The sequence below is a fragment of the Protomyctophum parallelum genome, assembly GCF_964188405.1.
Source record: "Protomyctophum parallelum genome assembly, chromosome: 1".
Taxonomy (NCBI): Eukaryota; Metazoa; Chordata; class Actinopteri; order Myctophiformes; family Myctophidae; genus Protomyctophum; species Protomyctophum parallelum.
In genome coordinates this window covers 98028843-98100423 of record NC_139697.1, presented here as the reverse complement: position 1 = coordinate 98100423, position 71581 = coordinate 98028843, and the positions used below count along the sequence as shown (strand labels likewise).

Here is a 71581-nt window from a genome sequence, read left to right as displayed (position 1 = left end):
ATTTTTATGAAACAAAAAACTTTACAGATTGAAAGAGGATAATTCAAGCTTTCCGTACAGCTGCAATGTTGGTGAGTTTCACGTTATTTAACCCATTCTGAACGGGAACCCATTTTGGTGTTATGCTTTAGCTATTGAAAAATAGCAGATCTACAAGCTCATAGCGCGCCACCGAGTGGCGCGCTACGAGCTTGTAGGTCTGCTATTTTTGAAAAATCGAAGAACGACTGACATTTTTAGAATCTGATCTCGGGTCATAATGGGTTCATCAGACCAGTGTGTGTCCAGTGGAAACCTCTTATGAATCTGATCTCAGATCAAGTGGTTAACAATTCCCATGCAGAGGTATATTTATTAATAATCTGTTCTGTATTCTGAGAGCTTTTTGTGACTGATCAGTGTCGGTGGCGGGATGGGGGGAGGGGGGAGGGGGGGGGGGGGTGATCTCCAGCCTATTAACTTGTTGACACTTTGGGGTCAGTGTGATGCCGGCCTGATGTCGGGTGTGACCGAGCGGAACCGCTTTCATTATCCCTGCTCCTGTTTCACCATCGCTGAGGGCTGCATACACACACTGTCTCTCTCCCTCTGTCTCTCTCTCTCTCTCTCTCTCTCTCTCTCTCTCTCTCTCTCTCTCTCTCTCTCAATCTTTGTATAAACCTCACTCTCTATACTCTTTCTGAATTGTCACGTGGGCCCGTGTGTGTGTCCTACTGTATGTGTGTGTCTGTACTACTGTATGTGTGTGTGTGTGTGTACTGTATGTGTGTGTGTGTGTGTGTACTACTGTATGTGTGTGTGTGCGAGTGTGCATGTGGACTTTGTGGCTTGTCCAACACACCAGTGAGTTCTGGTGCCGCGCTACGAGAAAAATGGTAGAAATGTAGCGCAAAGCTTTGAATATAATGATATTCTTTCAGAGGGAAAGTTTTTAACTCATCTTTGCTTCTGGGGGGTCCCTGGAAGTTGCTTCTGGGGGGTCCCTGGAAGTTGCTTCTGGGGGGTCCCTGGAAGTTGCTTCTGGGGGGTCCCTGGAAGTTGCTTCTGGGGGGTCCCTGGAAGTTGCTTCTGGGGGGTCCCTGGAAGTTGCTTCTGGGGGGTCCCTGGAAGTTTCTTCTGGGGGTCCCTGGAAGTTGCTTCTGGGGGGTCCCTGGAAGTTGCTTCTGGGGGGTCCCTGGAAGTTGCTTCTGGGGGGTCCCTGGAAGTTGCTTCTGGGGGTCCCTGGAAGTTGCTTCTGGGGGGTCCCTGGAAGTTGGAAGGAACAACATATTTTCAGATGGGAGTCGGCGGCCAATTACACATATATTTTTACTGGTCCTTGACATGAAAATATATGAGAATTAACTACTGACACAGAAACATTTAGAACTACTGACACAGAAACATTTAGAACTACTGACACAGAAACATTTAGAACTACTGACACAGAAACATTTAGAACTACTGACACAGAAACATTTAGAACTACTGACACAGAAACATTTAGAACTACTGACACAGAAACATTTAGAACTACTGACACAGAAACATTTAGAACTACTGACACAGAAACATTTAGAACTACTGACACAGAAACATTTAGAACTACTGACACAGAAACATTTAGAACTACTGACACAGAAACATTTAGAACTACTGACACAGAAACATTTAGAACTACTGACACAGAAACATTTAGAACTACTGACACAGAAACATTTAGAACTACTGACACAGAAACATTTAGAACTACTGACACAGAAACATTTAGAACTACTGACACAGAAACATTTAGAACTACTGACACAGAAACATTTAGAACTACTGACACAGAAACATTTAGAACTACTGACACAGAAACATTTAGAACTACTGACACAGAAACATTTAGAACTACTGACACAGAAACATTTAGAACTACTGACACAGAAACATTTAGAACTACTGACACAGAAACATTTAGAACTACTGACACAGAAACATTTAGAACTACTGACACAGAAACATTTAGAACTACTGACACAGAAACATTTAGAACTACTGACACAGAAACATTTAGAACTACTGACACAGAAACATTTAGAACTACTGACACAGAAACATTTAGAACTACTGACACAGAAACATTTAGAACTACTGACACAGAAACATTTAGAACTACTGACACAGAAACATTTAGAACTACTGACACAGAAACATTTAGAACTACTGACACAGAAACATTTAGAACTACTGACACAGAAACATTTAGAACTACTGACACAGAAACATTTAGAACTACTGACACAGAAACATTTAGAACTACTGACACAGAAACATTTAGAACTACTGACACAGAAACATTTAGAACTACTGACACAGAAACATTTAGAACTACTGACACAGAAACATTTAGAACTACTGACACAGAAACATTTAGAACTACTGACACAGAAACATTTAGAACTACTGACACAGAAACATTTAGAACTACTGACACAGAAACATTTAGAACTACTGACACAGAAACATTTAGAACTACTGACACAGAAACATTTAGAACTACTGACACAGAAACATTTAGAACTACTGACACAGAAACATTTAGAACTACTGACACAGAAACATTTAGAACTACTGACACAGAAACATTTAGAACTACTGACACAGAAACATTTAGAACTACTGACACAGAAACATTTAGAACTACTGACACAGAAACATTTAGAACTACTGACACAGAAACATTTAGAACTACTGACACAGAAACATTTAGAACTACTGACACAGAAACATTTAGAACTACTGACACAGAAACATTTAGAACTACTGACACAGAAACATTTAGAACTACTGACACAGAAACATTTAGAACTACTGACACAGAAACATTTAGAACTACTGACACAGAAACATTTAGAACTACTGACACAGAAACATTTAGAACTACTGACACAGAAACATTTAGAACTACTGACACAGAAACATTTAATATATGAGAACTACTGACACAGAAACATTTAATATATGAGAACTACTGACACAGAAACATTTAATATATGAGAACTACTGACACAGAAACATTTAGAACTACTGACACAGAAACATTTAGAACTACTGACACAGAAACATTTAGAACTACTGACACAGAAACATTTAGAACTACTGACACAGAAACATTTAGAACTACTGACACAGAAACATTTAGAACTACTGACACAGAAACATTTAGAACTACTGACACAGAAACATTTAGAACTACTGACACAGAAACATTTAGAACTACTGACACAGAAACATTTAGAACTACTGACACAGAAACATTTAGAACTACTGACACAGAAACATTTAATATATGAGAACTACTGACACAGAAACATTTAGAACTACTGACACAGAAACATTTAGAACTACTGACACAGAAACATTTAGAACTACTGACACAGAAACATTTAGAACTACTGACACAGAAACATTTAGAACTACTGACACAGAAACATTTAGAACTACTGACACAGAAACATTTAGAACTACTGACACAGAAACATTTAGAACTACTGACACAGAAACATTTAGAACTACTGACACAGAAACATTTAGAACTACTGACACAGAAACATTTAGAACTACTGACACAGAAACATTTAGAACTACTGACACAGAAACATTTAGAACTACTGACACAGAAACATTTAGAACTACTGACACAGAAACATTTAGAACTACTGACACAGAAACATTTAGAACTACTGACACAGAAACATTTAGAACTACTGACACAGAAACATTTAGAACTACTGACACAGAAACATTTAGAACTACTGACACAGAAACATTTAGAACTACTGACACAGAAACATTTAGAACTACTGACACAGAAACATTTAGAACTACTGACACAGAAACATTTAGAACTACTGACACAGAAACATTTAGAACTACTGACACAGAAACATTTAGAACTACTGACACAGAAACATTTAGAACTACTGACACAGAAACATTTAGAACTACTGACACAGAAACATTTAGAACTACTGACACAGAAACATTTAGAACTACTGACACAGAAACATTTAGAACTACTGACACAGAAACATTTAGAACTACTGACACAGAAACATTTAGAACTACTGACACAGAAACATTTAGAACTACTGACACAGAAACATTTAGAACTACTGACACAGAAACATTTAGAACTACTGACACAGAAACATTTAGAACTACTGACACAGAAACATTTAGAACTACTGACACAGAAACATTTAGAACTACTGACACAGAAACATTTAGAACTACTGACACAGAAACATTTAATATATGAGAACTACTGACACAGAAACATTTAATATATGAGAACTACTGACACAGAAACATTTAATATATGAGAACTACTGACACAGAAACATTTAGAACTACTGACACAGAAACATTTAGAACTACTTACACAGAAACATTTAGAACTACTGACACAGAAACATTTAGAACTACTGACACAGAAACATTTAGAACTACTGACACAGAAACATTTAGAACTACTGACACAGAAACATTTAGAACTACTGACACAGAAACATTTAGAACTACTGACACAGAAACATTTAGAACTACTGACACAGAAACATTTAGAACTACTGACACAGAAACATTTAGAACTACTGACACAGAAACATTTAATATATGAGAACTACTGACACAGAAACATTTAATATATGAGAACTACTGACACAGAAACATTTAATATATGAGAACTACTGACACAGAAACATTTAGAACTACTGACACAGAAACATTTAGAACTACTGACACAGAAACATTTAGAACTACTGACACAGAAACATTTAGAACTACTGACACAGAAACATTTAGAACTACTGACACAGAAACATTTAGAACTACTGACACAGAAACATTTAGAACTACTGACACAGAAACATTTAGAACTACTGACACAGAAACATTTAGAACTACTGACACAGAAACATTTAATATATGAGAACTACTGACACAGAAACATTTAGAACTACTGACACAGAAACATATAAAAATATATGAGAACTACTGACACAGAAACATTTAGAACTACTGACACAGAAACATTTAGAACTACTGACACAGAAACATTTAGAACTACTGACACAGAAACATTTAGAACTACTGACACAGAAACATTTAGAACTACTGACACAGAAACATTTAGAACTACTGACACAGAAACATTTAGAACTACTGACACAGAAACATTTAGAACTACTGACACAGAAACATTTAGAACTACTGACACAGAAACATTTAGAACTACTGACACAGAAACATTTAGAACTACTGACACAGAAACATTTAGAACTACTGACACAGAAACATTTAGAACTACTGACACAGAAACATTTAGAACTACTGACACAGAAACATTTAGAACTACTGACACAGAAACATTTAGAACTACTGACACAGAAACATTTAGAACTACTGACACAGAAACATTTAGAACTACTGACACAGAAACATTTAGAACTACTGACACAGAAACATTTAGAACTACTGACACAGAAACATTTAGAACTACTGACACAGAAACATTTAGAACTACTGACACAGAAACATTTAGAACTACTGACACAGAAACATTTAGAACTACTGACACAGAAACATTTAGAACTACTGACACAGAAACATTTAGAACTACTGACACAGAAACATTTAATATATGAGAACTACTGACACAGAAACATTTAATATATGAGAACTACTGACACAGAAACATTTAATATATGAGAACTACTGACACAGAAACATTTAATATATGAGAACTACTGACACAGAAACATTTAGAACTACTGACACAGAAACATTTAGAACTACTGACACAGAAACATTTAGAACTACTGACACAGAAACATTTAGAACTACTGACACAGAAACATTTAGAACTACTGACACAGAAACATTTAGAACTACTGACACAGAAACATTTAGAACTACTGACACAGAAACATTTAGAACTACTGACACAGAAACATTTAGAACTACTGACACAGAAACATTTAGAACTACTGACACAGAAACATTTAGAACTACTGACACAGAAACATTTAATATATGAGAACTACTGACACAGAAACATTTAGAACTACTGACACAGAAACATATAAAAATATATGAGAACTACTGACACAGAAACATTTAGAACTACTGACACAGAAACATTTAGAACTACTGACACAGAAACATTTAGAACTACTGACACAGAAACATTTAGAACTACTGACACAGAAACATTTAGAACTACTGACACAGAAACATTTAGAACTACTGACACAGAAACATTTAGAACTACTGACACAGAAACATTTAGAACTACTGACACAGAAACATTTAGAACTACTGACACAGAAACATTTAGAACTACTGACACAGAAACATTTAGAACTACTGACACAGAAACATTTAGAACTACTGACACAGAAACATTTAGAACTACTGACACAGAAACATTTAGAACTACTGACACAGAAACATTTAGAACTACTGACACAGAAACATTTAGAACTACTGACACAGAAACATTTAGAACTACTGACACAGAAACATTTAGAACTACTGACACAGAAACATTTAGAACTACTGACACAGAAACATTTAGAACTACTGACACAGAAACATTTAGAACTACTGACACAGAAACATTTAGAACTACTGACACAGAAACATTTAGAACTACTGACACAGAAACATTTAATATATGAGAACTACTGACACAGAAACATTTAATATATGAGAACTACTGACACAGAAACATTTAATATATGAGAACTACTGACACAGAAACATTTAGAACTACTGACACAGAAACATTTAGAACTACTGACACAGAAACATTTAGAAATATATGAGAACTACTGACACAGAAACATTTAGAAATATATGAGAACTACTGACACAGAAACATTTAGAACTACTGACACAGAAACATTTAATATATGAGAACTACTGACACAGAAACATTTAGAAATATATGAGAACTACTGACACAGAAACATTTAGAAATATATGAGAACTACTGACACAGAAACATTTAGAACTACTGACACAGAAACATTTAATATATGAGAACTACTGACACAGAAACATTTAGAAATATATGAGAACTACTGACACAGAAACATTTAGAACTACTGACACAGAAACATTTAATATATGAGAACTACTGACACAGAAACATTTAGAAGGATAGAAGACATTTGTGGAATCGTGCAGGTCTAAATGGGTTTTAAAGGGGGGAAAAATAAATATCCTGTCTAGTAGTGTCAAGTACTAGTATGTCATTATTGTTCTATCCTTTTTCCTCTGTGTGTTAACCACTTCAGCCCTATATATATACAGGCTTTGTCAGCCTTCCCAGCTCAGCCAGGGCAAAGTGACACAACTTTGCAATTCACCCTTTTCTTCAATTCTTCCTACATCTACTCCACTACATCTCCTGTGTCTATGTTCTACTTATAGGCAGTGCATGGAGCCGTTTCTCTGCAGGCTTCAGCAGTGGTGAACTGAAAAGTAACATTTTCAGCCATTTGAAAATATAGCAGATCAACAAGCTCACAATGGGTCGCGATGCAACCCATTGTGAGCTTGTTACACGCATACATTTGAAGATTTGAAACGAGACATTCTGCGTAATGAGTACGGTACTTTAACTTTTGGTACTTTAACCCATTCTGGGCGGGAACCCCTTTTGGTGTTTCAAGCATTCTGTTATACTTTAGCTATTGAAAAATAGCAGATCTACAAGCTCATAGCACGCCACCGAGTGGCGCGCTATGAGCTTGTAGGTCTGATATTTTTGTAAAATCGTAAAAATGCGGCACAAATCTTTGAATAGGTATATATTCTAACGTTTTGTTTTTATTTCAACGTCAGGCCTAAACATTTTAAGTACATTTTGATGCCAATACCTTCGTAGTTTTACCAAAGTACATTTTGATGCCAATACCTTCGTAGTTTTACCAAAGTACATTTTGATGCCAATACCTTCGTAGTTTTACCAAAGTACATTTTGATGCCAATACCTTCGTAGTTTTACCAAAGTACATTTTGATGCCAATACCTTCGTAGTTTTACCAAAGTACATTTTGATGCCAATACCTTCGTAGTTTTACCAAAGTACATTTTGATGCCAATACCTTCGTAGTTTTACCAAAGTACATTTTGATGCCAATACCTTCATAGTTTTACCAAAGTACATTTTGATGCCAATACCTTCGTAGTTTTACCGAAGTACATTTTGATGCCAATACCTTCGTAGTTTTACCAAAGTACATTTTGATGCCAATACCTTCGTAGTTTTACCAAAGTACATTTTGATGCCAATACCTTCGTAGTTTTACTAAAGTACATTTTGATGCCAATACCTTCGTAGTTTTACCAAAGTACATTTTGATGCCAATACCTTCGTAGTTTTACCAAAGTACATTTTGATGCCAATACCTTCGTAGTTTTACCGAAGTACATTTTTATGCCAATACCTTCGTAGTTTTACCAAAGTACATTTTGATGCCAATACCTTCGTAGTTTTACCAAAGTACATTTTGATGCCAATACCTTCGTAGTTTTACCAAAGTACATTTTGATGCCAATACCTTCGTAGTTTTACCAAAGTACATTTTGATGCCAATACCTTCGTAGTTTTACCAAAGTACATTTTGATGCCAATACCTTCGTAGTTTTACCAAAGTACATTTTGATGCCAATACCTTCGTAGTTTTACCAAAGTACATTTTGATGCCAATACCTTCGTAGTTTTACCAAAGTACATTTTGATGCCAATACCTACGTAATTTTTTTCAAGTACATTTTGATGCCAATACCTTCGTAGTTTTACCAAAGTACATTTTGATGCCAATACCTTCGTAGTTTTACCAAAGTACATTTTGATGCCAATACCTTCGTAGTTTTACCAAAGTACATTTTGATGCCAATACCTTCATAGTTTTACCAAAGTACATTTTGATGCCAATACCTTCGTAGTTTTACCAAAGTACATTTTTAATTCTTGACTCATGCTTTGCAACGGAGCAGTTCTATATTGATAGCATTGATACTCAGTTACCCCAGCTAGGGCTTCAGTGATGAAACTGGACTCTAGGACCAGCTGGACTGTGTGTGTGTGTGTGTGTGTGTGTGTGTGTGTGTGTGTGTGTGTGTGTCATCAGCAGCATTAAGAACCCCCCCCCCCCCCCACCCCATCCTTATCCTGTATGGACCCCCCAAGCCTCCTCTTCTCCACTCTGATTGGTGGAGGCCGGCCTTTTGGCAGGTGTCCAGCAGTCACCCTATAGGTCAATCCCGTCGAACCTGTTGAAAAAAGGATCGCAGCTGGCGGGAAAGGCACGCACACACACACACACACACACACACACACACACACACACACACACACCCTCTCTCTCTCTCTCTCTCTTTCCCTCCATTAATCCGGCTTGCCATAATGTCAAGCTTCCGTCTCTGTTATGGTATTTTTATTTTAATATGTTATAATTTAAATTCCATTATATCCAGTATTCTGCGTAAATGGCCTTCAGCGCTTTGTGTGTGTTTTTTTATTATCAATGTATAACCGTTATCCGAGAGCAAAACTCTGATGGCTGATGGCTATCTCTGACAAGCTTTGATTTGTTGAAACATTTCTGAAATAACATTTAAAAAAGAAAAAATGGCTTGGCAGCTTGGGAGATTTTTAGGATGGTCTTGGGTTATTCTAAGCTCCTTAAAATGGACTCCGCCCGGTTGATTCCTTATCAGCCTGAAAAGTGTTTGGTGTTCGGTGATAGAGATGATTTTTTTGTGATTTAGATCTCAGAGGAGCTGCCAACAGATGTACAAACATGTACTGACATCATGTGATATTAGAACGGTGGTTGTTATCTCGCCAACACATGTACAAACATGCACTGACATCATGTGATATTAGAACGCTGGTTGTTATCTCGCCAACACATGTACAAACATGTACTGACATCATGTGATATTAGAACGCTGGTTGTTATCTCGTCAACAGATGTACAAACATGTACTGACATCATGTGATATTAGAACGCTGGTCGTTATCTCGTCAACAGATGTACAAACATGTACTGACATCATGTGATATTAGAACGCTGGTCGTTATCTCGCCAACAGATGTACAAACATGTACTGACATCATGTGATATTAGAACGCTGGTTGTTATCTCGCCAACAGATGTACAAACATGTACTGACATCATGTGATATTAGAACGCTGGTCGTTATCTCGTCAACAGATGTACAAACATGTACTGACATCATGTGATATTAGAACGCTGGTTGTTATCTCGTCAACAGATGTACAAACATGTACTGACATCATGTAATATTAGAACGGTGGCTGTTATCTCGTCAACAGATGTACAAACATGTACTGACATCATGTGATATTAGAACGCTGGTTGTTATCTCGTCAACAGATGTACAAACATGTACTGACATCATGTGATATTAGAACGCTGGTTGTTATCTCGTCAACAGATGTACAAACATGTACTGACATCATGTGATATTAGAACGCTGGTTATCTCGTCAACAGATGTACAAACATGTACTGACATCATGTGATATTAGAACGCTGGTTGTTATCTCGTCAACAGATGTACAAACATGTACTGACATCATGTAATATTAGAACGGTGGCTGTTATCTCGTCAACAGATGTACAAACATGCACTGACATCATGTGATATTAGAACGCTGGTTGTTATCTCGTTGAAGCTGAAGGCAGGGTGTAGTATCTCGCATCTGCCTGCCTGCCTGTCTGTCTGTCTGTCTGTCTGTCTGTCTGTCTGTCTGTCTGTCTGTCTGTCTGTCTGTCTGTCTGTCTGTCTGTCTGTCTGTCTGTCTGTCTGTCTGTCTGTCTGTCTGTCTGTCTGTCTGTCAGCTATAAGAGTCTAACATCCGTCTAACCGTGTAATATCTATACAATGAAACTATGCGTATACACTATAGATTGCTATGTCTACATAAAAATATATCTAAATGACATAAATTGAGACTTGAGGTTGTCGTGGCTAAGGCAATAAGTGCTATGGGCTAAGATGGAGTCCGGAGAGGTGGGTTTTCAGAGCACGGCGGAAGATTGGGAGTGAGTCTGCAGTTCTGATTGCAATAACAAGTGCATTCCATATAGTTTGGACCTCTTTTAAAAATGTTTTTCGTCTTTATTTTATATTTTTTATGGAGGGACAGACAGTAGGCTGACAGGAAATGGGGAGAGAGATGAGGGGGGTGACATGCAGTAAAGGCCGTCGGGATCGGGAGTCGAACCCGCGGCACACTGCCAGACTGGATTACCAGCCAAGGTGCCTGGACCGCTGAGCCAGGGCCCAGGAGGCCACACCTGGACCTCTTTGGTGGGGACGTAACGACTACAAATAAAGGTGAGAAAGCCTTCTAGCATGGAATTATCCTTTAAACCCTAAATACTTTGTTGACACCCGTCCGTCCGTCCGTCCGTCCGTCCGTCCGTCCCATTACTAAAGTGGCCTAAACTACTTTATAGCCCAAGTGTAAAAATCATTAAAGTAATATTTGAGTAGCTGTGATGTTCCCATAGTTCAGACTGCTGTCAGACATGGACCAGAGTGAAGGACGCAGACATGCAGACACTCTGCTGTGTGACTGATGGATCACTGCGGTGCTGGCCGGTCTGATCACCACCCAGCGCCAGACAGCCAAAACCCACCAAACCTTTATATACTTTCACTTTGTTTTATTATGTTCGCATTTCTCCAGCTGTATGACATCATACATTTGAGGGTTCATCCCAGGGCTGGACTTTTTTTTTCTTTTTTCTTTTGACAGGCTAACAGGCCAATAGGCGGCAGGCCACCAGGATAACAGACAGACAGGTAACAGACAGACAGATAACAGACAGACAGGTAACAGACAGACAGGTCCTATCAGAGATATCCCAGTGAATTGGAGGGATTTTCTACTGATATTGATGTACAGTATATGCACTTTGTCCTCGGTAGAGCAGAGACGCCATCTGTGTTATTACAGTCACGATGACATGATAAAACACATTTATGGCTAATCTGATAGGAGTCATATATGATTGGGAAGGGCTCATATCTGTCTGGCAGCTCAGAGAATGTGTCAATATATCATGCAGTCTTAAAGAGGCACTATGTAACTTATTCTTACTGAATAAACTGTCATTTTGTCCAATCTGTATGTTAGAGTGTGTTAATGCAAAATAATGTATACGATATGTATGGTAGAGTATGTAAATACAATATAACTTATATAGCTTGTATTTTGTCTCCCTGTCATTTGTCCCCTGACATTTGTGTCAAAGGTCATGATCTGGCTTTAATTCTGACCAGTCAGAATCAATCCTGTCATGATTAAATTAACCGTATCCCCTGAGCAAGCAGGCCGGCTCTATTAGCTCAATGGTAAAAAAAAGAAATGTCAGCACTTGTGCAGGAAAGCAGGTTAAAATCTGTGGTAGAAAAGGACAGTTACATACTGTATAGTATAATAAATCTGTGGTATAAAAGGACAGTTACATACTGTATAGTATAATAAATCTGTGGTAGAAAAGGACAGTTACATACTGTATAGTATAATAAATCTGTGGTATAAAAGGACAGTTACATACTGTATAGTATAATAAATCTGTGGTATAAAGGACAGTTACATACTGTATAGTATAATAAATCTGTGGTAGAAAAGGACAGTTACATACTGTATAGTATAATAAATCTGTGGTATAAAGGACAGTTACATACTGTATAGTATAATAAATCTGTGGTATAAAGGACAGTTACATACTGTATAGTATAATAAATCTGTGGTAGAAAAGGACAGTTACATACTGTATAGTATAATAAATCTGTGGTATAAAGGACAGTTACATACTGTATAGTATAATAAATCTGTGGTAGAAAAGGACAGTTACATACTGTATAGTAGTGCAGCTTTAACTGGAAGAAACCTTGGGCAGAAATGACTCTGTAAAGCGGGTGTAATATTTAACATACTGACCTGTGATCAGCGTCATATAAAATGTCATAACTTTTAATGTTTTAAACGTGGGAGTCAATGTTGATGCAACTGAACGACGTTGTGTGGTAGATCATGTTTATTTGATTTTACAAATCATTCTTATACATTATGTCTTTCATTCAGATCTGTAATTTCAACAGAGAAGGTACATATGCCTCTCTACACACTAAATAAAACAATAACGAAAAAGTACAGTGAACAGTAAAAGTATCATATATAGTACATAAGTACCCCGCAACATCATTTCTAGTTTTAATTTATAGTAGGCCTAATAATAGCCATCAATTGATTAATATTACATTTTATACTGCTGATAGTTTCATCATCATCATCATCGTGTGTGTGTGTGTGTGTGTGTGTGTGTGTGTGTGTGTGTGTGTGTGTGTGTGTGTGTGTGTGTGTGTGTGTGTGTGTGTGTGTGTGTGTGTGTGTGTGTGTGTGTGTGTGTGTGTGTGTGTGTGTGTGTGTGTGTGTGTGTGTGTGTGTGCGTGTGTGCGTGTGTGCGTGTGTGCGTGTGTGCGTGTGTGCGTGTGTGCGTGTGTGCGTGCGTGCGTGCGTGCGTGCGTGCGTGCGTGTGTGTGTGTGTCTGTGTGTTAGTATCAGGATCACAGAGTGACAGCTTTCCTCTGTTCCAGTTCAGTTCAGCGTGACTCTGATTAGGCATGCACCGAATGGGACATTCTTTGCAGAAAACAGAATACCCGAATATGATTAATATTATATATCGTTCTTTTTTTTTTACCAGTTTTTGTACCATTGCTGTAACTTTGTTGTAGAGCTACATGAATGGTAAAATACATGATTTCATTTTGATCATGTCATGCATCACCGCAATCTTTATTTATTAGTCTAGTTATTTGTTGACGAAATTATATTTAGTCTTAGTTTTAAGGTCATTACACACTGGCGAATTAGCGACGCGATATATTCGTGCGAATAATTCGCATTAAAAAAAAAACAATTGAAGTCCATGCAAGCTTCCACATCAGTGGCGAATGTGCGAAAATGCGACCGTTTTCGCTTTTATTTGTTCGCTCTGGTGTCGTATTTTGCAGAGATTCGCAGGCGAACTGCAACATGCAATATTTCGCATTTTCAGATCGCTTATTCGCATCGCGTCGCTAATTCGCCAGTGTGTAATGACCTTTAGTCATCATACATGTAGCTTAGTTTTCATTTAGTTTCCATTTAGTTTTCGTCAGTGAAAAAGGTAGTCGACAGACATTTTTCGTCTTAGTTTTATCGACATCACAAAGATGTACTTCATAATGTTAATGATTTTTATCAGACCTCCAGTTCTAGGAAACACATAATGGGGGGGGGGGGGGGGGGGAGACTTATTTCCACACATCAACTCTAAGGTATATTAATGACAGTAAAAATGTTGAAAATGAGTGGTATTCCCCTTTAACAGGTTAATGTATACACCTAAACCCCAATATTATAACAACATCAATTGGCATTAACATGGTCAGTAATATCATCAGGTTATTAACCCATTTTGACCTGAGATCAGATTTAAAAAATGTCTACGATTTTTCAAAAATAGCAGACCTACAAGCTCATAGCGCGCCACTCGGTGGCGCGCTATGAGCTTGTAGATCTGCTATTTTTCAATAGCTAAAGCATAACATAATGCTATAACACCAAAAGGGGTTCCCGCCCAAAATGGGTTAATGTTAACATTATTACCAATATTGATTGATCAAGATGCTCTATCAATCTATCATTTATCATCATATAATTATCGTCTTTGTCTTCATCATCATCATCATCATCATCATCATACATTGTCCAGAGTTAGACAGATCTAGGTAAGATCTTCAGAGTACCACCAAGACCAGTGTAAATGAATGGAAAGAGTGTGTCAGTGAACCTGTGTGTGAAGGTGTGTATGTGTGTGTTAGTATCAGGATCACAGAATGACAGCTTTCCTTCATTCCAGTCCAGCTGGACTCTGATCCTCTGAGGCTTCTGCTTCAATGAGAGAACAGTGGATGACACTGAGGAGTATGCTCCGTAATTACCTTCACGTAAGTATATTGTCCAGTATGGACCCCGTGTGTCTCCCTTCCTCTGGTAGGACTCTGCTAACACACCTACTTCCCAGAGTGTATTGTCTCTAACCTCAACATCCCAGCTGTGACTCCCAGAGTTAAAGCCCTCAGAACCAAGGACATAGACCACCTGGTCAAATCTCTCTGGATTGTCAGGGAGCTTCTGTATCTCTCCCCATGTCACGCTGGTCAGATCATCAGACAGGGTGTATCCTGGATGGGCAGTGTTGGGGTCCAGAATGACAGGAGTGTAGGAGACAATGTCCTTCATCTTGTCCCAGACTCTGAAGGCCAGGTTGCCCAGGTGTTTGGCCACGTCTATCAGTGCTCCTGAGACCGGCTGTGGGTCCTGCAGTGTGAGCTGGACTCTCTCCATCATGGTCTTGTAGTTCTGCAGGAATGAGATGTGTTCAGCTCTCAGCTCCTCCTCTATGGCTCTGATCGTGTGTGAAATGGTTGATATGTCTCTGTTCAGACCCTCCATCCTCTCCTTCATCATCTGACTCTTCTGCTGCTCTTCCTCCCTCAGTTTGGTGATCCTGGCCTCCTCTTCATCATGTAGAAACTGATGAAGCTTCTTAAACTGTTCCTTCATCTGCGTCTCTGTGTGCCGAGTCTGGAACGTAATGTGTTCTGCTGTTTGATCGTAGTTTGTTTTAGTTTTATTAAAGACCTCCAGTTTGTCCTGTAAAGGCTTCAGTGATTTCTGGACCTCCTCCTTGTGATCCAGAGCAGCTTCATCGACGGGCCTGATTCTGTGGCCGGTGTGTTTTTTAGAATCTCGACACACAAGACACACTGGCTGTTGGCATTCCAGACAGAACAGTTTGAGTTTCTCAGCATGCAGACTGCAGAGATCCTCAGAGCCTGCTGACGTTCTCTGATGTCTCTCCTGTATGAAGGCCTCACACAGGTTCTTCAGAGCCAGGTTACGAGGTGGACGATCCGTCAAAGATATGTCCTTACAAACTGGACACTCCTTTATTGTCTTCTCTCGCCACCAGTCCTGCAGACAGGCTTTACAGAAGCTGTGGCTACACGACAGGAGAACAGGATCTTTAAAGATGTCGTGACACACAGGACAGGAAAAGTCCTCTTCCGAAAGACACACCTTGGCAGCCATTTTGCCTTTTCAGTAAAGCTACAAACACTCTGCTCAAGACAGGAAATCCAGCCAGTCAGTTGTGGTAACACTCTGTCTTCTAGAATGTTCCCTGAAGTTTACTTTCGCAGTGAATCGTGCAGGCTCTTGTTAAAGTCCATTCAGTTGACAGAGTCAGCAGCAGGTTGTTCCAGTGGTCTGGGTCACTATTCCCTCCTGTAGCTGTGGATGGAAACACAGTCTGTCCTCCTCGCTGGAAGTTGTGCGTTTGATCCAAAGTGCAATCTTACCGTCTCAGATGAGTCAGGTGAGGGGTGGAGCTTTGACAGACCTGTTGCACAGGTTCTCTCTCTCACTCACTCACACACACACACACACACACACACACACACACACACACACACACACACACACACACACACACACACACACACACACACACACACACACACACACACACAGTGTGCCTGATTCAGTGTGCACCACACATACTGAATTGGTTGAATGTATTAAAGTCAGGACAGTCTTTTATCTATTATAAAGTTTAGACAAGACAAATAGACATATACGTATAGGGAACAAGAGAGTGAACAGAATGGGAAAAGTTAGTGTTTTACAATGTACAGTACGCCGTATCTCATTAACCCTTGTACAGTACACACCATAAACAGAGACAGTATACTCCAGTCACCGGCCTGCTCTTCATGAGCAGTTAAGGGTTCCGTGTCGTATACAAATTACAAAATGTGTATAATTTATTTCATATCTTGGATGAAGCTCCTACCCCTCTCTGTCGTTGTGTGTGTGATGCATGAGATGACATTGGTGTGGTGTTGTGCGCCCATGTGAAAAAGGTACAGGGAAATATTTCTTTATTTCTGCCTGTATGATTTGTGATGGAAAACTAGTTTTTATCAGTTGACGAAATTGTACATTTATTTAGTCTTAGTTTTAGTCATCATAACTTAGTTTTTATGTAGCTTTTATTTAGTTTTGTCAGTGATAAAAATGGTAGTCGATGGTTTTTTTTATCATGGTTTTAGTTGATGAAATCAAATGCAGACTTCCCCCTTCCTTCTCCTGGGAGAAGAAATCACCTGTACACCTTTCATCATACAGGATTTACAATTTGTAATAGTAGTATTTACATGGCAATTATTTGCAATATTCTTAAATGTACTTGGCTGCTTAACAACACTGCTGGCTTGCTGCAGGTATAGTTAGCCTACTTGGGAACGATGCAAGTTGGGAAAGTAGCTTTATTCCGTTTTATCTGTCTGTGTCTGAAGCAAACGGACTGTGAAAAGTGGACTGGTTAAGTAATCAAATGACAGGTGTGTCATTAGCCTCTGCTGCAGAACTCTACAGATGAGGAGACACTGACAGAGCCTGACCAGAGCCTTTCGTGGCGGCAGGGCTGGACTGGCCACCGGGCATACCGGGCATTTTCCCGGTGGGCCGCGACCGTAGGGGGCCGCCATGATTAAAAAAGAAAAAGGCAGGCATGCCAATAGGCGGCAGGCCACCAGGAAAGGTCCGGGTGTGCTGCCATTCTGCCATCATGATAATGTCACTGTACCTGTATCAGTGAGGGACAAATAAACCCTCTACAAAGGGTTGTGTAGTTGTCTGTTGGTTTGTATCATTTATGTTGTTCTGTAAAAGTGGTGGTATTAGGGCTTGTTTGTTTGTGTGTGCCTCGACGGAGCGGGCGGTAAAGTTTCTGCTATCTGCGCGCTGGTTGTGGTGGGCCGGTCTGGTCTGGTCTGGTCTGGTTGTGGTGGGCCGGTCTGGTCTGGTCTGGTTGTGGTGGGCCGGTCTGGTCTGGTCTGGTTGTGCTGGGCCGGTCTGGTCTGGTCTGGTTGTGGTGGGCCGGTCTGGTCTGGTCTGGTTGTGGTGGGCCGGTCTGGTCTGGTCTGGTTGTGGTGGGCCGGTCTGGGCCAAATTCACGCGAAAATGCCCCGGGTCCAGTCCAGCCCTGGTTCATCCTCCCACATTATTGGCGCTGCCGTTACGCGGCGCTGCATGCACGTGCAAGGCGGAGCTAAGGGTTCGGCGCGCATCACTGCCGTACCAATAATCAACCGTAAAGCCACACAAATTATTTCATACCGAGATTCAAGCTTGCCACGATACGCGTGTATTCACCTTTTTCCTGGGCTGTGTGTGCTCCAGTTCCTGTCGATTTGATCCAATGAAAGCCAATAAAACTGGTCAGATGACCAATGATATCCAATGAAATCAACAGGAACTGGAGCACACACAGCCCAGGAAAAAGGTGAATAGTGTTTTCTAGTGTTCCCTGTTCTTGGTTTTAGTTTGACTTTACACGTGCGTGTGCTTTTATTTCTGCAGTCTGTTAGTGTTTCCTGTGTTGCTCATGTTACCTGGGTTGTCTCACCACCAGTACCCTGATTACCTCAGTGTTTCCACCTTGTCTCGTTAGTCTTTTATCCAATCATTGTGTTGATTATCTGTTGAGTTCAGCTGTGTCCTTGTGTATTTATACTCCCCTGGTTTTTTCATTTCCTTTGTCAGATCATTAAGTGTTGTATGTCACTAGTGTTTTGCTCCTATAGTGACCTCCACCGGTTGGTTCCCAATAGGAACCGGTTCAGTTATTTTCCACCGGTTGGTTCCCAATGGGAACCGGTTCAGTTATTTTCCACCGGTTGGTTCCTTTTGGTTAGTCCATGAGCCAGAGCTTCAAAATTGGTGAGAAAAACTAGACTAATATTAAATTGTTTACAAGTACAAGTAACTTAATACATGAAAACCCTTCCACAGTAGTAGCTTTTTCATATTTTGGATTATTTTGCATATTTTCCTACATAATGCCTAATTTGCATATTTAACAATGTAAAATTTGTAATACAATAAATCATTGTCTTTGTGTAAATAATCAATTGGGGAAGTTTCATTGATAATAATATAATATAGGTATGGTTTTGCTACACTCAATTCATAATTAACGTTCCAATTTTGGAGCTCTGGCTCATGGACTAAGAACCAAAAAGAACTGAACCGGTTCCCGTCGGGAACCAACCAGTGGAAAAAGGGCCCCCAGTGTGTTTCTAGTTCTTGTTCTCTTCGTGTTTCCTGGATTTTGGTATTAAAGGTCCTACAATTTCAACTGCTCTGCCTCTGTCCTGCATTTGGGTCCCAAAACGTGACAAAGCTACTGTACGTCTGCCAAACTGCTAGCCTCGACACTTCGCCCCGGCTCTGCTCTGCTCTGTCGGATCGGCACATAACAGACAATTTTTATATTTTGATTAGTTTTATTTGAGAGCGGTCGGCTAAGGTGTGGTGTGCTGTCATGCTCGTCTGAGCACGCGTGTAGTGTAGTGTAGAGAGAGCCTGCTATTTCAACCAATCAGATTGCTTGGAAGGAACTACCTGTCGTGTGATTGGGCTTCCTCGTGGGCCCAGTGTGATAAATCGGTCAGCCCCAGTCGGTGTGCTGCGTGTTGAAGATGTCCCTGAGCGTTGAGACATTAAACCATTCTGACCTGAGATCAGATTCTAAAAATGTCTTCTACATCCTGACAGTTTTCCATTCTGACCTGAGATCAGATTCTAGAAATGTCTTCTACATCCTGACAGTTTTCCATTCTGACCTGAGATCAGATTCTAAAAATGTCTTCTACGTCAGTCGTTCTTCGATTTTTCAAAAATAGCAGACCTACAAGCTCAGACCTACAAGATCTGCTATTTTTCAATAGCTAAAGCATAACATGATGCTAACACCAAAAGGGGTTTCCGCCCAAACACCTTTTTGGTGTTTATATAGCATTATGTTATACGTGTTATGTTAATCGTGACAATGCGGCGAACGTTTTTAACTCAAATCTTTACTTCTTGTGGGGGCACTGGGGGGGGGGGGGGGGGGGTCCCTGGAACAACATATTTTCAGATGGGGGTCGGCGGGCCAAAATTCAGATATTTCTGAGGGTCGTTTGACATGAATATGTCTGAGAACGACTGACATTTAGAAACATGAGGTTTTTCAAGATTCAGAAGGCATTTTGTAGAATCGTCCTCATGGTCTAAAGTGGGTTAAACAGCATCCCTCCCTGAGCATTGAGCAAGACGCTGACAGTATAACTCTTAACAGCTCCCACACCGAGCACTAGAGGGCAGTTGCGTGCACAGATAGACACTAGGGGGTGCTAGAGCACCCTTTCGGTGTTAGCATTATGTTATGCTTTAGCTATTGAAAAATAGCAGATCTACAAGCTCATAGCGCGCCACCGAGTGGCGCGCTACAAGCTTGTAGGTCTGCTATTTTTTTTTTTATCGAAGGACGACTGACATTAGAAACATAGCTTTTTCAGAAAACCTGTCAGGATGTAGAAGACATTTTTAGAATCTGATATCAGGTCAGAATGGGTTAAGGCAACCGGCCCGGTTCCACGTGCTAGGTGCCCTATTTTCACTTGAGCACCTGCCCCTCTAAATGTCTGTGCACGCCACTGGTAGAGGGAGTTGCCTGGAGATCACATCACGTATACCGCCGGCTGTCTCCAATCTCCAATGACCAAATCTCCCTGATTGGTAATAATATGCAGACGACGTGTCCTATAATATGCACGTCCTGCGAAGGTCACAGTTTTGTGTTGAGGCTCCTTTGTGCCTGAATAAACGCCACGCAGAGTCTCCTCGACCGCGATTCGTTTTTTGTTCCTTTTTGGCATGTTCGGTGCATGGTGGGGCAGGGGCAGTGGTTTATATAGGGCAGTGTTCGGTGCATGGTGGTGCAGGGGCAGTGGTTTATAGGGCAGTGTTCGGTGCATGGTGGTGCAGGGGCAGTGGTTTATAGGGCAGTGTTCAGTGCATGGTGGTGCAGGGGCAGTGGTTTATAGGGCAGTGTTCGGTGCATGGTGGTGCAGGGGCAGTGGTTTATAGGGCAGTGTTCGGTGCATGGTGGAGCAGGGGCAGTGGTTTATAGGGCAGTGTTCGGTGCATGGTGGTGCAGGGGCAGTGGTTTATAGGGCAGTGTTCGGTGCATGGTGGTCAGGGGCAGTGGTTTATAGGGCAGTGTTCGGTGCATGGTGGTGCAGGGGCAGTGGTTTATAGGGCAGTGTTCGGTGCATGGTGGTGCAGGGGCAGTGGTTTATAGGGCAGTGTTCGGTGCATGGTGGTGCAGGGGCAGTGGTTTATAGGGCAGTGTTCGGTGCATGGTGGTGCAGGGGCAGTGGTTTATATAGGGCAGTGTTCGGTGCATGGTGGGGCAGTGGTTTATAGGGCAGTGTTCGGTGCATGGTGGTGCAGGGGCAGTGGTTTATAGGGCAGTGTTCGGTGCATGGTGGTGCAGGGGCAGTGGTTTATAGGGCAGTGTTCGGTGCATGGTGGTACAGGGGCAGTGGTTTATATAGGGCAGTGTTCGGTGCATGGTGGTGCAGGGGCAGTGGTTTATATAGGGCAGTGTTCGGTGCATGGTGGTGCAGGGGCAGTGGTTTATAGGGCAGTGTTCAGTGCATGGTGGTGCAGGGGCAGTGGTTTATATAGGGCAGTGTTCGGTGCATGGTGGTCAGGGGCAGTGGTTTATAGGGCAGTGTTCGGTGCATGGTGGTGCAGGGGCAGTGGTTTATAGGGCAGTGTTCGGTGCATGGTGGTGCAGGGGCAGTGGTTTATATAGGGCAGTGTTCGGTGCATGGTGGTGCAGGGGCAGTGGTTTATATAGGGCAGTGTTCGGTGCATGGTGGTGCAGGGGCAGTGGTTTATAGGGCAGTGTTCGGTGCATGGTGGTGAAGGGGCAGTGGTTTATAGGGCAGTGTTCGGTGCATGGTGGTGAAGGGGCAGTGGTTTATAGGGAAGTGTTCGGTGCATGGTGGTGCAGGGGCAGTGGTTTATAGGGCAGTGTTCGGTGCATGGTGGTGCAGGGGCAGTGGTTTATATAGGGCAGTGTTCGGTGCATGGTGGTGCAGGGGCAGTGGTTTATAGGGCAGTGTTCGGTGCATGGTGGTGCAGGGGCAGTGGTTTATAGGGCAGTGTTCGGTGCATGGTGGTGCAGGGCAGTGGTTTATAGGGCAGTGTTCGGTGCATGGTGGTGTAGGAGCAGTGGTTTATAGGGCAGTGTTCGGTGCATGGTGGTGCAGGAGCAGTGGTTTATAGGGCAGTGTTCGGTGCATAGTGGTGCAGGGGCAGTGGTTTATAGGGCAGTGTTCGGTGCATGGTGGTGTAGGAGCAGTGGTTTATAGGGCAGTGTTCGGTGCATAGTGGTGCAGGGGCAGTGGTTTATAGGGCAGTGTTCGGTGCATGGTGGTGCAGTGGTTTATATAGGGCAGTGTTCGGTGCATGGTGGTGCAGGAGCAGTGGTTTATAGGGCAGTGTTCGGTGCATGGTGGTGCAGGAGCAGTGGTTTATAGGGCAGTGTTCGGTGCATGGTGGTGCAGGAGCAGTGGTTTATAGGGCAGTGTTCGGTGCATGGTGGTGAAGGGGCAGTGGTTTATATAGGGCAGTGTTCGGTGCATGGTGGTGCAGGGGCAGTGGTTTATAGGGCAGTGTTCGGTGCATGGTGGTCAGGGGCAGTGGTTTATAGGGCAGTGTTCGGTGCATGGTGGTGCAGGAGCAGTGGTTTATAGGGCAGTGTTCGGTGCATGGTGGTGAAGGGGCAGTGGTTTATATAGGGCAGTGTTCGGTGCATAGTGGTGCAGGGGCAGTGGTTTATATAGGGCAGTGTTCGGTGCATGGTGGTGCAGGAGCAGTGGTTTATAGGGCAGTGTTCGGTGCATGGTGGTGCAGGGGCAGTGGTTTATAGGGCAGTGTTCGGTGCATGGTGGTCAGGGGCAGTGGTTTATAGGGCAGTGTTCGGTGCATGGTGGTCAGGGGCAGTGGTTTATATAGGGCAGTGTTCGGTGCATGGTGGTGCAGGAGCAGTGGTTTATAGGGCAGTGTTCGGTGCATGGTGGTGAAGGGGCAGTGGTTTATATAGGGCAGTGTTCGGTGCATGGTGGTGCAGGGGCAGTGGTTTATAGGGCAGTGTTCGGTGCATGGTGGTGCAGGGGCAGTGGTTTATAGGGCAGTGTTCGGTGCATGGTGGTGTAGGGGCAGTGGTTTATAGGGCAGTGTTCGGTGCATGGTGGTGCAGGGGCAGTGGTTTATATAGGGCAGTGTTCGGTGCATGGTGGTGCAGGGGCAGTGGTTTATAGGGCAGTGTTCGGTGCATGGTGGTGCAGGGGCAGTGGTTTATATAGGGCAGTGTTCGGTGCATGGTGGTGCAGGGGCAGTGGTTTATATAGGGCAGTGTTCGGTGCATGGTGGTGCAGGGGCAGTGGTTTATAGGGCAGTGTTCGGTGCATGGTGGTGCAGGGGCAGTGGTTTATATAGGGCAGTGTTCGGTGCATGGTGGTGCAGGGGCAGTGGTTTATAGGGTAGTGTTCGGTGCATGGTGGTGCAGGGGCAGTGGTTTATAGGGCAGTGTTCGGTGCATTGTGGTGCAGGGGCAGTGGTTTATAGGGCAGTGTTCGGTGCATGGTGGGGCAGGGGCAGTGGTTTATATAGGGCAGTGTTCAGTGCATGGTGGTGCAGGGGCAGTGGTTTATATAGGGCAGTGTTCGGTGCATGGTGGTGCAGGGGCAGTGGTTTATAGGGCAGTGTTCGGTGCATGGTGGTGCAGGGGCAGTGGTTTATAGGGCAGTGTTCAGTGCATGGTGGTGCAGGGGCAGTGGTTTATAGGGCAGTGTTCGGTGCATGGTGGTCAGGGGCAGTGGTTTATAGGGCAATGTTCGGTGCATGGTGGTGCAGGGGCAGTGGTTTATATAGGGCAGTGTTCGGTGCATGGTGGTGAAGGGGCAGTGGTTTATAGGGCAGTGTTCGGTGCATGGTGGTGAAGGGGCAGTGGTTTATAGGGCAGTGTTCGGTGCATGGTGGTGCAGGGGCAGTGGTTTATATAGGGCAGTGTTCAGTGCATGGTGGTGCAGGGGCAGTGGTTTATAGGGCAGTGTTCGGTGCATGGTGGTGCAGGGGCAGTGGTTTATATAGGGCAGTGTTCGGTGCATGGTGGTGCAGTGGTTTATATAGGGCAGTGTTCGGTGCATGGTGGTGAAGGGGCAGTGGTTTATATAGGGCAGTGTTCGGTGCATGGTGGTGCAGTGGTTTATATAGGGCAGTGTTCGGTGCATGGTGGTGAAGGGGCAGTGGTTTATAGGGCAGTGTTCGGTGCATGGTGGTGAAGGGGCAGTGGTTTATAGGGCAGTGTTCGGTGCATGGTGGTGCAGGGGCAGTGGTTTATATAGGGCAGTGTTCGGTGCATGGTGGTGCAGGGGCAGTGGTTTATAGGGCAGTGTTCGGTGCATGGTGGTGCAGGGGCAGTGGTTTATATAGGGCAGTGTTCGGTGCATGGTGGTGCAGGGGCAGTGGTTTATAGGGCAGTGTTCGGTGCATGGTGGTGCAGGGGCAGTGGTTTATAGGGCAGTGTTTGGTGCATGGTGGTGCAGGGGCAGTGGTTTATAGGGCAGTGGTTTATAGGGCAGTGTTCGGTGCATGGTGGTGCAGGGGCAGTGGTTTATAGGGCAGTGTTCGGTGCATGGTGGTGCAGGGGCAGTGGTTTATATAGGGCAGTGTTCGGTGCATGGTGGTGCAGGGGCAGTGGTTTATAGGGCAGTGTTCGGTGCATGGTGGTGCAGGGGCAGTGGTTTATAGGGCAGTGGTTTAGAGGGCAGTGTTCGGTGCATGGTGGGGCAGTGGTTTATATAGGGCAGTGTTCAGTGCATGGTGGTGAAGGGGCAGTGGTTTATAGGGCAGTGTTCGGTGCATGGTGGTGCAGGGGCAGTGGTTTATAGGGCAGTGTTCGGTGCATGGTGGGGCAGGGGCAGTGGTTTATAGGGCAGTGTTCGGTGCATGGTGGTGCAGGGGCAGTGGTTTAGAGGGCAGTGTTCGGTGCATGGTGGTGCAGGGGCAGTGGTTTATAGGGCAGTGTTCGGTGCATGGTGGTGCAGGGGCAGTGGTTTATAGGGCAGTGTTCGGTGCATGGTGGTGCAGGGGCAGTGGTTTATAGGGCAGTGTTCGGTGCATGGTGGTGCAGGGGCAGTGGTTTATAGGGCAGTGTTCGGTGCATATTGGTGCAGGGGCAGTGGTTTATATAGGGCAGTGTTCGGTGCATGGTGGTGCAGGGGCAGTGGTTTATAGGGCAGTGTTCGGTGCATGGTGGTGCAGGGGCAGTGGTTTATAGGGCAGTGTTCGGTGCATGGTGGTGCAGGGGCAGTGGTTTATAGGGCAGTGGTTTAGAGGGCAGTGTTCGGTGCATGGTGGGGCAGTGGTTTATATAGGGCAGTGTTCGGTGCATGGTGGTGAAGGGGCAGTGGTTTATAGGGCAGTGTTCGGTGCATGGTGGTGCAGGGGCAGTGGTTTATAGGGCAGTGTTCGGTGCATGGTGGGGCAGGGGCAGTGGTTTATAGGGCAGTGTTCGGTGCATGGTGGTGCAGGGGCAGTGGTTTAGAGGGCAGTGTTCGGTGCATGGTGGTGCAGGGGCAGTGGTTTATAGGGCAGTGTTCGGTGCATGGTGGTGCAGGGGCAGTGGTTTATAGGGCAGTGTTCGGTGCATGGTGGTGCAGGGGCAGTGGTTTATAGGGCAGTGTTCGGTGCATGGTGGTGCAGGGGCAGTGGTTTATAGGGCAGTGTTCGGTGCATATTGGTGCAGGGGCAGTGGTTTATATAGGGCAGTGTTCGGTGCATGGTGGTGCAGGGGCAGTGGTTTATATAGGGCAGTGTTCGGTGCATGGTGGTGCAGGGGCAGTGGTTTATAGGGCAGTGTTCGGTGCATGGTGGGGCAGGGGCAGTGGTTTATATAGGGCAGTGTTCGGTGCATGGTGGTGCAGTGGTTTATAGGGCAGTGTTCGGTGCATGGTGGTGCAGGGGCAGTGATTTATAGGGCAGTGTTCGGTGCATGGTGGGGCAGTGGTTTATAGGGCAGTGTTCGGTGCATGGTGGGGCAGTGGTTTATAGGGCAGTGTTCGGTGCATGGTGGGGCAGTGGTTTATAGGGCAGTGTTCGGTGCATGGTGGGGCAGTGGTTTATAGGGCAGTGTTCGGTGCATGGTGGTGCAGGGGCAGTGGTTTATAGGGCAGTGTTCGGTGCATGGTGGGGCAGTGGTTTATAGGGCAGTGTTCGGTGCATGGTGGTGCAGGGGCAGTGGTTTATAGGGCAGTGTTCGGTGCATGGTGGTGCAGGGGCAGTGGTTTATATAAGGCAGTGTTCGGTGCATGGTGGTGCAGTGGTTTATAGGGCAGTGTTCGGTGCATGGTGGTGCAGGGGCAGTGGTTTATAGGGTCATGATCTGGCTTTAATTCTGACCAGTCAGAATCAATCCTGTCATGATTCAATTAAACGTATCCCCTGAGCAAGCAGGCCGGCTCTATTAGCTCAATGGTATAAAAAAGAATGTCAGCACTTGTGCAGGAAACCAGGTTAGAATCTGTGGTAGAAAAGGACAGTTATATACTGTATAGTATAATAAATCTGTGGTAGAAAAGGACAGTTACATACTGTATAGTATAGTAAATCTGTGGTAGAAAAGGACAGTTATATACTGTATAGTATAATAAATCTGTGGTAGAAAAGGACAGTTACATACTGTATAGTATAATAAGTCTGTGGTAGAAAAGGACAGTTACATACTGTATAGTAGTGCAGCTTTAACTGGAATAAACATCAGGCAGAAATAGACTCTATAAAACGGGTGTAATATTTAACATACTGACCTGTGATCAGTGTCATATAAAATGTCATAACTTTTAATGTTTTAAACGTGGGAGTCAATGTTGATGCAACTGAACGACGTTGTGTGGTAGATCATGTTTATTTGATTTTACAAATCATTCTTATACATTATGTCTTTCATTCAGATCTGTAATTTCAACAGAGAAGGTACATATGCCTCTCACACTAAATAAAACAATAACGAAAAAGTACAGTGAACAGTAAAAGTATCATATATCGTACATAAGTACCCCGCAACATTATTTCTAGTTTTAATTTATAGTAGGCCTAATAATAGCCATCAATTGGTTAATATTACATTTTATACTGTTGATAGTTTCATCATCATCATCATGTCTAAGTGTGTGTGTGTGTGTGTGTGTGTGTGTGTGTGTGTGTGTGTGTGTGTGTGTGTGTGTGTGTGTGTGTGTGTGTGTGTGTGTGTGTGTGTGTGTGTGTTAGTATCAGGATCACAGAGTGACAGCTTTCCTCTGTTCCAGTTCAGCGTGACTCTGATTAGGCATGCACCGAATGGGACATTCTTTGCCGAAAACAGAATACCAGAATATGATTAATATTATATATAGTTTTTTTTTACCAGTTTTTGTACCATTGCTGTAACTTTGTTGTAGAGCTACATGAATGGTAAAAGACATGATCACATTTTGATCATGTCATGCATCACCGCAATCTTTATTTATTAGTCTAGTTATTTGTTGACAAAATTATATTTAGTCTTAGTTTTAGTCATCATACATGTAGCTTAGTTTTCATTTAGTTTTCGTCAGTGAAAAAGGTAGTCGACAGACATTTTTCGTCTTAGTTTTATCGACATCACAAAGATGTACTTCATAATGTTAATGATTTTTATCAGACCTCCAGTTCTAGGAAACACATAATGGGGGGGGGGGGGGGGGGGACTTATTTCCACACAACAACTCTAAGGTATATTAATGACATAGTAAAAATGTTGAAAATGAGTGGTATTCCCCTTTAACAGGTTAATTTATACACCTAAACCCCAATATTATAACAACATCAATTGGCATTAACATGGTCAGTAATATCATCAGGTTATTAACCCATTTTGACCTGAGATCAGATTAAAAAAATGTCTAGGATTTTTCAAAAATAGCAGACCTACAAGCTCGTAGCGTGCCACTCGGTGGCGCGCTATGAGCTTGTAGATCTGCTATTTTTCAATAGCTAAAGCATAACATAATGCTAACACCAAAAGGGGTTCCCGCCCAAAATGGGTTAATGTTAACATTATTACCAATATTGATTGATCAAGATGCTCTATCAATCTATAATTTATCATCATCATATAATTATCGTCTTCATCATCATCATCATCATCATCATCATCATCATCATCATCATCATGTCCAGAGTTACATTGTCCAGAGTTAGACTGATCTAGGTAAGATCTTCAGAGGACCACCAGGACCAGTGAGAATGACTGGAAAGAGTGTGTCAGTGAACCTGTGTGTGAAGGTGTGTATGTGTGTGTTAGTATCAGGATCACAGAATGACAGCTTTCCTTCATTCCAGTCCAGTTGGACTCTGATCCTCTGAGGTTTCTGCTTCAATGAGAGAACACTGGATGACCCTGAGGAGAATGCTCTGCATTTACCTTCATGTAACCATATTCTCCAGTCTGGACCCCGTGTGTTCCCCTTCCTCTGAAAGGACTCTGCTAACACACCTACATGCCAGTGTGTATTGTCTCCAACCTCAACATCCCAGCTGTGACTCCCTGAGTTAAAGCCCTCAGAACCAAGGACAAACGGCCAGTGGTCAAATCTCTCTGGATTGTCAGGGAGCTCCTGTATCTCTCCCCATGTCACGCTGGTCAGATCATCAGACAGGGTGTATACTGGATGGGCAGTGTTGGGGTCCAGAATGACAGGAGTGTAGGAGACAATGTCCTTCATCTTGTCCCAGACTCTGAAGGCCAGGTTGCCCAGGTGTTTGGCCACGTCTATCAGTGCTCCTGAGACCGGCTGTGGGTCCTGCAGTGTGAGCTGGACTCTCTCCATCGTGGTCTTGTATTTCTGCAGGAATGAGATGTGTTCAGCTCTCAGCTCCTCCTCGATGGCTCTGATCGTGTGTGAAATGGTTGATATGTCTCTGTTCAGACCCTCGATCTTCTTCTTCATCATCTGACTCTTCTGCTGCTCTTCCTCCCTCAGTTTGGTGATCCTGGCCTCCTCTTCATCATGTAGAAACTGATGAAGCTTCTTAAACTGTTCCTTCATCTGCGTCTCTGTGTGCCGAGTCTGGAACGTAATGTGTTCTGCTGTTTGATCGTAGTTTGTTTTAGTTTTATTAAAGACCTCCAGTTTGTCCTGTAAAGGCTTCAGTGATTTCTGGACTTCCTCCTTGTGATCCAGAGCAGCTTCATCGACGGGCCTGATTCTGTGGCCGGTGTGTTTTTTAGAATCTCGACACACGAGACACACTGGCTGTTGGCATTCCAGACAGAACAGTTTGAGTTTCTCAGCATGCAGACTGCAGAGATCCTCAGAGCCTGCTGACGTTCTCTGATGTCTCTCCTGTATGAAGGCCTCACACAGGTTCCTCAGAGCCAGGTTACGAGGTGGACGATCAGTCGAAGATATGTCCTTACAAACTGGACACTCTTTTATTGTCTTCTCTCGCCACCAGTCCTGCAGACAGGCTTTACAGAAGCTGTGGCTACACGACAGGAGAACAGGATCTTTAAAGATGTCGTGACACACAGGACAGGAAAAGTCCTCTTCCGAAAGACACACCTTGGCAGCCATTTTGCCTTTTCAGTAAAGCTACAAACACTCTGCTCAAGACAGGAAATCCAGCCAGTCAGTTGTGGTAACACTTTGTCTTCTAGAATGTTCCCTGAAGTTTACTTTCGCAGTGAATCGTGCAGGCTCTTGTTAAAGTCCATTCAGTTGACAGAGTCAGCAGCAGGTTGTTCCAGTGGTCTGGGTCACTATTCCCTCCTGTAGCTGTGGATGGAAACGCAGTCTGTCCTCCTCGCTGGAAGTTGTGCGTTTGATCCAAAGTGCAATCTTACCGTCTCAGATGAGTCAGGTGAGGGGTGGAGCTTTGACAGACCTGTTGCACAGGTTCTCTCTCTCACTCACACACACACACACACACACACACACACACACACACACACACACACACACACACACACACACACACACACACACACACACACACACACACACACACACACACACACACACACACACACACACGTGCGCACACGCACACGCACACACACACTGTGTGCCTGATTCAGTGTGCACCACACATACTGAATTTGAATGTATGTATTAAAGTCAGGACAGTCTTTTATCTATTATAAAGTTTAGACAAGACAAATAGATGTATATGTATAGGGAACGAGAGAGTGAACAGAATGGGGGAAGTTAGTGTTTTACAATGTACAGTACGCCGTATCTCATTAACCCTTGTACAGTACACACCATAAACAGAGACAGTATACTCCAGTCACCGGCCTGCTCTTCATGAGCAGTTAAGGGTTCCGTGTCGTATACAAATTACAAAATGTGTATTATTTATTTCACATTTTGGATGCAAGCTCCTACCCCTCTCTGTCGTTTTGTGTGTGATGCATGAGATGACATTGGTGTGGTGTTGTGTGCCCATGTGAAAAAGGCACAGGGAAATATTTCTTTATTTCTGCCTGTATGATTTGTGATGGAAGACTAGTTTTTATCAGTTGACGAAATTGTACATTTATTTAGTCTTAGTTTTAGTCATCATAACTTAGTTTTTATGTAGCTTTTATTTAGTTTTGTCAGTGATAAAAATGGTTTTAGTTGATGAAATCAAATGCAGACTTCCCCCTTCCTTCTCCTGGGAGAAGAAATCACCTGTACACATTTCATCATACATGATTTACAATTTGTAATAGACAGTAGTATTTACATGGCAATTATTTGCAATAATCTTAAATGTACTTGGCTGCTTAACAACACTGCTGGCTTGCTGCAGGTATAGTTAGCCTACTTGGGAACGATGCAAGTTGGGAAAGTAGTTTTATTCCGTTTTATTTGTCTGTGTCTGAAGCAAACTGACTGTGAAAAGTGGACTGGTTAAGTAATCAAATGACAGGTGTGTCATTAGCCTCTGCTGCAGCAGAGGCTGGGAACTCTACAGATGAGGAGACACTGACAGAGCCTGACCAGAGCCTTTCGTGGCGCCAGGGCTGGACTGGCCACCGGGCATACCGGGCATTTTCCCGGTGGGCCGCGACCGTAGGGGGCCACCAGGAAAGGTCCGGGCGTGCTGCCATTCTGCCATCATGATAATGTCACTGTACCTGTATCAGTGAGTGACAAATAAACCCTCTACAAAGGGTTGTGTAGTTGTCTGTTGGTTTGTATCATTTATGTTGTTCTGTAAAAGTGGTGGTATTAGGGGCTTGTTTGTTTGTGTGTGCCTCGACGGAGCGGGCAGTAGAGTTTCTGCTATCTGCGCGCTGGTTGTGGTGGGCCGGTCTGGTCTGGTCTGGTCTGGTTGTGGTGGGCCGGTCTGGTCTGGTCTGGTCTGGTTGTGGTGGGCCGGTCTGGTCTGGTTGTGGTGGGCCGGTCTGGTCTGGTCTGGTTGTGGTGGGCCGATCTGGGCCAAATTCACGTGAAAATGCCCGGGGCCGAATCTTTGTCTCAGTCCAGCCCTGGTTTATCCTCCCACATTATTGGCGCTGCCGTTACACGGGGTGCATGCAGGTGCAAGGCGGAGCTAAGGGTTCGGCGCGCATCACTGCCGTACCAATATTCAACCGTAAAGCCACACAAATGATTTCATACCGAGATTCAAGCTTGTCACGATACGCGTGTATTCACCTTTTTCCTGGGCTGTGTGTGCTCCAGTTCCTGTCGATTTGATCCAATGAAAGCCAATAAAACTGGTCAGATGACCAATGATATCCAATGAAATCAACAGGAACTGGAGCACACACAGCCCAGGAAAAAGGTGAATAGTGTTTTCTAGTGTTCCCTGTTCTTTAGTTTGACTTTACACGTGTGTGTGCTTTTATTTCTGCAGTCTGTTAGTGTTTCCTGTGTTGCTCATGTTACCTGGGTTGTCTCACCACCAGTACCCTGATTACCTCAGTGTTTCCACCTTGTCTTGTTAGTCTTTTATCCAATCATTGTGTTGATTATCTGTTGAGTTCAGCTGTGTCCGTATTTATACTCCCCTGTTTTTTCATTTCCTTTGTCAGATCATTAAGTGTTGTATGTCACTAGTGTTTAGCTCCTATAGTGACCTCCACCGGTTGGTTCCCAATGGGAACCGGTTCAGTTCTTTTCCACCGGTTGGTTCCCAATGGGAACCGGTTCAGTTCTTTTCCACCGGTTGGTTCCCAATGGGAACCGGTTCAGTTCTTTTCCACCGGTTGGTTCCCAATGGGAACCGGTTCAGTTCTTTTCCACCGGTTGGTTCCCAATGGGAACCGGTTCAGTTCTTTTCCACCGGTTGGTTCCCAATGGGAACCGGTTCAGTTCTTTTCCACCGGTTGGTTCCCAATTGGAACCGGTTCAGTTCTTTTCCACCGGTTGGTTCCCAGTGGGAACCAGTTCAGTTCTTTTCCACCGGTTGGTTCCCAATGGGAACCGGTTCAGTTATTTTCCACCGGTTGGTTCCCAATGGGAACCGGTTCAGTTTTTTCCACCGGTTGGTTCCTTTTGGTTAGTCCATGAGCCAGAGCTTCAAAATTGGTGAGAAAAACTAGACTAATATTAAATTGTTTACAAGTACAAGTAACTTAATACATGAAAACCCTTCCACAGTAGTAGCTTTTTCATATTTTGGATTATTTTGCATATTTTCCTACATAATGCCTAATTTGCATATTTAACCATGTAAAATTTGTAATACAATAAATCATTGTCTTTGTGTAAGTACTCAATTGGGGAAGTTTCATTGATAACAATCTAATATAGGTATGGTTTTGCTACACTCAATTCATAATTAACGTTCCAATTTTGGAGCGCTGGCTCATGGACTAAAAACCAAAAAGAACTGAACCGGTTCCCATCGGGAACCAACCAGTGGAAAAAGGGCCCCCAGTGTATTTCTAGTTCTTGTTCTCTTCGTGTTTCCTGGATTTTGGTATTAAAGGTCCTACAATTTCAACTGCTCTGCCTCTGTCCTGCATTTGGGTCCCAAACCTCCTGCTTCGCACCGTGACAAAGCTACTAGTACGTCTGCAAAACTGCTAGCCTCGACACTTCGCCCCGGCTCTGCTCTGCTCTGTCGGATCGGCACATAACAGACAGTTTTTATATTTTGATTAGTTTTATTTGAGAGCGGTCGGCTAAGGTGTGGTGTGCTGTCATGCTCGTCTGAGCACGCGTGTAGTGTAGTGTAGAGAGAGCCTGCTATTTCAACCAATCAGATTGCTTGGAAGGAACTACCTGTTGTGTGATTGGGCTTCCTCGTGGGCCCAGTGTGATAAATCGGTCAGCCCCAGTCGGTGTGCTGCGTGTTGAAAATGTCCCTGAGCGTTGAGACATTAAACCATTCTGACCTGAGATCAGATTCTAAAAATGTCTTCTACATCCTGACAGTTTTCCATTCTGACCTGAGATCAGATTCTAAAAATGTCTTCTACGTCAGTCGTTCTTCGATTTTTCAAAAGTAGCAGACCTACAAGCTCGTAGCGCGCCACTCGGTGGCGCGCTATGAGCTTGTAGATCTGCTATTTTTCAATAGCTAAAGCATGACATGATGCTATAACACCAAAAGGGGTTTCCGCCCAAACACCTTTTTGGTGTTTATATAGCATTATGTTATACGTGTTATGTTAATCGTGACAATGCGGCGAACGTTTTTAACTCAAATCTTTGCTTCTTGTGGGGGCCCTGGGGGGACTTTTAAAGAAAGAAAAAAAACTTTTTTTTCTTTTTTTTTGTTGACAGGCAAACAGGCCAATAGGCGGCAGGCCACCAGGATAACAGACAGACAGACAGGTAACAGACAGACAGATAACAGACAGACAGGTCCTATCAGAGATATCCCAGTGAATTGGAGTGATTTTCTACTGATATTGATGTACAGTATATGCACTTTGTCCTCGGTAGAGCAGAGACGCCATCTGTGTTATTACAGTCACGATGACATAATAAAACACATTTATGGCTAATCTGATAGGAGTCATATATGATTGGGAAGGGCTCATATCTGTCTGGCAGCTCAGAGAATGTGTCAATATATCATGCAGTCTTAAAGAGGCACTATGTAACTTATTTTTACTGAATAAACTGTAATTTTGTCCAATCTGTATGGTGGTGTGTTAATGCAAAATAATATATACGATATGTATGGTAGAGTATGTAAATACAATATAATTTATATAGCTTGTATTTTGTCTCCCTGTCATTTGTCCCCTGACATTTAAAATTGTGTCAAAGGTCATGATCTGGCATTAATTCTGACCAGTCAGAATCAATCCTGTCATGATTAAATTAACCGTATCCCCTGAGCAAGCAGGCCGGCTCTATTAGCTCAATGGTAAAACAAAGAAATGTCAGCACTTGTGCAGGAAACCAGGTTAAAATCTGTGGTAGAAAAGGACAGTTACATACTGTATAGTATAGTAAATATGTGGTATAAAGGACAGTTACATACTTAGTAAATATGTGGTAGAAAAGGACAGTTACATACTGTATAGTATAATAAATCTGTTGTAGAAAAGGACAGTTACATACTGTATAGTATAATACATCTGTGGTATAAAGGACAGTTACATACTGTATAGTATAATAAATCTGTGGTATAAAGGACAGTTACATACTGTATAGTATAGTAAATCTGTGGTATAAAGGACAGTTACATACTTAGTAAATCTGTGGTAGAAAAGGACAGTTACATACTGTATAGTATAATAAATATGTGGTATAAAGGACAGTTACATAATGTATAGTATAATAAATCTGTGGTATAAAGGACAGTTACATACTGTATAGTATAATAAATCTGTGGTATAAAGGACAGTTACATACTGTATAGTATAATAAATCTGTGGTATAAAGGACAGTTACATACTGTATAGTATAATAAATCTGTGGTAGAAAAGGACAGTTACATACTGTATAGTAGTGCAGCTTTAACTGGAATAAACCTCTGGCAGAAATAGACTCTATAAAACAGGTGTAATATTTAACATACTGACCTGTGATCAGCGTCATATAAAATGTCATAACTTTTAATGTTTTAAACGTGGGAGTCAATGTTGATGCAACTGAACGACGTTGTGTGGTAGATCATGTTTATTTGATTTTACAAATCATTCTTATACATTATGTCTTTCATTCAGATCTGTAATTTCAACAGAGAAGGTACATATGCCTCTCTACACACTAAATAAAACAATAATGAAAAAGTACAGTGAACAGTAAAAGTATCATATATCGTACATAAGTACCCCGCAACATTATTTCTAGTTTTAATTTATAGTAGGCCTAATAATAGCCATTAATTGATTAATATTACATTTTATACTGTTGATAATTCCATCATCATCATCATCATCATCATGTCTAACTGTGTGTGTGTGTGTGTGTGTGTGTGTGTGTGTGTGTGTGTGTGTGTGTGTGTGTGTGTGTGTCTGTGTCTGTGTCTGTGTCTGTGTCTGTGTCTGTGTCTGTGTCTGTGTCTGTGTGTGTGTGTGTGTGTGTGTGTGTGTGTGTGTGTGTGTGTGTGTGTGTGTTAGTATCAGGATCACAGAGTGACAGCTTTCCTCTGTTCCAGTTCAGCGTGACTCTGATTAGGCATGCACCGAATGGGACATTCTTTGCCGAAAACTGAATACCTGAATATGATTAATATTATATATCGTTCATGTTTTTTTTTTTTTTACCAGTTTTTGTACCATTGCTGTCATGGCCGTAACTTTGTTGTAGAGCTACATGAATGGTAAAAGACATGATTTCATTTTGATCATGTCATGCATCACCGCAATCTTTATTTATTAGTCTAGTTATTTGTTGACGAAATTATATTTAGTCTTAGTTTTAGTCATCATACATGTAGCTTAGTTTTCATTTAGTTTCCATTTAGTTTTCGTCAGTGAAAAAGGTAGTCGACAGACATTTTTCGTCTTAGTTTTACCGACATCACAAAGATGTACTTCATAATGTTAATGATTTTTATCAGACCTCCAGTTCTAGGAAACGCATAATGGGAAAAAAATAGCAGACCTACAAGCTCGTAGCGCGCCACTCGGTGGCGCGCTATGAGCTTGTAGATCTGCTATTTTTCAATAGCTAAAGCATAACATAATGCTAACACCAAAAGGGGTTCCCGCCAAAAATGGGTTAATGTTAACATTATTACCATTATTGATTGATCAAGATGCTCTATCAATCTATAATTTATCATCATCATATAATTATCGTCTTTGTCTTCATCATCATCATCATCATACATTGTCCAGAGTTAGACAGATCTAGGTAAGATCTTCAGAGTACCACCAGGAAGACCAGTGAAAATGTATGGAAAGAGTGTGTCAGTGAACCTGTGTGTGAAGGTGTGTATGTGTGTGTTAGTATCAGGATCACAGAATGACAGCTTTCCTTCATTCCAGTCCAGTTGGACTCTGATCCTCTGAGGCTTCTGCTTCACTGAGAGATCAGTGGATGGCACTGAGGAGTATGCTCTGTATTCACCTTCATGTAAGTATATTATCCACCGTTGACCCCCTGTGGTTCCCTTCCTCTGGTAGGACTCTGCTAACACACCTACATCCCAGAGTGTATTGTCTCCAACCTCAACATCCCAGCTGTGACTCCCTGAGTTAAAGCCCTCAGAACCAAGGACAAAGACCCTATGGTCAAATCTCTCTGGATTGTCAGGGAGCTTCTGTCTCTCTCCCCGTCTCACGCTGGTCAGATCATCAGACAGGGTGTATTCTGGATGGGCAGTGTTGGGGTCCAGAATGACAGGAGTGTAGGAGACAATGTCCTTCATCTTGTCCCAGACTCTGAAGGCCAGGTTGCCCAGGTGTTTGGCCACGTCTATCAGTGCTCCTGAGACCGGCTGTGGGTCCTGCAGTGTGAGCTGGACTCTCTCCATCGTGGTCTTGTAGTTCTGCAGGAATGAGATGTTTTCAGCTCTCAGCTCCTCCTCGATGGCTCTGATCGTGTGTGAAATGGTTGATATGTCTCTGTTCAGACCCTCCATCTTCTCCTTCATCATCTGACTCTTCTGCTGCTCTTCCTCCCTCAGTGCAGTGATCCTGGCCTCCTCTTCATCATGTAGAAACTGATGAAGCTTCTTAAACTGTTCCTTCATCTGCGTCTCTGTGTGCCGAGTCTGGAATGTAATGTGTTCTGCTGTTTGATCGTAGTTTGTTTTAGTTTTATTAAAGACCTCCAGTTTTTCCTGTAAAGGCTTCAGTGATTTCTGGACCTCCTCCTTGTGATCCAGAGCAGCTTCATCGACGGGCCTGATTCTGTGGCCGGTGTGTTTTTTAGAATCTCGACACACAAGACACACTGTCTGTTGGCATTCCAGACAGAACAGTTTGAGTTTCTCAGCATGCAGACTGCAGAGATCCTCAGAGCCTGCTGACGTTCTCTGATGTCTCTCCTGTGTGAAGGCCTCACACAGGTTCCTCAGAGCCAGGTTACGAGGTGGACGATCCGTCAAAGATATGTCCTTACAAACTGGACACTCCTTTATTGTCTTCTCTCGCCACCAGTCCTGCAGACAGGCTTTACAGAAGCTGTGGCTACAGGACAGGAGAACGGGATCTTTAAAGATGTCGTGACACACAGGACAGGAAAAGTCCTCTTCCGAAAGACACACCGTGGCAGCCATTTTGCCTTTTCAGTAAAGCTACAAACACTTTGTCTTCTAGAATGTTCCCTGAAGTTTACTTTCGCAGTGAATCGTGCAGGCTCTTGTTAAAGTCCATTCAGTTGACAGAGTCAGCAGCAGGTTGTTCCAGTGGTCTGGGTCACTATTCCCTCCTGTAGCTGTGGATGGAAACACAGTCTGTCCTCCTCGCTGGAAGTTGTGCGTTTGATCCAAAGTGCAATCTTACCGTCTCAGATGAGTCAGGTGAGGGGTGGAGCTTTGACAGACCTGTTGCACAGGTTCTCTCTCTCACACACACACACACACACACACACACACACACACACACACACACACACACACACACACACACACAGACACAGACACAGACACAGACACACACACACACACACACACACACACACACACACACACACACACACACACACACACACACACACACACACACACACACACACACACACACACACACACACACACACACAGTGTGCCTGATTCAGTGTGCACCACACATACTGAATTGGATATGTATTAAAGTCAGGACAGTCTTTTATCTATTATAAAGTTTAGACAAGACAAATAGACGTATATGTATAGGGAACGAGAGAGTGAACAGAATGGGGGAAGTTAGTGTTTTACAATGTACAGTACGCCGTATCTCATTAACCCTTGTACAGTACACACCATAAACAGAGACAGTATACTCCAGTCACTGGCCTGCTCTTCATGAGCAGTTAAGGGTTCCGTGTCGTATACAAATTACAAAATGTGTATTATTTATTTCACATTTTGGATGCAAGCTCCTACCCCTCTCTGTCGTTTTGTGTGTGATGCATGAGATGACATTGGTGTGGTGTTGTGTGCCCATATGAAAAAAGGCACAGGGAAATATTTCTTTATTTCTGCCTGTATGATTTGTGATGGAAAACTAGTTTTTATCAGTTGACGAAATTGTACATTTATTTAGTCTTAGTCATCATAACTTAGTTTTTATGTAGCTTTTATTTAGTTTTGTCAGTGATAAAAATGGTAGTCGATGGTTTGTTTTAACATGGTTTTAGTTGATTAAATCAAATGCAGACTTCCCCTTCCTTCTCCTGGGAGAAGGAAGCACCTGTACACATTTCATCATACAGGATTTACAGTTTGTAACAGTAGTATTTACATGGCAATTATTTGCAATAATCTTAAATGTACTTGGCTGCTTAACAACACTGCTGGCTTGCTGCAGGTATAGTTAGCCTACTTGGGAACGATGCTGATAGATATATTTGGTCTAGTTTGTGGGTGAATGGCCTTTTGACCTTTTGACCTTTTAATCTAATTGCCCTGTGACTGACATTTGATGTCCGGCTGTCCCACTGACGTTAAAATAGTATGGTTCTGGCCCTGCCGGAGTCTCGATAGTAACCCTTTTCCCTAGCCAGCGTTGGTAGATAAGAATTGTTTTGTTTTCGTTGGCCATAACACCCAGCCTCTGTGTTTTTGCCCTTGAAAGTTAGTATTCGCTCTGACAGACTGGTAAACTGCCCTGTCTCCCCCGGTCCCACTAACTGATATTCATATCAGGACTATCTCTGCCCCGTGAGATAGTTCCTGTGTGCAATATTCGTGACGTCTTGCATTATCTGTCCATTTGTGAACAAATATGTTTTTTAACCTTGTTGTTCAACACATTGTTCGGTGTATTGATTACGGTATGCTATATCAACCCTGTTCAATTTGAACATGGGGAGAGATCGTTGTGAAACGCTGTCCGGATGACATGTCTTCTTCTCTCCCGGAACAATGGTGAATATATCTGATCGAACCTCCCTCTAAGTTCTGCTTGTCTGAGTTCTCTTCTTGTGTCTGTCAAATTCATTCTAAGGTATATTGGTTAACTCTGTTATACTCTGACTTTTACTCATCATAGCCTAAATGGTTTTTATATCCATTTCTGTAAAGTTACAAGCCCTCTGCTTCTATTCTGGTAAAGAGTATTTATGGTACTTAGATTACTTTCTAAAGTATAAGTATTTATTCAGTTCCGGTGCTCCAGAGCTCTCTCTAGCTCTAGCTCTCAAGCTATCGATCCTAAGCTATTGTTTAATATTATTAATACAGTCCTATACAGTCCTATACAGTCCTTACATAGTATCATTATTTTAAAGATGGATTCCATTTAAAATTATCCATCATTTTGGTCCAATCTTGCCTCCTTTAACGAGTTTTAAGCCTAATTTTTATTAGCCTGCTCCGAAAAGTAAAACAACCAGTCCTATTAGATTCACTTCCTCAAATTCACTTGACACACACAGGGAGGAGATCAGACGAGCAATTTTTTTGAGCATGGAGTTTTCTTTTGATCAGTGTTCGCCATTGTATCGGAATGCATGTTATCAGATTTCGACGGACAAGCGATTTTTTATTTTGGGGTCCGTGAACGGCTCACGGCTCAACAGTAGTGAACACTTCATGGACCCCCCCACGGATCTGTGGACGAGCGATCGACGCATGGGGTTTGACAAGTTTGTCCATGATCGGACGGTCCTCCACAGACCCAAACCCTCCTGGACCCCGGCTGTCTCTCTACTGCTGGCTCCTTCTTCCTACTGCGATACAAGTTAAGTAAATCAATGCTTGATGTCTTTCTCTGTCTTTCTTTAGCTTAAATAGATTATACTGTCATTATAATTCTTCCCCTGATATCACCTCGAGCAGCGAGGCATTCATTTTAGCTTATCAACTTAAGACAAAGTAGCGGAACTTTTTATCATGTCATAAATTATTTTAGCATGTCTGTTTGTGGATCGTGACTAGATATATACACTTTCCAGCGCTCGGTGTAGAACGATCGCTACATTGTGTGCGGGAAATGTGTATATAATATTTATTCTTGCTTTCTCCTCCGAGTCGACACGGAGCGATCAATGCAAGGGTAAATTTTCTACCTTATAACGGTCCATAAACTGACTGGTGTTCATTCACGCTTTTCCCAGTACTTAACACTAATTCATTCATTCAATTTTTTTAACATCCCAAAACAATATGAGATTATTGATACCATAATTAAAATTTGCCTAATTAATTCTTTTAATCATCCAATAGTGTCTGTGAAGGCACTCTCTATTTTAGAGTGTGCTCTTGTTTTACTATTTTCTTATCTCTGGAATGTCAGTGGGAGAGAGCTCTTACCCTCTCCCTGTCTGTCGGTGTGCGTGTGCGCGTGCCAGGTGTGTGTGTGCATATGCGTGCGTGAATGTGTGTTTCTCCCTACCGGTCACAGCGTGGGGGTGTGTGTGAATCCTGTGCCGGTGGTGTGTATATGGTGTGTGTGTGCGTGTGCGCGTGCCAGTTGTGTGTGCGTGTACATGCCTTGTCTCATACGAGTTTTTCCCTCTCGTGCTGTCTGGCTGTGGGAATTTGATCGCAAGTGTGCATGCGTGTGTGTGCACGTGTGTGTGTGTGAATCAACCCCTGCTGTATGTCATGTAATGCGTGTGTGCGTGCATGTTTCTCCCTCCCAGTCTTAGTGCACGTGTGTGTGTGTGCTTGTCCGTGTGTGTCAGGGTGGGTTAATAGGAGATATCGCAGATTGCCCTGAACACTTTAACTAAATTATTAGGTGCTAGGAAGGGTCCCAAGTTTGTTTTGTTCAATTTATGAATGGTCACAACATCCTATCTTGACCATGACCATTCAACAGTGTAAACTCTTAGTTATTCTCCCTTTAGAATGTTTTCCCCTTAAAGGATCATTTCACCATTTTCCAAAGCGAACAGATCACACTGTTCTTTGATATCTCTCTCTCTCTCTCTCTGTGTTTGCATGTGTGCGTGAGTTCTACATTTAATATTACATTATTAAGAAATATAGGATCATGACGACAATTACTGTCAGACTCCGATTCCACCATTTCTCAAGTATAGCCTCCATTCTACCAAAACACAACTAAATAACATTTAATATTTCATTTTTACGTTAGGTAAACTTCCCAGTATTATTAATTAATTTATTTAAATGTATTTATTTTATTGACATTTAATTTTAATTTTAATTTTGATTTTAATTTTAATTTTAATTTTAATTTTAATTTTAATTTTAATTTTAATTTTAATTTTAATTTTAATTTTAATTTTAATTTTAATTTTAATTTTAATTTTAATTTTAATTTTAATTTTAATTTTAATTTAATTTTAATTTTTGATTTTGATTTTAAATCGAATTTTATTTTTCTAATTTGAATTCTTTATGTTGACAATTCAGGTGCTATAGTCTATAGTACTAACACCAACTTAAAAAAAAAACAGATGTCACAGTTAGTCTTGATTTCTGTGCGCGGCAAGTAGCACAACTAGTTTATCAGTAAATTAGTGTGCCAAGTGGGGTGAATAGATCAGTTTGTCCACACCCATCTTTCAGAATAATCAGTTATCTCTGAAAGCAATACCAGCTAAAGCCGATGCAAAACATGTGTATTGATCAGTCAACCACATACTTTTAATCCCCCAGAATAGATCAGTTTGTTCTGGGAGGCATACAGTTTATCAGTAAATTGGTGTGCCAATTTTGGGGTGAATAGATCAGTTTGTTCATCCAGGCCTTCAGAATGATCAGTTATTCCTGAAAGCAATCATAACATGTGAACGATCAGTCGTTTACATACTTTACAAAACATGTGTATTGATCAGTCAACCACATACTTTTAATCCCCCAGAATAGATCAGTTTGTTCTGGGAGGCATACAGTTTATCAGTAAATTGGTGTGCCAATTTTGGGGTGAATAGATCAGTTTGTTCATCCAGGCCTTCAGAATGATCAGTTATTCCTGAAAGCAATCATAACATGTGAACGATCAGTCGTTTACATACTTTACAAAACATGTGTATTGATCAGTCAACCACATACTTTGAACTACCCCAGAATAATCAGTTATTTCTGGGAGGCATACAGCTCAATACCAGCTAAGACATCATTTTGTGCATAACATGTGAACGATCAGTCGTTTACATACTTTAACATGTGTCGTTCGGATTCAACGGTCGTCAGACCATAAAAAGTGCATTTTTACGGAACGCTCAGGAGAAATATAAATATCTATATAAATATTGGTTATTTTTGATAAAGACCAGGCCCTCAGGAGAAATATAAATATATATATATATATTTTTTTTAAGACACCTTTCTCTTTCTGCCTTTCATCTGCCCAGTGCACATGCGCAGGTGTTAGAACCAGTTTGAAGTGTTTGTCAGAATTATTATTTTATTTTATTATTTTATGTTTTATTTTTATTTATTTTTTACATTTCATTCACCAGTTTGTTCTTTGTTTTATCTGTTTTATCTCCAGATACGGACTTCTGTGCGGGTCGTGTTCAAGGGACAAACCGACGGAATTTCGACTTCCACAAAATACGAGGGAGATTGTTCGGCTGGTCTGACTTCTCTTCATTTGTCTGATTGCTCTGTTGATTGTGGACGTCGACATTCCATCCTTGTACAAGGTTTGACACTTGATCCCGACCCAACTCAGAACCGTCTGAATTCACTATGGTTAGGCCCAACCCCCAGAACAGTTTGCCCTAATCAGTTGCCCATAGATTTCCCATATGGAACAAATTTATTCCACTCACGTTTCACCAGACATTTTTTGTTTTCGTTTCACAATTTTTTTGTTTTCATGTTGTATGTGGTTTATTGAATGTTTTTCTTTTCTGTTTGCTAATATCTGCTTCCCAAGACATGTTCCCCTAATATTCCCTTCTCCCCACAATTAAATAAATATTAGGTCATTTTGATTTGATTTGATTTAATATTTACTGTTATAACCATTCCATTTCATCATAAGATCTGAGAGCCCATTACATAGATTATTTGAACTGATTTATCCCATCTTTGGGACCATCTAAATTTCATTCCATTATAATTCATTATCCCACCTCATCATATTTTGATTATTTAAAATTTCATATTGGATTCATATTTCCCCTAAATTGGAATATCCCCCCTGTAAACAGTTAGCTTTATTTTCCCCATAACATAACCTATTATCCCAGAACCACCCCTTTCACCCTAAATTGTTAATATAGGAACATCTCCTTCTCAATTTTATTATTTTGGTTTTTATCATCATGAGTTTCATTGGACTAGGCATTAATCTCCCCAGAATCACTTGATTCTATATTTTGACCTTTATATGGTACTAAGGGACTCCCAAAGACATTGTTGCGACCTCGCGCTGGAGCGCATGAATAATATCACCATCGGAATACCCCGTTTCCCCTCTCCAAGCTCTTGAACCATGTGACGCCATATCAGTATCGCCCACATGGCGGTTTGCAGAGAATGTATCTGTGAACCTGTCATTAGGGGGGGGGGAAGGGGCGAAGAATCAGAAGAACTAGGGCATGCAGTCCGCTCCGACTAAGAGCTGGTTGACTGTCCAAAAGAACTCTCGCAGATTCAGTTCCGACAAAGAGCTGATGGCGAGCCAGAAGAACTGCTCCAAAAATGAACACTCATGTGGTCAAATGACACATCTCGCCGGCCAGGAGGCTGCAACGGTTTGCTGGGTCGGTTGCCGGCCCCGAAGATATCTTCATCATCATCATCATCATCAAGAGAGAAAAGCCATTCTTTCTCTTTCCCACGAGTACCATCTAAATAAGGATTTTATGCCTGGTAAAGTTGAAATCATTGTGTTTTTTGTTTTTTTTCATTGTTCCTGTTGCCATTCTGTTCCTGTTTGATTCATTGTTAAAGTAAAGTTTCCCCTGAGGATTTGATATTGTCAGGGGTCACATGACCATTCGCCCACAAAATGCGATGGAGTTGATAGATATATTTGGTCTAGTTTGTGGGTGAATGGCCTTTTGACCTTTTGACCTTTTAATCTAATTGCCCTGTGACTGACATTTGATGTCCGGCTGTCCCACTGACGTTAAAATAGTATGGTTCTGGCCCTGCCGGAGTCTCGATAGTAACCCTTTTCCCTAGCCAGCGTTGGTAGATAAGAATTGTTTTGTTTTCGTTGGCCATAACACCCAGCCTCTGTGTTTTTGCCCTTGAAAGTTAGTATTCGCTCTGACAGACTGGTAAACTGCCCTGTCTCCCCCGGTCCCACTAACTGATATTCATATCAGGACTATCTCTGCCCCGTGAGATAGTTCCTGTGTGCAATATTCGTGACGTCTTGCATTATCTGTCCATTTGTGAACAAATATGTTTTTTAACCTTGTTGTTCAACACATTGTTCGGTGTATTGATTACGGTATGCTATATCAACCCTGTTCAATTTGAACATGGGGAGAGATCGTTGTGAAACGCTGTCCGGATGACATGTCTTCTTCTCTCCCGGAACAATGGTGAATATATCTGATCGAACCTCCCTCTAAGTTCTGCTTGTCTGAGTTCTCTTCTTGTGTCTGTCAAATTCATTCTAAGGTATATTGGTTAACTCTGTTATACTCTGACTTTTACTCATCATAGCCTAAATGGTTTTTATATCCATTTCTGTAAAGTTACAAGCCCTCTGCTTCTATTCTGGTAAAGAGTATTTATGGTACTTAGATTACTTTCTAAAGTATAAGTATTTATTCAGTTCCGGTGCTCCAGAGCTCTCTCTAGCTCTAGCTCTCAAGCTATCGATCCTAAGCTATTGTTTAATATTATTAATACAGTCCTATACAGTCCTATACAGTCCTTACATAGTATCATTATTTTAAAGATGGATTCCATTTAAAATTATCCATCAGATGCAAGTTGGGAAAGTAGTTTTATTCCGTTTTATCTGTCTGTGTCTGAAGCAAACTGACTGTGAAAAGTGGACTGGTTAAGTAATCAAATGACAGGTGTGTCATTAGCCTCTGCTGCAGCAGAGGCTGGGAACTCTACAGATGAGGAGACACTGACAGAGCCTGACCAGAGCCTTTCGTGGCGCCAGGGCTGGACTGGCCACCGGGCATACCGGGCATTTTCCTGGTGGGCCGCGACCGTAGGGGGGCACCAGGAAAGGTCCGGGCGTGCTGCCATTCTGCCATCATGATAATGTCACTGTACCTGTATCAGTGAGGGACAAATAAACCCTCTACAAAGGGTTGTGTAGTTGTCTGTTGGTTTGTATCATTTATGTTGTTCTGTAAAAGTGGTGGTATTATCAGGGCTTGTTTGTTTGTGTGTGCCGCGACGGAGCGGGCGGTAGAGTTTCTGCTATCTGCGCGCTGGTTGTGGTGGGTCGGTCTGGTCTGGTCTGGTTGTGGTGGGACGGTCTGGTCTGGTCTGGTCTGGTTGTGGTGGGCCGGTCTGGTCTGGTCTGGTTGTGGTGGGACGGTCTGGTCTGGTCTGGTTGTGGTGGGACGGTCTGGTCTGGTCTGGTCTGGTTGTGGTGGGCCGGTCTGGTCTGGTTGTGGTGGGCCGGTCTGGTCTGGTCTGGTCTGGTCTGGTCTGGTCTGGTTGTGGTGGGCCGGTCTGGTCTGGTTGTGGTGGGCCGGTCTGGGCCAAATTCACGTGAAAATGCCCCGGGCCGAAGTTTTGTCCCAGTCCAGCCCTGGTTCATCCTCCTCCCACATTATTGGCGCTGCCGTTAGGCGGCGCTGCATGCACGTGCAAGGCGGAGCTAAGGGTTCGGCGCGCATCACTGCCGTACCAATAATCAACCGTAAAGCCACACAAATTATTTCATACCGAGATTCAAGCTTGCCACGATACGCGTGTATTCACCTTTTTCCTGGGCTGTGTGTGCTCCAGTTCCTGTCGATTTGATCCAATGAAAGCCAATGAAACTGGTCAGATGACCAATGATATCCAATGAAATCAACAGGAACTGGAGCACACACAGCCCAGGAAAAAGGTGTATAGTGTTTTCTAGTGTTCCCTGTTCTTGGTTTTAGTTTGACTTTACACGTGTGTGTGCTTTTATTTCTGCAGTCTGTTAGTGTTTCCTGTGTTGCTCATGTTACCTGGGTTGTCTCACCACCAGTACCCTGATTACCTCAGTGTTTCCACCTTGTCTTGTTAGTCTTTTATCCAATCATTGTGTTGATTATCTGTTGAGTTCAGCTGTGTCCTTGTGTATTTATACTCCCCTGGTTTTTTCATTTCCTTTGTCAGATCATTAAGTGTTGTATGTCACTAGTGTTTAGCTCCTATAGTGACCTCCACCGGTTGGTTCCCAATGGGAACCGGTTCAGTTCTTTTCCACCGGTTGGTTCCCAATAGGAACCGGTTCAGTTCTTTTCCACCGGTTGGTTCCCAATGGGAACCGGTTCAGTTCTTTTCCACCGGTTGGTTCCCAATGGGAACCGGTTCAGTTATTTTCCAGCGGTTGGTTCCCAATGGGAACCGGTTCAGTTATTTTCCACCGGTTGGTTCCTTTTGGTTAGTCCATGAGCCAGAGCTTCAAAATTGGTGAGAACAACTAGACTAATATTAAATTGTTTACAAGTACAAGTAACTTAATACATGAAAACCCTTCCACAGTAGTAGCTTTTTCATATTTTGGATTATTTTGCATATTTTCCTACAGAATGCCTAATTTGCATATTTAACAATGTAAAATTTGTAATACAATAAATCATTGTCTTTGTGTAAGTACTCAATTGGGGAAGTTTCATTGATAACAATCTAATATAGGTATGGTTTTGCTACACTCAATTCATAATTAACGTTCCAATTTTGGAGCTCTGGCTCATGGACTAAAAACCAAAAAGAACTGAACCGGTTCCCATCGGGAACCAACCAGTGGAAAAAGGGCCCCAGTGTATTTCTAGTTCTTGTTCTCTTCGTGTTTCCTGGATTTTGGTATTAAAGGTCCTACAATTTCAACTGCTCTGCCTCTGTCCTGCATTTGGGTCCCAAACCTCCTGCTTCGCACCGTGACAAAGCTACTAGTACGTCTGCAAAACTGCTAGCCTCGACACTTCGCCCCGGCTCTGCTCTGCTCTGTCGGATCGGCACATAACAGCCAATTTTTATATTTTGATTAGTTTTATTTGAGAGCGGTCGGCTAAGGTGTGGTGTGCTGTCATGCTCGTCTGAGCACACGTGTAGTGTAGTGTAGAGAGAGCCTGCTATTTCAACCAATCAGATTGCTTGGAAGGAACTACCTGTCGTGTGATTGGGCTTCCTCGTGGGCCCAGTGTGATAAATCGGTCAGCCCCAGTCGGTGTGCTGCGTGTTGAAAATGTCCCTGAGCGTTGAGACATTAAACCATTCTGACCTGAGATCAGATTCTAAAAATGTCTTCTACATCCTGACAGTTTTCCATTCTGACCTGAGATCAGATTCTAGAAATGTCTTCTACATCCTGACAGTTTTCCATTCTGACCTGAGATCAGATTCTAAAAATGTCTTCTACGTCAGTCGTTCATCGATTTTTCAAAAATAGCAGACCTACAAGCTCATAGCGCGCCACTCGATGGCGCGCTATGAGCTTGTAGGTCTGCTGTTTTTCAATAGCTAACACCAAAAGGGGTTTCCGCCCAAACACCTTTTTGGTGTTTATATAGCATTATGTTATACGTGTTATGTTAATCGTGACAATGCGGCGAACGTTTTTAACTCAAATCTTTGCTTCTTGTGGGGGCCCTGGGGGGGGGGGGGGGGGGGGGGGTCCCTGGAACAACATATTTTCAGATGGGGGTTCGGCGGGCCAAAATTCAGATATTTCTGAGGGTCCTTTGACATGAATATGTCTGAGAACGACTGACATTTAGAAACATGAGGTTTTTCTGAAGATTCAGAAGGCATTTTGTAGAATCGTCCTCATGGTCTAAAGTGGGTTAAACAGCTCCCCTCCCTGAGCATTGAGCAAGACGCTTACAGTAACTCTTAACAGCTCCCACACTGAGCACTAGAGGGCATTTGCGTGCACAGATAGACACTAGGGGGTGCTAGAGCACCCTTTTGGTGTTAGCATTATGTTATGCTTTAGCTATTGAAAAATAGCAGATCTACAAGCTCATAGCGCGCCACCGAGTGGCGCGCTACGAGCTTGTAGGTCTGCTATTTTTTTTTTTATCGAAGGACGACTGACATTAGAAACATGGCTTTTTCAGAAAACCTGTCAGGATGTAGAAGACATTTTTAGAATCTGATATCAGGTCAGAATGGGTTAAGGCAACCGGCCGGTTCCACGTGCAAGGTGCCCTTTTTTTTCACTTGAGCACCTGCCCCTCTAAATGTCTGTGCACGCCACTGGTAGAGGGAGTTGCCTGCATGGAGATCACATCACGTATACCGCCGGCTGTCTCCAATCTCCAATTACCAAATCTCCCTGATTGGTAATAATATGCAGACGACGTGTAATAATATGCACGTCCTGCGAAGGTCACAGTTTTGTGTTGCGGCTCCTTTGTGCCTGAATAAACGCCACGCAGAGTCTCCTCGACCGCGATTAGTTTTTTGTTCCTTTTTGGCATGTTCGGTGCATGGTGGTGCAGGGGCAGTGGTTTATATAGGGCAGTGTTCGGTGCATGGTGGTGCAGGGGCAGTGGTTTATAGGGCAGTGTTCAGTGCATGGTGGGGCAGGGGCAGTGGTTTATAGGGCAGTGTTCGGTGCATGGTGGTGCAGGGGCAGTGGTTTATAGGGCAGTGTTCGGTGCATGGTGGTGCAGGGGCAGTGGATTATAGGGCAGTGTTCGGTGCATGGTGGTGCAGGGGCAGTGGTTTATAGGGCAGTGTTCGGTGCATGGTGGTGCAGGGGCAGTGGTTTATAGGGCAGTGTTCGGTGCATGGTGGTGCAGGGGCAGTGGTTTATATAGGGCAGTGTTCGGTGCATGGTGGTGCAGGGGCAGTGGTTTATATAGGGCAGTGTTCGGTGCATGGTGGTGCAGGGGCAGTGGTTTATAGGGCAGTGTTCGGTGCATGGTGGTGCAGGGGCAGTGGTTTATAGGGCAGTGTTCAGTGCATGGTGGTGCAGGGGCAGTGGTTTATAGGGCAGTGTTCGGTGCATGGTGGTCAGGGGCAGTGGTTTATAGGGCAGTGTTCGGTGCATGGTGGTGCAGGGGCAGTGGTTTATATAGGGCAGTGTTCGGTGCATGGTGGGGCAGGGGCAGTGGTTTATATAGGGCAGTGTTCGGTGCATGGTGGTCAGGGGCAGTGGTTTATATAGGGCAGTGTTCGGTGCATGGTGGTGCAGGGGCAGTGGTTTATATAGGGCAGTGTTCGGTGCATGGTGGTGCAGGGGCAGTGGTTTATAGGGCAGTGTTCGGTGCATGGTGGTGCAGGGGCAGTGGTTTATAGGGCAGTGTTCGGTGCATGGTGGTGCAGGGCAGTGGTTTATAGGGCAGTGTTCGGTGCATGGTGGTGCAGGGGCAGTGGTTTATATAGGGCAGTGTTCGGTGCATGGTGGTGCAGGGGCAGTGGTTTATAGGGCAGTGTTCGGTGCATGGTGGTGCAGGGGCAGTGGTTTATATAGGGCAGTGTTCGGTGCATGGTGGTGCAGGGGCAGTGGTTTATAGGGCAGTGTTCGGTGCATGGTGGTGCAGGGGCAGTGGTTTATAGGGCAGTGTTCGGTGCATGGTGGTGCAGGGGCAGTGGTTTATAGGGCAGTGTTCGGTGCATGGTGGTGCAGGGGCAGTGGTTTATAGGGCAGTGTTCGGTGCATGGTGGTGCAGGGGCAGTGGTTTATAGGGCAGTGTTCTGTGCATGGTGGTGCAGGGGCAGTGGTTTATAGGGCAGTGTTCGGTGCATGGTGGTGCAGGGGCAGTGGTTTATATGGCAGTGTTCGGTGCATGGTGGTGCAGGGGCAGTGGTTTATATAGGGCAGTGTTCGGTGCATGGTGGAGCAGGGGCAGTGGTTTATAGGGCAGTGTTCGGTGCATGGTGGTGAAGGGGCAGTGGTTTATATAGGGCAGTGTTCGGTGCATGGTGGTGCAGGGGCAGTGGTTTATATAGGGCAGTGTTCGGTGCATGGTGGGGCAGGGGCAGTGGTTTATAGGGCAGTGTTCGGTGCATGGTGGTGCAGGGGCAGTGGTTTATAGGGCAGTGTTCGGTGCATGGTGGTGCAGGGGCAGTGGTTTATATAGGGCAGTGTTCGGTGCATGGTGGTGCAGGGGCAGTGGTTTATATAGGGCAGTGTTCGGTGCATGGTGGTGCAGGGGCAGTGGTTTATAGGGCAGTGTTCGGTGCATGGTGGTGCAGGGGCAGTGGTTTATAGGGCAGTGTTCGGTGCATGGTGGTGCAGGGGCAGTGGTTTATAGGGCAGTGTTCGGTGCATGGTGGTGCAGGGGCAGTGGTTTATAGGGCAGTGTTCGGTGCATGGTGGGGCAGTGGTTTATAGGGCAGTGCATGTTCGGTGCATGGTGGGGCAGTGGTTTATAGGGCAGTGTTCGGTGCATGGTGGTGCAGGGGCAGTGGTTTATAGGGCAGTGTTCAGTGCATGGTGGTGCAGGGGCAGTGGTTTATAGGGCAGTGTTCGGTGCATGGTGGTGCAGGGGCAGTGGTTTATAGGGCAGTGTTCGGTGCATGGTGGTGCAGGGGCAGTGGTTTATATGGCAGTGTTCGGTGCATTGTGGTGCAGGGGCAGTGGTTTATAGGGCAGTGTTCGGTGCATGGTGGTGCAGGGGCAGTGGTTTATAGGGCAGTGTTCGGTGCATGGTGGTGCAGGGGCAGTGGTTTATAGGGCAGTGTTCGGTGCATGGTGGTGCAGGGGCAGTGGTTTATATAGGGCAGTGTTCGGTGCATGGTGGGGCAGTGGTTTATAGGGCAGTGTTCGGTGCATGGTGGTGCAGGGGCAGTGGTTTATAGGGCAGTGTTCGGTGCATGGTGGTGCAGGGGCAGTGGTTTATAGGGCAGTGTTCGGTGCATGGTGGTACAGGGGCAGTGGTTTATATAGGGCAGTGTTCGGTGCATGGTGGTGCAGGGGCAGTGGTTTATAGGGCAGTGTTCAGTGCATGGTGGTGCAGGGGCAGTGGTTTATATAGGGCAGTGTTCGGTGCATGGTGGTGCAGGGGCAGTGGTTTATATAGGGCAGTGTTCGGTGCATGGTGGTGCAGGGGCAGTGGTTTATATAGGGCAGTGTTCAGTGCATGGTGGTGCAGGGGCAGTGGTTTATATAGGGCAGTGTTCAGTGCATGGTGGTGCAGGGGCAGTGGTTTATATAGGGCAGTGTTCGGTGCATGGTGGTCAGGGGCAGTGGTTTATAGGGCAGTGTTCGGTGCATGGTGGTGCAGGGGCAGTGGTTTATATAGGGCAGTGTTCGGTGCATGGTGGTGCAGGGGCAGTGGTTTATATAGGGCAGTGTTCGGTGCATGGTGGTGCAGGGGCAGTGGTTTATAGGGCAGTGTTCGGTGCATGGTGGTGAAGGGGCAGTGGTTTATAGGGAAGTGTTCGGTGCATGGTGGTGCAGGGGCAGTGGTTTATAGGGCAGTGTTCGGTGCATGGTGGTGTAGGGGCAGTGGTTTATAGGGCAGTGTTCGGTGCATGGTGGTGCAGGGGCAGTGGTTTATAGGGCAGTGTTCGGTGCATGGTGGTGTAGGGGCAGTGGTTTATAGGGCAGTGTTCGGTGCATGGTGGTGCAGGGGCAGTGGTTTATATAGGGCAGTGTTCGGTGCATGGTGGTGCAGGGGCAGTGGTTTATAGGGCAGTGTTCGGTGCATGGTGGTGCAGGGGCAGTGGTTTATAGGGCAGTGTTCGGTGCATGGTGGTGCAGGAGCAGTGGTTTATAGGGCAGTGTTCGGTGCATGGTGGTGCAGGGGCAGTGGTTTATAGGGCAGTGTTCGGTGCATGGTGGTGCAGTGGTTTATATAGGGCAGTGTTCGGTGCATGGTGGTGCAGGGGCAGTGGTTTATAGGGCAGTGTTCGGTGCATGGTGGTGCAGGAGCAGTGGTTTATAGGGCAGTGTTCGGTGCATAGTGGTGCAGGGGCAGTGGTTTATAGGGCAGTGTTCGGTGCATGGTGGTGCAGGAGCAGTGGTTTATAGGGCAGTGTTCGGTGCATAGTGGTGCAGGGGCAGTGGTTTATAGGGCAGTGTTCGGTGCATGGTGGTGCAGGAGCAGTGGTTTATAGGGCAGTGTTCGGTGCATGGTGGTGAAGGGGCAGTGGTTTATATAGGGCAGTGTTCGGTGCATGGTGGTGCAGGGGCAGTGGTTTATAGGGCAGTGTTCGGTGCATGGTGGTCAGGGGCAGTGGTTTATAGGGCAGTGTTCGGTGCATGGTGGTGCAGGGGCAGTGGTTTATAGGGCAGTGTTCGGTGCATGGTGGTGTAGGGGCAGTGGTTTATAGGGCAGTGTTCGGTGCATGGTGGTGCAGGGGCAGTGGTTTATAGGGCAGTGTTTGGTGCATGGTGGTGCAGGGGCAGTGGTTTATATAGGGCAGTGTTCGGTGCATGGTGGTGCAGGGGCAGTGGTTTATAGGGCAGTGTTCGGTGCATGGTGGTGCAGGGGCAGTGGTTTATATAGGGCAGTGTTCGGTGCATGGTGGTGCAGGGGCAGTGGTTTATAGGGTAGTGTTCGGTGCATGGTGGTGCAGGGGCAGTGGTTTATAGGGCAGTGTTCAGTGCATGGTGGTGCAGGGGCAGTGGTTTATAGGGCAGTGTTCGGTGCATGGTGGTGCAGGGGCAGTGGTTTATAGGGCAGTGTTCGGTGCATGGTGGGGCAGGGGCAGTGGTTTATATAGGGCAGTGTTCAGTGCATGGTGGTGCAGGGGCAGTGGTTTATATAGGGCAGTGTTCAGTGCATGGTGGTGCAGGGGCAGTGGTTTATAGGGCAGTGTTCGGTGCATGGTGGTACAGGGGCAGTGGTTTATAGGGCAGTGTTCAGTGCATGGTGGTGCAGGGGCAGTGGTTTATAGGGCAGTGTTCGGTGCATGGTGGTACAGGGGCAGTGGTTTATAGGGCAGTGTTCAGTGCATGGTGGTGCAGGGGCAGTGATTTATATAGGGCAGTGTTCGGTGCATGGTGGTCAGGGGCAGTGGTTTATAGGGCAGTGTTCGGTGCATGGTGGTCAGGGGCAGTGGTTTATAGGGCAGTGTTCGGTGCATGGTGGTGCAGGGGCAGTGGTTTATATAGGGCAGTGTTCGGTGCATGGTGGTGCAGGGGCAGTGGTTTATATAGGGCAGTGTTCGGTGCATGGTGGTGCAGGGGCAGTGGTTTATAGGGCAGTGTTCGGTGCATGGTGGTGAAGGGGCAGTGGTTTATAGGGCAGTGTTCGGTGCATGGTGGTGCAGGGGCAGTGGTTTATAGGGCAGTGTTCGGTGCATGGTGGTGTAGGGGCAGTGGTTTATAGGGCAGTGTTCGGTGCATGGTGGTGCAGGGGCAGTGGTTTATAGGGCAGTGTTCGGTGCATGGTGGTGCAGGGGCAGTGGTTTATATAGGGCAGTGTTCGGTGCATGGTGGTGCAGGGGCAGTGGTTTATAGGGCAGTGTTCGGTGCATGGTGGTGCAGGGGCAGTGGTTTATAGGGCAGTGTTCGGTGCATGGTGGTGCAGGGGCAGTGGTTTATAGGGCAGTGTTCGGTGCATGGTGGTGCAGGAGCAGTGGTTTATAGGGCAGTGTTCGGTGCATGGTGGTGCAGGGGCAGTGGTTTATAGGGCAGTGTTCGGTGCATGGTGGTGCAGGAGCAGTGGTTTATAGGGCAGTGTTCGGTGCATAGTGGTGCAGGGGCAGTGGTTTATAGGGCAGTGTTCGGTGCATGGTGGTGCAGGAGCAGTGGTTTATAGGGCAGTGTTCGGTGCATAGTGGTGCAGGGGCAGTGGTTTATAGGGCAGTGTTCGGTGCATGGTGGTGCAGGAGCAGTGGTTTATAGGGCAGTGTTCGGTGCATAGTGTTGCAGGGGCAGTGGTTTATATAGGGCAGTGTTCGGTGCATGGTGGTGAAGGGGCAGTGGTTTATATAGGGCAGTGTTCGGTGCATGGTGGTGCAGGGGCAGTGGTTTATAGGGCAGTGTTCGGTGCATGGTGGTCAGGGGCAGTGGTTTATAGGGCAGTGTTCGGTGCATGGTGGTGCAGGGGCAGTGGTTTATAGGGCAGTGTTCGGTGCATGGTGGTGCAGGGGCAGTGGTTCATATAGGGCAGTGTTCGGTGCATGGTGGTGTAGGGGCAGTGGTTTATAGGGCAGTGTTCGGTGCATGGTGGTGCAGGGGCAGTGGTTTATAGGGCAGTGTTCGGTGCATGGTGGTGAAGGGGCAGTGGTTTATAGGGCAGTGTTCGGTGCATGGTGGTGCAGGGGCAGTGGTTTATATAGGGCAGTGTTCGGTGCATGGTGGTGCAGGGGCAGTGGTTTATAGGGCAGTGTTCGGTGCATGGTGGTGCAGGGGCAGTGGTTTATATAGGGCAGTGTTCGGTGCATGGTGGTGCAGGGGCAGTGGTTTATAGGGCAGTGTTCGGTGCATGGTGGTGCAGGGGCAGTGGTTTATATAGGGCAGTGTTCGGTGCATGGTGGTGCAGGGGCAGTGGTTTATATAGGGCAGTGTTCGGTGCATGGTGGTGCAGGGGCAGTGGTTTATAGGGCAGTGTTCGGTGCATGGTGGTGCAGGGGCAGTGGTTTATAGGGCAGTGTTCGTTGCATGGTGGTGCAGGGGCAGTGGTTTATAGGGCAGTGTTCGGTGCATGGTGGTGCAGGGGCAGTGGTTTATAGGGCAGTGTTCGGTGCATGGTGGTGCAGGGGCAGTGGTTTATAGGGCAGTGTTCTGTGCATGGTGGTGCAGGGGCAGTGGTTTATAGGGCAGTGTTCGGTGCATGGTGGTGCAGGGGCAGTGGTTTATATAGGGCAGTGTTCGGTGCATGGTGGTGCAGGAGCAGTGGTTTATAGGGCAGTGTTCGGTGCATGGTGGTGCAGGGGCAGTGGTTTATATAGGGCAGTGTTCGGTGCATGGTGGTGCAGGGGCAGTGGTTTATAGGGCAGTGTTCGGTGCATGGTGGTGCAGGGGCAGTGGTTTATAGGGCAGTGTTCGTTGCATGGTGGTGCAGGGGCAGTGGTTTATAGGGCAGTGTTCGGTGCATGGTGGTGCAGGGGCAGTGGTTTATAGGGCAGTGTTCGGTGCATGGTGGTGCAGGGGCAGTGGTTTATAGGGCAGTGTTCGGTGCATGGTGGTGCAGGGGCAGTGGTTTATATAAGGCAGTGTTCGGTGCATGGTGGTGCAGGGGCAGTGGTTTATAGGGCAGTGTTCGGTGCATGGTGGTGCAGGGGCAGTGGTTTATATAGGGCAGTGTTCGGTGCATGGTGGTGCAGGGGCAGTGGTTTATATAGGGCAGTGTTCGGTGCATGGTGGTGCAGGGGCAGTGGTTTATAGGGCAGTGTTCGGTGCATGGTGGTGCAGGGGCAGTGGTTTATAGGGCAGTGTTCGTTGCATGGTGGTGCAGGGGCAGTGGTTTATAGGGCAGTGTTCGGTGCATGGTGGTGCAGGGGCAGTGGTTTATAGGGCAGTGTTCGGTGCATGGTGGTGCAGGGGCAGTGGTTTATAGGGCAGTGTTCGGTGCATGGTGGTGCAGGGGCAGTGGTTTATAGGGCAGTGTTCGTTGCATGGTGGTGCAGGGGCAGTGGTTTATAGGGCAGTGTTCGGTGCATGGTGGTGCAGGGGCAGTGGTTTATAGGGCAGTGTTCGGTGCATGGTGGTGCAGGGGCAGTGGTTTATAGGGCAGTGTTCGGTGCATGGTGGTGCAGGGGCAGTGGTTTATAGGGCAGTGTTCGGTGCATGGTGGTGCAGGGGCAGTGGTTTATAGGGCAGTGTTCGGTGCATGGTGGTGCAGGGGCAGTGGTTTATATAGGGCAGTGTTCGGTGCATGGTGGTGCAGGGGCAGTGGTTTATAGGGCAGTGTTCGGTGCATGGTGGTGCAGGGGCAGTGGTTTATAGGGCAGTGTTCGGTGCATGGTGGTGCAGGGGCAGTGGTTTATAGGGCAGTGTTCGGTGCATGGTGGTGCAGGGGCAGTGGTTTATATAGGGCAGTGTTCGGTGCATGGTGGTGCAGGGGCAGTGGTTTATAGGGCAGTGTTCGGTGCATGGTGGTGCAGGGGCAGTGGTTTATAGGGCAGTGTTCGGTGCATGGTGGTGCAGGGGCAGTGGTTTATAGGGCAGTGTTCGGTGCATGGTGGTGCAGGGGCAGTGGTTTATAGGGCAGTGTTCGGTGCATGGTGGTCAGGGGCAGTGGTTTATAGGGCAGTGTTCGGTGCATGGTGGTACAGGGGCAGTGGTTTATAGGGCAGTGTTCGGTGCATGGTGGTGCAGGGGCAGTGGTTTATAGGGCAGTGTTCGGTGCATGGTGGTGCAGGGGCAGTGGTTTATAGGGCAGTGTTCGGTGCATGGTGGTGCAGGGGCAGTGGTTTATATATGGCAGTGTTCGGTGCATGGTGGTGCAGGGGCAGTGGTTTATATAGGGCAGTGTTCGGTGCATGGTGGTGCAGGGGCAGTGGTTTATATAGGGCAGTGTTCGGTGCATGGTGGTGCAGGGGCAGTGGTTTATAGGGCAGTGTTCGGTGCATGGTGGTGCAGTGGTTTATATAGGGCAGTGTTCGGTGCATGGTGGTGCAGGGGCAGTGGTTTATAGGGCAGTGTTCGGTGCATGGTGGTGCAGTGGTTTATATAGGGCAGTGTTCGGTGCATGGTGGGGAAGGGGCAGTGGTTTATAGGGCAGTGTTCGGTGCATGGTGGTGCAGGGGCAGTGGTTTATAGGGCAGTGTTCGGTGCATGGTGGTGCAGGGGCAGTGGTTTATAGGGCAGTGTTCGGTGCATGGTGGTGCAGGGGCAGTGGTTTATATATGGCAGTGTTCGGTGCATGGTGGTGCAGGGGCAGTGGTTTATATAGGGCAGTGTTCGGTGCATGGTGGTGCAGGGGCAGTGGTTTATATAGGGCAGTGTTCGGTGCATGGTGGTGCAGGGGCAGTGGTTTATAGGGCAGTGTTCGGTGCATGGTGGTGCAGTGGTTTATATAGGGCAGTGTTCGGTGCATGGTGGTGCAGGGGCAGTGGTTTATAGGGCAGTGTTCGGTGCATGGTGGTGCAGTGGTTTATATAGGGCAGTGTTCGGTGCATGGTGGGGAAGGGGCAGTGGTTTATAGGGCAGTGTTCGGTGCATGGTGGTGCAGGGGCAGTGGTTTATAGGGCAGTGTTCGGTGCATGGTGGTGCAGGGGCAGTGGTTTATATAGGGCAGTGTTCGGTGCATGGTGGTGCAGGGGCAGTGGTTTATAGGGCAGTGTTCGGTGCATGGTGGTGCAGGGGCAGTGGTTTATAGGGCAGTGTTCGGTGCATGGTGGTGCAGGGGCAGTGGTTTATAGGGCAGTGTTCGGTGCATGGTGGTGCAGGGGCAGTGGTTTATATAGGGCAGTGTTCGGTGCATGGTGGTGCAGGGGCAGTGGTTTATATAGGGCAGTGTTCGGTGCATGGTGGTGCAGGGGCAGTGGTTTATAGGGCAGTGTTCGGTGCATGGTGGTGCAGGGGCAGTGGTTTATAGGGCAGTGTTCGGTGCATGGTGGTGCAGGGGCAGTGGTTTATAGGGCAGTGTTCGGTGCATGGTGGTGCAGGGGCAGTGGTTTATAGGGCAGTGTTCGGTGCATGGTGGGGCAGTGGTTTATAGGGCAGTGCATGTTCGGTGCATGGTGGGGCAGTGGTTTATAGGGCAGTGTTCGGTGCATGGTGGTGCAGGGGCAGTGGTTTATAGGGCAGTGTTCAGTGCATGGTGGTGCAGGGGCAGTGGTTTATAGGGCAGTGTTCGGTGCATGGTGGTGCAGGGGCAGTGGTTTATAGGGCAGTGTTCGGTGCATGGTGGTGCAGGGGCAGTGGTTTATATGGCAGTGTTCGGTGCATTGTGGTGCAGGGGCAGTGGTTTATAGGGCAGTGTTCGGTGCATGGTGGTGCAGGGGCAGTGGTTTATAGGGCAGTGTTCGGTGCATGGTGGTGCAGGGGCAGTGGTTTATAGGGCAGTGTTCGGTGCATGGTGGTGCAGGGGCAGTGGTTTATATAGGGCAGTGTTCGGTGCATGGTGGGGCAGTGGTTTATAGGGCAGTGTTCGGTGCATGGTGGTGCAGGGGCAGTGGTTTATAGGGCAGTGTTCGGTGCATGGTGGTGCAGGGGCAGTGGTTTATAGGGCAGTGTTCGGTGCATGGTGGTACAGGGGCAGTGGTTTATATAGGGCAGTGTTCGGTGCATGGTGGTGCAGGGGCAGTGGTTTATAGGGCAGTGTTCAGTGCATGGTGGTGCAGGGGCAGTGGTTTATATAGGGCAGTGTTCGGTGCATGGTGGTGCAGGGGCAGTGGTTTATATAGGGCAGTGTTCGGTGCATGGTGGTGCAGGGGCAGTGGTTTATATAGGGCAGTGTTCAGTGCATGGTGGTGCAGGGGCAGTGGTTTATATAGGGCAGTGTTCAGTGCATGGTGGTGCAGGGGCAGTGGTTTATATAGGGCAGTGTTCGGTGCATGGTGGTCAGGGGCAGTGGTTTATAGGGCAGTGTTCGGTGCATGGTGGTGCAGGGGCAGTGGTTTATATAGGGCAGTGTTCGGTGCATGGTGGTGCAGGGGCAGTGGTTTATATAGGGCAGTGTTCGGTGCATGGTGGTGCAGGGGCAGTGGTTTATAGGGCAGTGTTCGGTGCATGGTGGTGAAGGGGCAGTGGTTTATAGGGAAGTGTTCGGTGCATGGTGGTGCAGGGGCAGTGGTTTATAGGGCAGTGTTCGGTGCATGGTGGTGTAGGGGCAGTGGTTTATAGGGCAGTGTTCGGTGCATGGTGGTGCAGGGGCAGTGGTTTATAGGGCAGTGTTCGGTGCATGGTGGTGTAGGGGCAGTGGTTTATAGGGCAGTGTTCGGTGCATGGTGGTGCAGGGGCAGTGGTTTATATAGGGCAGTGTTCGGTGCATGGTGGTGCAGGGGCAGTGGTTTATAGGGCAGTGTTCGGTGCATGGTGGTGCAGGGGCAGTGGTTTATAGGGCAGTGTTCGGTGCATGGTGGTGCAGGAGCAGTGGTTTATAGGGCAGTGTTCGGTGCATGGTGGTGCAGGGGCAGTGGTTTATAGGGCAGTGTTCGGTGCATGGTGGTGCAGTGGTTTATATAGGGCAGTGTTCGGTGCATGGTGGTGCAGGGGCAGTGGTTTATAGGGCAGTGTTCGGTGCATGGTGGTGCAGGAGCAGTGGTTTATAGGGCAGTGTTCGGTGCATAGTGGTGCAGGGGCAGTGGTTTATAGGGCAGTGTTCGGTGCATGGTGGTGCAGGAGCAGTGGTTTATAGGGCAGTGTTCGGTGCATAGTGGTGCAGGGGCAGTGGTTTATAGGGCAGTGTTCGGTGCATGGTGGTGCAGGAGCAGTGGTTTATAGGGCAGTGTTCGGTGCATGGTGGTGAAGGGGCAGTGGTTTATATAGGGCAGTGTTCGGTGCATGGTGGTGCAGGGGCAGTGGTTTATAGGGCAGTGTTCGGTGCATGGTGGTCAGGGGCAGTGGTTTATAGGGCAGTGTTCGGTGCATGGTGGTGCAGGGGCAGTGGTTTATAGGGCAGTGTTCGGTGCATGGTGGTGTAGGGGCAGTGGTTTATAGGGCAGTGTTCGGTGCATGGTGGTGCAGGGGCAGTGGTTTATAGGGCAGTGTTTGGTGCATGGTGGTGCAGGGGCAGTGGTTTATATAGGGCAGTGTTCGGTGCATGGTGGTGCAGGGGCAGTGGTTTATAGGGCAGTGTTCGGTGCATGGTGGTGCAGGGGCAGTGGTTTATATAGGGCAGTGTTCGGTGCATGGTGGTGCAGGGGCAGTGGTTTATAGGGTAGTGTTCGGTGCATGGTGGTGCAGGGGCAGTGGTTTATAGGGCAGTGTTCAGTGCATGGTGGTGCAGGGGCAGTGGTTTATAGGGCAGTGTTCGGTGCATGGTGGTGCAGGGGCAGTGGTTTATAGGGCAGTGTTCGGTGCATGGTGGGGCAGGGGCAGTGGTTTATATAGGGCAGTGTTCAGTGCATGGTGGTGCAGGGGCAGTGGTTTATATAGGGCAGTGTTCAGTGCATGGTGGTGCAGGGGCAGTGGTTTATAGGGCAGTGTTCGGTGCATGGTGGTACAGGGGCAGTGGTTTATAGGGCAGTGTTCAGTGCATGGTGGTGCAGGGGCAGTGGTTTATAGGGCAGTGTTCGGTGCATGGTGGTACAGGGGCAGTGGTTTATAGGGCAGTGTTCAGTGCATGGTGGTGCAGGGGCAGTGATTTATATAGGGCAGTGTTCGGTGCATGGTGGTCAGGGGCAGTGGTTTATAGGGCAGTGTTCGGTGCATGGTGGTCAGGGGCAGTGGTTTATAGGGCAGTGTTCGGTGCATGGTGGTGCAGGGGCAGTGGTTTATATAGGGCAGTGTTCGGTGCATGGTGGTGCAGGGGCAGTGGTTTATATAGGGCAGTGTTCGGTGCATGGTGGTGCAGGGGCAGTGGTTTATAGGGCAGTGTTCGGTGCATGGTGGTGAAGGGGCAGTGGTTTATAGGGCAGTGTTCGGTGCATGGTGGTGCAGGGGCAGTGGTTTATAGGGCAGTGTTCGGTGCATGGTGGTGTAGGGGCAGTGGTTTATAGGGCAGTGTTCGGTGCATGGTGGTGCAGGGGCAGTGGTTTATAGGGCAGTGTTCGGTGCATGGTGGTGCAGGGGCAGTGGTTTATATAGGGCAGTGTTCGGTGCATGGTGGTGCAGGGGCAGTGGTTTATAGGGCAGTGTTCGGTGCATGGTGGTGCAGGGGCAGTGGTTTATAGGGCAGTGTTCGGTGCATGGTGGTGCAGGGGCAGTGGTTTATAGGGCAGTGTTCGGTGCATGGTGGTGCAGGAGCAGTGGTTTATAGGGCAGTGTTCGGTGCATGGTGGTGCAGGGGCAGTGGTTTATAGGGCAGTGTTCGGTGCATGGTGGTGCAGGAGCAGTGGTTTATAGGGCAGTGTTCGGTGCATAGTGGTGCAGGGGCAGTGGTTTATAGGGCAGTGTTCGGTGCATGGTGGTGCAGGAGCAGTGGTTTATAGGGCAGTGTTCGGTGCATAGTGGTGCAGGGGCAGTGGTTTATAGGGCAGTGTTCGGTGCATGGTGGTGCAGGAGCAGTGGTTTATAGGGCAGTGTTCGGTGCATAGTGTTGCAGGGGCAGTGGTTTATATAGGGCAGTGTTCGGTGCATGGTGGTGAAGGGGCAGTGGTTTATATAGGGCAGTGTTCGGTGCATGGTGGTGCAGGGGCAGTGGTTTATAGGGCAGTGTTCGGTGCATGGTGGTCAGGGGCAGTGGTTTATAGGGCAGTGTTCGGTGCATGGTGGTGCAGGGGCAGTGGTTTATAGGGCAGTGTTCGGTGCATGGTGGTGCAGGGGCAGTGGTTCATATAGGGCAGTGTTCGGTGCATGGTGGTGTAGGGGCAGTGGTTTATAGGGCAGTGTTCGGTGCATGGTGGTGCAGGGGCAGTGGTTTATAGGGCAGTGTTCGGTGCATGGTGGTGAAGGGGCAGTGGTTTATAGGGCAGTGTTCGGTGCATGGTGGTGCAGGGGCAGTGGTTTATATAGGGCAGTGTTCGGTGCATGGTGGTGCAGGGGCAGTGGTTTATAGGGCAGTGTTCGGTGCATGGTGGTGCAGGGGCAGTGGTTTATATAGGGCAGTGTTCGGTGCATGGTGGTGCAGGGGCAGTGGTTTATAGGGCAGTGTTCGGTGCATGGTGGTGCAGGGGCAGTGGTTTATATAGGGCAGTGTTCGGTGCATGGTGGTGCAGGGGCAGTGGTTTATATAGGGCAGTGTTCGGTGCATGGTGGTGCAGGGGCAGTGGTTTATAGGGCAGTGTTCGGTGCATGGTGGTGCAGGGGCAGTGGTTTATAGGGCAGTGTTCGTTGCATGGTGGTGCAGGGGCAGTGGTTTATAGGGCAGTGTTCGGTGCATGGTGGTGCAGGGGCAGTGGTTTATAGGGCAGTGTTCGGTGCATGGTGGTGCAGGGGCAGTGGTTTATATAGGGCAGTGTTCGGTGCATGGTGGTGCAGGGGCAGTGGTTTATATAGGGCAGTGTTCGGTGCATGGTGGTGCAGGGGCAGTGGTTTATAGGGCAGTGTTCGGTGCATGGTGGTGCAGGGGCAGTGGTTTATAGGGCAGTGTTCGTTGCATGGTGGTGCAGGGGCAGTGGTTTATAGGGCAGTGTTCGGTGCATGGTGGTGCAGGGGCAGTGGTTTATAGGGCAGTGTTCGGTGCATGGTGGTGCAGGGGCAGTGGTTTATAGGGCAGTGTTCGGTGCATGGTGGTGCAGGGGCAGTGGTTTATATAAGGCAGTGTTCGGTGCATGGTGGTGCAGGGGCAGTGGTTTATAGGGCAGTGTTCGGTGCATGGTGGTGCAGGGGCAGTGGTTTATATAGGGCAGTGTTCGGTGCATGGTGGTGCAGGGGCAGTGGTTTATATAGGGCAGTGTTCGGTGCATGGTGGTGCAGGGGCAGTGGTTTATAGGGCAGTGTTCGGTGCATGGTGGTGCAGGGGCAGTGGTTTATAGGGCAGTGTTCGTTGCATGGTGGTGCAGGGGCAGTGGTTTATAGGGCAGTGTTCGGTGCATGGTGGTGCAGGGGCAGTGGTTTATAGGGCAGTGTTCGGTGCATGGTGGTGCAGGGGCAGTGGTTTATAGGGCAGTGTTCGGTGCATGGTGGTGCAGGGGCAGTGGTTTATAGGGCAGTGTTCGTTGCATGGTGGTGCAGGGGCAGTGGTTTATAGGGCAGTGTTCGGTGCATGGTGGTGCAGGGGCAGTGGTTTATAGGGCAGTGTTCGGTGCATGGTGGTGCAGGGGCAGTGGTTTATAGGGCAGTGTTCGGTGCATGGTGGTGCAGGGGCAGTGGTTTATAGGGCAGTGTTCGGTGCATGGTGGTGCAGGGGCAGTGGTTTATAGGGCAGTGTTCGGTGCATGGTGGTGCAGGGGCAGTGGTTTATATAGGGCAGTGTTCGGTGCATGGTGGTGCAGGGGCAGTGGTTTATAGGGCAGTGTTCGGTGCATGGTGGTGCAGGGGCAGTGGTTTATAGGGCAGTGTTCGGTGCATGGTGGTGCAGGGGCAGTGGTTTATAGGGCAGTGTTCGGTGCATGGTGGTGCAGGGGCAGTGGTTTATATAGGGCAGTGTTCGGTGCATGGTGGTGCAGGGGCAGTGGTTTATAGGGCAGTGTTCGGTGCATGGTGGTGCAGGGGCAGTGGTTTATAGGGCAGTGTTCGGTGCATGGTGGTGCAGGGGCAGTGGTTTATAGGGCAGTGTTCGGTGCATGGTGGTGCAGGGGCAGTGGTTTATAGGGCAGTGTTCGGTGCATGGTGGTCAGGGGCAGTGGTTTATAGGGCAGTGTTCGGTGCATGGTGGTGCAGGGGCAGTGGTTTATATAGGGCAGTGTTCGGTGCATGGTGGTGCAGGGGCAGTGGTTTATAGGGCAGTGTTCGGTGCATGGTGGTCAGGGGCAGTGGTTTATAGGGCAGTGTTCGGTGCATGGTGGTGCAGGGGCAGTGGTTTATATAGGGCAGTGTTCGGTGCATGGTGGTGCAGGGGCAGTGGTTTATAGGGCAGTGTTCGGTGCATGGTGGTGCAGGGGCAGTGGTTTATAGGGCAGTGTTCGGTGCATGGTGGTGCAGGGGCAGTGGTTTATAGGGCAGTGTTCGGTGCATGGTGGTGCAGGGGCAGTGGTTTATAGGGCAGTGTTCGGTGCATGGTGGTGCAGGGGCAGTGGTTTATAGGGCAGTGTTCGGTGCATGGTGGTGCAGGGGCAGTGGTTTATATATGGCAGTGTTCGGTGCATGGTGGTGCAGGGGCAGTGGTTTATATAGGGCAGTGTTCGGTGCATGGTGGTGCAGGGGCAGTGGTTTATATAGGGCAGTGTTCGGTGCATGGTGGTGCAGGGGCAGTGGTTTATAGGGCAGTGTTCGGTGCATGGTGGTGCAGTGGTTTATATAGGGCAGTGTTCGGTGCATGGTGGTGCAGGGGCAGTGGTTTATAGGGCAGTGTTCGGTGCATGGTGGTGCAGTGGTTTATATAGGGCAGTGTTCGGTGCATGGTGGGGAAGGGGCAGTGGTTTATAGGGCAGTGTTCGGTGCATGGTGGTGCAGGGGCAGTGGTTTATAGGGCAGTGTTCGGTGCATGGTGGTGCAGGGGCAGTGGTTTATAGGGCAGTGTTCGGTGCATGGTGGTGCAGGGGCAGTGGTTTATATATGGCAGTGTTCGGTGCATGGTGGTGCAGGGGCAGTGGTTTATATAGGGCAGTGTTCGGTGCATGGTGGTGCAGGGGCAGTGGTTTATATAGGGCAGTGTTCGGTGCATGGTGGTGCAGGGGCAGTGGTTTATAGGGCAGTGTTCGGTGCATGGTGGTGCAGTGGTTTATATAGGGCAGTGTTCGGTGCATGGTGGTGCAGGGGCAGTGGTTTATAGGGCAGTGTTCGGTGCATGGTGGTGCAGTGGTTTATATAGGGCAGTGTTCGGTGCATGGTGGGGAAGGGGCAGTGGTTTATAGGGCAGTGTTCGGTGCATGGTGGTGCAGGGGCAGTGGTTTATAGGGCAGTGTTCGGTGCATGGTGGTGCAGGGGCAGTGGTTTATATAGGGCAGTGTTCGGTGCATGGTGGTGCAGGGGCAGTGGTTTATAGGGCAGTGTTCGGTGCATGGTGGTGCAGGGGCAGTGGTTTATAGGGCAGTGTTCGGTGCATGGTGGTGCAGGGGCAGTGGTTTATAGGGCAGTGTTCGGTGCATGGTGGTGCAGGGGCAGTGGTTTATAGGGCAGTGTTCGGTGCATGGTGGTGCAGGGGCAGTGGTTTATAGGGCAGTGTTCGGTGCATGGTGGTGCAGGGGCAGTGGTTTATAGGGCAGTGTTCGGTGCATGGTGGTGCAGGGGCAGTGGTTTATAGGGCAGTGTTCGGTGCATGGTGGTGCAGGGGCAGTGGTTTATATATGGCAGTGTTCGGTGCATGGTGGTGCAGGGGCAGTGGTTTATATAGGGCAGTGTTCGGTGCATGGTGGTGCAGGGGCAGTGGTTTATATAGGGCAGTGTTCGGTGCATGGTGGTGCAGGGGCAGTGGTTTATAGGGCAGTGTTCGGTGCATGGTGGTGCAGTGGTTTATATAGGGCAGTGTTCGGTGCATGGTGGTGCAGGGGCAGTGGTTTATAGGGCAGTGTTCGGTGCATGGTGGTGCAGTGGTTTATATAGGGCAGTGTTCGGTGCATGGTGGGGAAGGGGCAGTGGTTTATAGGGCAGTGTTCGGTGCATGGTGGTGCAGGGGCAGTGGTTTATAGGGCAGTGTTCGGTGCATGGTGGTGCAGGGGCAGTGGTTTATAGGGCAGTGTTCGGTGCATGGTGGTGCAGGGGCAGTGGTTTATATAGGGCAGTGTTCGGTGCATGGTGGTGCAGGGGCAGTGGTTTATAGGGCAGTGTTCGGTGCATGGTGGTGCAGGGGCAGTGGTTTATAGGGCAGTGTTCGGTGCATGGTGGTGCAGGGGCAGTGGTTTATAGGGCAGTGTTCGGTGCATGGTGGTGCAGGGGCAGTGGTTTATAGGGCAGTGTTCGGTGCATGGTGGTGCAGGGGCAGTGGTTTATAGGGCAGTGTTCGGTGCATGGTGGTGCAGGGGCAGTGGTTTATATAGGGCAGTGTTCGGTGCATGGTGGTGCAGGGGCAGTGGTTTATATAGGGCAGTGTTCGGTGCATGGTGGTGCAGGGGCAGTGGTTTATAGGGCAGTGTTCGGTGCATGGTGGTGCAGGGGCAGTGGTTTATAGGGCAGTGTTCGGTGCATGGTGGTCAGGGGCAGTGGTTTATAGGGCAGTGTTCGGTGCATGGTGGTGCAGGGGCAGTGGTTTATAGGGCAGTGTTCGGTGCATGGTGGTGCAGGGGCAGTGGTTTATATAGGGCAGTGTTCGGTGCATGGTGGGGCAGGGGCAGTGGTTTATAGGGCAGTGTTCGGTGCATGGTGGTGCAGGGGCAGTGGTTTATATAGGGCAGTGTTCGGTGCATGGTGGTGCAGGGGCAGTGGTTTATATAGGGCAGTGTTCGGTGCATGGTGGGGCAGGGGCAGTGGTTTATATAGGGCAGTGTTCAGTGCATGGTGGGGCAGGGGCAGTGGTTTATATAGGGCAGTGTTCGGTGCATGGTGGTGCAGGGGCAGTGGTTTATAGGGCAGTGTTCGGTGCATGGTGGTGCAGGGGCAGTGGTTTATAGGGCAGTGTTCGGTGCATGGTGGTGCAGGGGCAGTGGTTTATAGGGCAGTGTTCGGTGCATGGTGGTGCAGGGGCAGTGGTTTATATAGGGCAGTGTTCGGTGCATGGTGGTGCAGGGGCAGTGGTTTATAGGGCAGTGTTCGGTGCATGGTGGTGCAGGGGCAGTGGTTTATATAGGGCAGTGTTCGGTGCATGGTGGTGCAGGGGCAGTGGTTTATAGGGCAGTGTTCAGTGCATGGTGGTGCAGGGGCAGTGGTTTATATAGGGCAGTGTTCGGTGCATGGTGGTGCAGGGGCAGTGGTTTATAGGGCAGTGTTCGGTGCATGGTGGTGTAGGGGCAGTGGTTTATAGGGCAGTGTTCAGTGCATGGTGGTGCAGGGGCAGTGGTTTATAGGGCAGTGTTCGGTGCATGGTGGTGCAGGGGCAGTGGTTTATAGGGCAGTGTTCGGTGCATGGTGGTGTAGGGGCAGTGGTTTATAGGGCAGTGTTCAGTGCATGGTGGTGCAGGGGCAGTGGTTTATAGGGCAGTGTTCGGTGCATGGTGGTGCAGGGGCAGTGGTTTATAGGGCAGTGTTCGGTGCATGGTGGTGCAGGGGCAGTGGTTTATAGGGCAGTGTTCGGTGCATGGTGGTGCAGGGGCAGTGGTTTATAGGGCAGTGTTCGGTGCATGGTGGTGCAGGGGCAGTGGTTTATATAGGGCAGTGTTCAGTGCATGGTGGTGCAGGGGCAGTGGTTTATAGGGCAGTGTTCGGTGCATGGTGGTGCAGGGGCAGTGGTTTATAGGGCAGTGTTCGGTGCATGGTGGGGCAGGGGCAGTGGTTTATATAGGGCAGTGTTCGGTGCATGGTGGTGCAGGGGCAGTGGTTTATAGGGCAGTGTTCGGTGCATGGTGGTGCAGGGGCAGTGGTTTATAGGGCAGTGTTCGGTGCATGGTGGTGCAGGGGCAGTGGTTTATAGGGCAGTGTTCGGGGCATGGTGGTCAGGGGCAGTGGTTTATATAGGGCAGTGTTCGGGGCATGGTGGTGCAGGGGCAGTGGTTTATAGGGCAGTGTTCGGTGCATGGTGGTCAGGGGCAGTGGTTTATAGGGCAGTGTTCGGTGCATGGTGGTGCAGGGGCAGTGGTTTATAGGGCAGTGTTCGGTGCATGGTGGTCAGGGGCAGTGGTTTATAGGGCAGTGTTCAGTGCATGGTGGAGCAGGGGCAGTGGTTTATAGGGCAGTGTTCGGTGCATGGTGGAGCAGGGGCAGTGGTTTATAGGGCAGTGTTCGGTGCATGGTGGGGCAGTGGTTTATATAGGGCAGTGTTCGGTGCATGGTGGGGCAGTGGTTTATATAGGGCAGTGTTCGGTGCATGGTGGGGCAGTGGTTTATATAGGGCAGTGTTCGGTGCATGGTGGGGCAGTGGTTTATATAGGGCAGTGTTCGGTGCATGGTGGGGCAGTGGTTTATATAGGGCAGTGTTCGGTGCATGGTGGGGCAGTGGTTTATACAGGGCAGTGTTCGGTGCATGGTGGGGCAGTGGTTTATATAGGGCAGTGTTCGGTGCATGGTGGTGCAGGGGCAGTGGTTTATATAGGGCAGTGTTCGGTGCATGGTGGGGCAGTGGTTTATAGGGCAGTGTTCGGTGCATGGTGGTGCAGGGGCAGTGGTTTATATAGGGCAGTGTTCGGTGCATGGTGGTGCAGTGGTTTATAGGGCAGTGTTCAGTGCATGGTGGTGCAGGGGCAGTGGTTTATAGGGCAGTGTTCGGTGCATGGTTGTGAAGGGGCAGTGGTTTATAGGGCAGTGTTCGGTGCATGGTGGTGAAGGGGCAGTGGTTTATAGGGCAGTGTTCGGTGCATGGTGGTGCAGGGGCAGTGGTTTATAGGGCAGTGTTCGGTGCATGGTGGTGCAGGGGCAGTGGTTTATAGGGCAGTGTTCAGTGCATGGTGGAGCAGGGGCAGTGGTTTATAGGGCAGTGTTCGGTGCATTGTGGAGCAGGGGCAGTGGTTTATAGGGCAGTGTTCGGTGCATGGTGGGGCAGTGGTTTATATAGGGCAGTGTTCGGTGCATGGTGGGGCAGTGGTTTATATAGGGCAGTGTTCGGTGCATGGTGGGGCAGTGGTTTATACAGGGCAGTGTTCGGTGCATGGTGGGGCAGTGGTTTATATAGGGCAGTGTTCGGTGCATGGTGGTGCAGGGGCAGTGGTTTATATAGGGCAGTGTTCGGTGCATGGTGGGGCAGTGGTTTATAGGGCAGTGTTCGGTGCATGGTGGTGCAGGGGCAGTGGTTTATATAGGGCAGTGTTCGGTGCATGGTGGTGCAGTGGTTTATAGGGCAGTGTTCAGTGCATGGTGGTGCAGGGGCAGTGGTTTATAGGGCAGTGTTCGGTGCATGGTTGTGAAGGGGCAGTGGTTTATAGGGCAGTGTTCGGTGCATGGTGGTGAAGGGGCAGTGGTTTATAGGGCAGTGTTCGGTGCATGGTGGTGCAGGGGCAGTGGTTTATATAGGGCAGTGTTCGGTGCATGGTGGTGCAGGGGCAGTGGTTTATAGGGCAGTGTTCGGTGCATGGTGGGGCAGTGGTTTATAGGGCAGTGTTCGGTGCATGGTGGGGCAGTGGTTTATAGGGCAGTGTTCGGTGCATGGTGGGGCAGTGGTTTATAGGGCAGTGTTCGGTGCATGGTGGTGCAGGGGCAGTGGTTTATAGGGCAGTGTTCGGTGCATGGTGGTGTAGGGGCAGTGGTTTATATAGGGCAGTGTTCGGTGCATGGTGGTGCAGGGGCAGTGGTTTATAGGGCAGTGTTCGGTGCATGGTGGTGCAGGGGCAGTGGTTTATATAGGGCAGTGTTCAGTGCATGGTGGTGCAGGGGCAGTGGTTTATAGGGCAGTGTTCGGTGCATGATGGTGTAGGGGCAGTGGTTTATAGGGCAGTGTTCGGTGCATGGTGGTGAAGGGGCAGTGGTTTATAGGGCAGTGGTTTATAGGGCAGTGTTCGGTGCATGGTGGTGCAGGGGCAGTGGTTTATAGGGCAGTGTTCGGTGCATGGTGGTGAAGGGGCAGTGGTTTATAGGGCAGTGTTCGGTGCATGGTGGTGAAGGGGCAGTGGTTTATAGGGCAGTGTTCGGTGCATGGTGGTGCAGGGGCAGTGGTTTATAGGGCAGTGTTCGGTGCATGGTGGTGCAGGGGCAGTGGTTTATAGGGCAGTGTTCAGTGCATGGTGGAGCAGGGGCAGTGGTTTATAGGGCAGTGTTCGGTGCATTGTGGAGCAGGGGCAGTGGTTTATAGGGCAGTGTTCGGTGCATGGTGGGGCAGTGGTTTATATAGGGCAGTGTTCGGTGCATGGTGGGGCAGTGGTTTATATAGGGCAGTGTTCGGTGCATGGTGGGGCAGTGGTTTATATAGGGCAGTGTTCGGTGCATGGTGGGGCAGTGGTTTATATAGGGCAGTGTTCGGTGCATGGTGGGGCAGTGGTTTATATAGGGCAGTGTTCGGTGCATGGTGGGGCAGTGGTTTATACAGGGCAGTGTTCGGTGCATGGTGGGGCAGTGGTTTATATAGGGCAGTGTTCGGTGCATGGTGGTGCAGGGGCAGTGGTTTATATAGGGCAGTGTTCGGTGCATGGTGGGGCAGTGGTTTATAGGGCAGTGTTCGGTGCATGGTGGTGCAGGGGCAGTGGTTTATATAGGGCAGTGTTCGGTGCATGGTGGTGCAGTGGTTTATAGGGCAGTGTTCAGTGCATGGTGGTGCAGGGGCAGTGGTTTATAGGGCAGTGTTCGGTGCATGGTTGTGAAGGGGCAGTGGTTTATAGGGCAGTGTTCGGTGCATGGTGGTGAAGGGGCAGTGGTTTATAGGGCAGTGTTCGGTGCATGGTGGTGCAGGGGCAGTGGTTTATAGGGCAGTGTTCGGTGCATGGTGGTGCAGGGGCAGTGGTTTATAGGGCAGTGTTCAGTGCATGGTGGTGCAGGGGCAGTGGTTTATATAGGGCAGTGTTCGGTGCATGGTGGTGCAGGGGCAGTGGTTTATAGGGCAGTGTTCGGTGCATGGTGGGGCAGTGGTTTATAGGGCAGTGTTCGGTGCATGGTGGGGCAGTGGTTTATAGGGCAGTGTTCGGTGCATGGTGGGGCAGTGGTTTATAGGGCAGTGTTCGGTGCATGGTGGTGTAGGGGCAGTGGTTTATAGGGCAGTGTTCAGTGCATGGTGGTGCAGGGGCAGTGGTTTATAGGGCAGTGTTCGGTGCATGGTGGTGCAGGGGCAGTGGTTTATAGGGCAGTGTTCGGTGCATGGTGGTGTAGGGGCAGTGGTTTATAGGGCAGTGTTCAGTGCATGGTGGTGCAGGGGCAGTGGTTTATAGGGCAGTGTTCGGTGCATGGTGGTGCAGGGGCAGTGGTTTATAGGGCAGTGTTCGGTGCATGGTGGTGCAGGGGCAGTGGTTTATAGGGCAGTGTTCGGTGCATGGTGGTGCAGGGGCAGTGGTTTATAGGGCAGTGTTCGGTGCATGGTGGTGCAGGGGCAGTGGTTTATATAGGGCAGTGTTCAGTGCATGGTGGTGCAGGGGCAGTGGTTTATAGGGCAGTGTTCGGTGCATGGTGGTGCAGGGGCAGTGGTTTATAGGGCAGTGTTCGGTGCATGGTGGGGCAGGGGCAGTGGTTTATATAGGGCAGTGTTCGGTGCATGGTGGTGCAGGGGCAGTGGTTTATAGGGCAGTGTTCGGTGCATGGTGGTGCAGGGGCAGTGGTTTATAGGGCAGTGTTCGGTGCATGGTGGTGCAGGGGCAGTGGTTTATAGGGCAGTGTTCGGGGCATGGTGGTCAGGGGCAGTGGTTTATATAGGGCAGTGTT

At 47.0% G+C, this 71581-nt stretch overlaps 2 protein-coding genes across 2 annotated transcripts; both read right to left on the bottom strand.

The window, feature by feature from the left end:
- Window positions 1–14844: 14844 nt before the first annotated feature.
- On the bottom strand, window positions 14845–16457 carry LOC310855799 (E3 ubiquitin-protein ligase TRIM35-like; the record flags this gene model as incomplete). Its single annotated transcript, XM_083760945.1, has 2 exons — window positions 16296–16457; window positions 14845–16256 (listed from the first exon to the last, which is right to left on the bottom strand). Exon 2 carries the CDS (start codon window positions 16222–16224, stop codon window positions 14845–14847), a length of 1380 nt encoding a protein of 459 aa, XP_083617071.1. The 5' UTR covers window positions 16225–16256; window positions 16296–16457.
- Window positions 16458–28310: 11853 nt separating this feature from the next.
- On the bottom strand, window positions 28311–37936 carry LOC310855788 (E3 ubiquitin-protein ligase TRIM39-like). The gene is made up of 2 exons (XM_083760933.1): window positions 36396–37936; window positions 28311–29698 (listed from the first exon to the last, which is right to left on the bottom strand). Exons 1-2 carry the CDS (start codon window positions 37744–37746, stop codon window positions 28314–28316), a joined length of 2736 nt encoding a protein of 911 aa, XP_083617059.1. The 5' UTR covers window positions 37747–37936; the 3' UTR covers window positions 28311–28313.
- Window positions 37937–71581: the final 33645 nt, after the last annotated feature.

Bases quoted from the DNA above. Each gene is read 5' to 3' on its own strand.
- LOC310855788 (XM_083760933.1), bottom strand. From the start codon at position 37,746: ATGGCTGCCACGGTGTGTCTTTCGGAAGAGGACTTTTCCTGTCCTGTG. The intron at 29,699-36,395 runs GTACTCTGAAGA...TTTACTGAAAAG, and splicing joins TTTCACTGGTCTTCCTGGTG to GCAAAATGGCTGCCAAGGTG.